Genomic DNA, 72,089 nt, shown 5'->3' with positions numbered 1-72,089 from the left:
GGTACTCCTCATCCGGTTCATACCGGGCCTGCACCATCCGGAGGGACCTGTCTCCCAACACGAGCCGACGCAGTATCATCAACTAATTGGTAGATTAATTTATCTAACCATCATGCGACCCGACCTCAACTATTCGGTCGGCTTGCTTAGTCAATTTATGCAAAATCCGCGAAATCTTCATCTGGATTGCGCTAAGCGGATACTTCGGTATGTCAGCACGACGATGGACTACGACATCATGTATAAGTCAAATACGATCATTCGACTCGAAGGGTACACAGACACAGATAGACGATCCACATCCAGATTCGTCTTCTCTCTTGGTAGCGAAGCGATCTCCTTGAGAAGTAAGAAGCAGCCGACAGTCGCATTGTCGAGCACGGAAGCCAAATACAGGGGCGCGGCAATCGCTGCATGCGAAGACGTATGGCTCAAGCGTATACTGAAGGAGTTGGCCATACTCATCAAAGATCAAATTCGTCTATACTACGAATGACAACATGAGTAGTATCTACCTGGCGCGGAACCCCGTATTCCACGCACGGACTAAGCACATTGAAGTGCACTATCATTTCATCCGCGAGCGCGTACAAGCCGGAGATATCGATTTACAACATCTCAGTATGCACCTACAAGTAGCCGAAATTTTCACGAAAGCCCTTGGTATCGACAAGTTGCGACAGTTTGCGTTGAACCTTGGCGTATCTCTTCCCGACCAGCCGAGCTTGAGGGGGAGTACAAAACAGTGAACCAATCCATTGATCGAAGCCAAACAAGGAGTATGCAACCAGAAAGCCAAACAATCAAAGTTCGAAGCGTTTCGAACTACGAACCGAACAACGTAGGCACGATATGCAAGTAAGTAATATGCAGTTGATCGATGCCGATGAGACGAGTCGAAGTACGAACCGAACAACCTTTCGATAGATAAAAGTAGTATTCGAAGGGGAGTGTTGAGAGTTGAACTCCACTTCCTTTAGTAATAGGTTTCACACTAGCTCATGGACATACCAGGCCAGTTTTGTAAATAGTAGAAAGGGCAATTGCCCTAGCTTAGTTGGTATTTAAACCAACCCTTTGTAACTTTGTTACTGTTGGATGTAATATATAGTTATCTCTGTCTTAAGCTCTCTCTTACTCTCTATGTGTGTTGCCTTACGTACACACACACACACACACTCAATTATCTTCCACTGCATTACACCACTTGCTTCATTTTCTTTACACGGGTTCATTCAACATTCGAAATCTCCAGCCGTTGCACCCATTTTCCTCATCAAGAAAAAAGATGGCTCACTTCGTCTAGTCGTGGATTACCGTGGCTTGAATAAGGTCACCATCATAAATAGGTATGCATTTCCCTTGATCTCGAGTCTTTTAGAAAGGATTAATGACGCCAAGTTTTTAACAAAAATCGAGTTACGAGGAGCATAAAACCTCGTACGGATTCGACCGATAGACGAATGGAAGACAACTTTCCTCACCTGATATGGGCACTTCGAGTATACAATTATGCCATTCGGCCTCACCAATGCGCCGGCAGTCTTCCAACACATGGCCAATTATATACTCTGAGATCTTTTGGACGTCTCTTTAATCATCTACTCGGATGATCTGCTAGTTTATTCAAAGACACAAGAGGAGCATGCTTCTCATATACTATTAGTACTAAGAAAACTACGAGAACATGGTCTTTATGCAAAGCTGGAGAAGTGTGGTTTTGATTGTAGCTAGGTGGAATTTCTCCACTATGTCATTTCTCGGAAGGCATCTCTATGGATCCGGCTAAAGTTCAAACTATGCTAGAGTGGCAGAATCCACATTCGTTGTGAGATGTGCAATGCTTTCTAGGATTCACAAACTTCTATCGCAACTTTATACAAGACTACTCAAAGCTTATTTTGTTGCTCACACATCTTACAAAGAAGGGTCGATCGTTTGTTTGGTCTAAGGAAGCAGACTCGACTTTTGAGGGTCTCAAGAAAGCATTTACATCGGCTCCTGTTTTAGCTCATGTTGATCCGAAAAACCATTTATCATGGAGGCAGACGTGTCATATTTCGCCCTATGTAGTATTTTATCACAACAAGGCGACGATAAGAAGCTACATCCCTTGGTGTTTCACTCACGCAACTTTGATGCCGCTGAAATCAACTATGAGATACATGACAAGGAGCTATTAGAAATAGTGGACTCTTTTGCACAATGGAGGCCTTTTTATGAAGGATCTCCTCATTAAGTTTCCATCCCTTTTAATATTAGAGATCGAGTATGGCTATTACGACGCCACATCAAGAGTACTCGACCGTGTGACAAATTGGATTATCGACGGCTAGGCCCTTTCGGTATTAACAGAAAAAATAATGATGTTACTTTTCGCCTTGATCTTCCTCCGCAGTTACAGATACATCCAATATTTCATAGTTCTCTCCTAGGACCCTATCAGGACAACGCTATCCCAGATCGAATTATACCACCTCCACTGCTGATCGAACTTGAAGATGGACAAGAGTTCGAGGTTGTTGCCGTCCTCGACTCCAAGATTATTCACAACAAGCTCTATTATTTGGTCGATTGGTTCGGATATAGTCCAAGCGAGCATACTTGGAACTAGTGATGAATTTCGCGAATGCTCGACCTCTTCTTGAAGACTTCCATCGTCAATATCCGAACAAACCAGATCCTCAATCAAAGATGACTCGTAACAATCGTCATTTAAAGGGGGGGATAGTGTCATGGTATGGCATTAAAAGGATTTGAACCAATGACCTAGGGTCACATGAGTTGAAGCCCTACCATTAAACTATACATTTTAATATAAAGAATATTATTTTCATTTATTATTTCACTATAGAAAATTGATGTATATTCTAGATTTCTCTGGAACATTCTAGAAACTTCAGCAGTACTCTTGACAACACTATAAAAAGAGGCACAAGGCATTATTTCGAACCAATTTGGTTCAACGCTAGTCTTAAGCCTCCTAGCTATTCTTGTATTTACTCTTCATATAATATATCACCTATTATCATCACTCTCTCTCTCTCTCTCTCTCTCTCTCTCTCTCTCTCTCTTTCGTTAGTCTTACACACTCCCTTCCTCTTAGTACTAATCCTAATAGTACTTTCCTTCTCTAGTACTAATTCTCTCTCTATTTTTACTACTATTCCTGACAATGATGATGAGACTTTGCTCCGCTACCTTATTGTTATCCTCATGCAACAGATCATCATGACATACTAGCGGGATTAATTGCAAATCCCTATCAATAACATCTTCGAAAAAATTAGCAAAAGATTGACCATCCCCCTCACCTTCTAGATGATTTTGTTCCTTCTCCATATTCAGAATAGAAAGCGATATAAACTTTGTTGAGAATCAAGCTCAACATAGCACAACGTGTGAACACACCACTACTCTCTACACATTAACTATGTGTCATAGAATCATATTCTATGACACATAACTAATGAGTTACATATTCCCCATGACTATGAGCCTTCACATTCCCCAAGAGAGAGAGTGGTTGTTGTAAAGTTAATGAAGAGAGAGGGTGACTCTATATAAAGCACCCTCCTCATACTTCATACTAAGTCGGTTGTGACTCCTTGTAATGCTATTTTGTATCTCATATTCTACTTGTTAATATACATCTCCTTCTTCTTCTTGAGTACTTCATATTGTCTCTTATCTATCTTGTGTTTCTCTCCTCTCCTCTCTTCTCTCACACATACACACATAACTCACATCTCTTCCGCTTCACAAGAATCACCATTGATTCTTTACATGGTGTCAGAGCGGGCTCGCACCAAGATTCGGCGCGATGCGGATCACTGTACTAGCATGGGAGAATCCGCCCTCGTTCTTCGATCTTCAATCCATGTTGTTGGTCAAAGAAAACCATGTTCGAACAAGGAGTAGCGCCTCGGATGGCCAAATTCTCTACACGCATTCGGACGGAGGAAGAGGACGCGGTTGTGCAAGAAGAGGCCGATTCGGCCAAAAAAGAGGCGGACGAGGCGGACCGATTTACGAAAACAACTCTCAATTACGGCAACAAGATGGAGGCCATCGGGGAACCTTCGGAAGAAGGGGGAGCCACCATTCTAGTCTAAGCCGACAAACCTCAATCGAATGCGGATATTGCGGGAAAGTTGGCCACCACGAAGAAGAATGCCGTAAGAAGATACGCGAGTTGGCTTCCACTAGCCGACAACTCACCAACTACACCATCAACTCCGACTATGACGATCGCGGTGGAATGTTCGTGATGAGACATATAGCGAATTCTATGTCGGCCTCTACTTCTACTAATGCCTCTGGTCCGGGAGACGTATGGTCTGTCGATTCCAGTGCCTCGAACCATATGACGTCGCATCAAGAATGGTTTCGAGAACTTCGAGAGCCGGACTGACTTGGCTATGTCGAAACCGGAGACGATACTACGCACCCAATTCGGCACATCGGCAATGTTTCGTTCGGAGAAGAAGGTAAGAAAACTTATATTAAAAATGTCTTGCATGTACCAACTATCACGAAGAATTTGGTCTCTGTCAGCCAAATTGTAGAGCAAGGAATGCAAGTACGATTAATCAAGGCGGTTGCTTCATTGAAAAAGAGGGCCGACTCATCGCACACGGACGAAGAGAGGGCCAAATGTTCATTCTTGACTCACACAAGATGAAATCGGCCATGTTCGCAAAGGGCATGAAAGCCGATTCCGACAAAGAGTTATGGCACAAGCGGATTGGCCATATCAACCTCCAAAAGCTCAAGGCAATGCAATCAAAAGGAGTCGTCATCGGGCTCCCGACATTCATGGAGAAAGAGATTGAAGGCGTGTGTGCCGCTTGCCAATTCGGCAAGCAACATCAGCAACCATTTCCAAAGGAGCGGAATGTGAGCGAAGGCGTACTCGACGTAATTCATTATGATGTATGGGGTCAGGCTCAAACGGCGACATTCAACGGATGCCGATACTACATGACCTTCATTGACGACTTCTCTAGGCACACTTGGATCTACTCGATGCGACAAAAGAGTGAAGTGTTCGAACACTTCCAAAAATTTAAGAATGAAGTCGAGAAAGCCACGGGCCGACATGTACGATGTCTTTGGTTGGATGGAGGCAAGGAGTACTTCTCCGACGAATTTTCAGCGTTTCTACGGAAAGAAGGAATACGGCGAGAGTTTTCGTGTCGACATACGCCACAACAAAAGACAGTGCCCGAACGCAAGAATCGGCACATCCTCGAAGTGGCACAAGTTATGCTTAACGAAAAGCACATGCCGAAATCGTATTGGGCGGAAGCAGCTTACACGACCGTCTATCTCTTGAATCGGTGTACGACATCGGGTGTGCACGAACTTACTCCGCACGAGAAGTTCTTCGGAAAGAAGCCGAACCTATCACATGTTTGGATATTCGACTCTATTGCGTACGTGCACATCCCCGACGAGAAGCATCAAAAGCTTGACCTGAAGTCGGAGAAATGTATCCTTGTAGGATACTCACTGGAGCCAAAACCCCACAACTCGAAAATCTCGAGTAAGTCGAGACGTCGTTTTTTACGAGTCCACATCCTAGTATGCACCAGAGACAACTTCGACTCCGATTCCGCTCGACCCGGAATCTACCGAACAAGAGATAGAGGATGAAGATCACCTTACGTGCATGTTCGAAGAAAGTCCGATCATGACCCGACTGAGTGGACCACAAGAGCCTTTGAGCGATCAAAGCACATCTCGACCAAGTCCGAAGTTGGACAAAGGGAAGGCCAAAATGTCAAAGTATGACGACGCTCATTTCGATGGCAACGAATCGACTCACTCCCTTGATAGTGAGTTTGAAGTCCTTGAGATCCGGACAAATGGAGCAGAGAACGTCGTAGTATCCACAAACAAGAAGCTCCGCCGATCCACCTGTGAAAAGAACCCCGTAAGCCGATTCGGCTACAACGATTGTATGGCGTACCATTATGCTTTTATGATGAAGGTGGGAACTGTACGAGAGCTAGAAACCTTTTCCAAGGCCGCGAAGGACCCGCGATGGATTGAAGCAATGAACAAGGAGATGCATGCATTACGCAAGAACAAGACATGGGATCTTGTTCCCCACTCACCGCACAAGAAGGCAATTGGCTGCAGATGGATCTACATGGTGAAGTATAATGCCAACGGCTCCGTAAACCGTTACAAAGCTCGACTCGTAGCGAAAGGATATGCACAAACACATGGCGTCGACTACGAAGAAACATTTTCCCCAGTGGCAAAGATGATGACGGTGCAAACCGTGATCGCACTTGCAGCGGCAAAAGGGTGGCACCTCCACCAAATGGACGTCAAGAACCCCTTTCTTCAAGGCGAATTAGACGAGGAGGTGTACATCGTACAATCACCCGGCTTCGAATCGCGCATTCATCCAAAAGCCGTATGCCAACTCAAGAAGCCACTCTATGGCCTCAAGCAAGCACTGTGTGCTTGGCATTCGAAGATTACGCAATATCTTCATCAAATCGGATTTCGAATGTCGAAATCCAACAACTCCCTCTACGTATGCCATGACTCTAGGAGCCTAATTTTCATCATCCTCTATGTGGATGATCTGGTTATTGGAGGTGCGCATTTAGTCGACATCAACAAGGTGAAGTCCCTCCTCTCCAACAAATTCGAGATGACGGACATGAAGGAGCACCATTACTTCCTTGGCATTGAAGTAATTCGGATTCCGGCTGGCATTATGATCTCTCAACGACACTACATTCTCAACTTGTTATACAAGTTCCGGATGACTAAGTGCAAATCGATCGCTACGCCTCTCGATCGAAACCTCAAACTAGATGCTGACTCCAGCACAGACGGGTGCGAGCCGACCCAATATCGTCAACTGATTGGGAGCCTCATCTATCTCACGATCACTCGACCTGACCATAGCTATCCAGTCAGAATCCTTAGCCAATTCATGCAAACTCCGCGAGATATCCATTTCGATTGTGCTAAGCGAGTATTACGATACGTGAGCGGCACAATGGATTACAACGTTCTCTACGCATCGGCCACACCAATACGACTCAAAGGGTGCACACACGCGGAATGGGTAGGCTACAAAGTTGATCGACAATCTACCTCTAGATTTGTCTTCTCACTCGGTAGCGGAGCAATATCTTGGAGTAGTAAGAAGCAGCCTATCGTTGCACTTTCGAGTACGGAGGCCGAATATAGGGGCGCAGCCGTAGCTGCATGTGAAGCCGTATGGCTCAAGAGGATTTTGAAGGACCTGGGCGTCCCCATCAAGGATCCGACTCCCATTTACTGTGACAATATGAGCAGTATATATCTGGCTTGGAACTCGATGTTCCACGCACACACAAAGCACATCGAAGTGCACTATCAATTCATTCGAGAGCGCGTACAGGCCGGAGATGTCGACCTTCAACATGTCAACACGAATCTTTAGACGGCCGACATCTTCACCAAAGCCTTAGGAGCCGACAAGCTTCGGCAATTCATGTCAGAACTTGGATTGATGATCCCTGACTTGCCAAGCTTGAGGGCGAGTACAAGCGAGAACCGGATACTGTCAGAACCGGGTATGAGCCGAAGCGGACACCGGAGATCGTCCAAACTGGATACCAACCGAAGCGGATATCAATAGAAAGGAACCAACCCGAGTTGAGCTTGAGGGGGTGTGTTGAGAATCAAGCTCAACATAGCACAATGTGTGAACACACCTTTTGAGAATCTATGATTACTCAAAGGTCAAGAGTCACACCACTACTCTCTACACATTAACTATGTGTCATAGAATCATATTCTATGACACATAAATAATGAGTTACATATTCCCCATGACTATGAGCCTTCACATTCCCTAAGAGAGAGAGTGGTTGTTGTAAAGTTAATGAAGAGAGAGGGTGACTCTATATAAAGCACCCTCCTCATACTTCATACTAAGTCGGTTGTGACTCCTTGTAACACTATTTTGTATCTCATATTCTACTTGTTAATATACATCTCCTTCTTCTTCTTGAGTACTTCATATTGTCTCTTATCTATCTTGTGTTTCTCTCCTCTCCTCTCTTCTCTCACACATACACACATAACTCACATCTCTTCCACTTCCGTTTCATCCTAGTAGTTGAATATTGAGAATTCTTTCTAAATCAGCATGGAGCCGCGCTTGAAGAAGACATCGTAGGAAGGAGTGAAATCGATCGTGAGATCTGCAACAAGACAGATGTCGGAGGATGATTCACGGGATCTCCTCTTGTTCATAGTCACTGGCATCACGATCACTCTAACTCTTTGTTCTTTTAATTCGATAATGTTAATATATTGTTATCAAGACCTTGAATAATATAGTTTGTGTTTGTGCCTCTCAGTTTCCCTCTCTCACTCTCTCCTTTGTTGTAATTTGTCTCTTTTACATCTTTGTTCTTTGCCCTCTTTCATTAACTTGTAGTCTATTACCATATAGTGTTGTGTTGTAATCATCTGCTCAAGAAGACCAAGTTCCAACATTGGGACACAATCCCAAAACTGAATAGGACTCACCAAGGAACCCAGTCCTAGTTCCAAACTGGGCATCATCATGGTATGTCCCAACCATGTCCCAACGAGTAGTGCCAAGGGACTACCCAATAGTTGGTTCCAACATCCATATTGAGCTTCCCGAATCAAATAAAAATTGTACGGGAGATCCATTGATATACCTGTTTGCACGTAATAAATCATTGTGTCCCAATACATAGTGAGGGAAAGAACATTAACAATTACTTAAATGATGTGTATAAACCTCAAGGACATTAGGAATCTATATCAATTTTTTCATGGCGACTCCCCGAGGCTCAACCATGTATGTTTGCGTCATGAATAGTTTATACACAAAAAAATTGTTAACAATAAACTATGTTTTTGTGCCCACATATGTGGTTTCGGCTCTTTAAGTCCTATTACGAGGACCCCAAAGTGCACTTAGACCTAAAGTCTAAAAATGTATTATAGTCATATGTATCAACAATGTTGTTTGGTCTTGGTCATATTTGAACTCGAGACCTCGAGAACAAATGCATTAAACACTTGAGCAAACCAAATATGTTGCTCATGTTGAATGTTTAACGTTTTATGCATATAAGAGATATGCGAGGCATTTGCCCATATATGTTTTTTTCGAAGAAACATATATGTCAAGAGTCCTTATTTCCCTCTCATTTACCACAAACTATGTTGGTACGTTACCTAAACTCAAGTCTCATAATTGTGATGGCATACATCAAATGAGCCCTCTTTTCGTAGTAGGCCCACGTGGCCCATCACATGGTTACGTCATTACGAATGCCTTTCGTAAGAATGATCTCATGGTGGCATTGTATCCATGCAAAGGTGCACATGTGTGAGTAGAATATAGGTACAAAGGTGTAAGTTCTATATTAAATGATCATGGGCATGGAGGATCTACAATGTATCCCACTCAAGTTCAAAATCCTATTTAAGACTTTAAGGTCAACACACTAACTAGATTCTATCTAGGTAACTACTAAGTTACGTGTGTTGACTAACTAACTAAATATAGTTAAGCTTGACATCTCAACAGAGACGCCAAAGTTTTGGAAACTTTCGTATGGGCATGTGAGAAAATTTTCCAATGTGCTCATATCCTTAATGAAGTGGACCTTGTCTTCCGATGCTCCACCTTCTTGGACAGAGATACTAAGCTATGGTGGGGCAACTTTGTCAATGATATTGTTCAACAAAAGGAACCCATGCCCGTGAACACATGGGAAGAAATGAAGGGAGTTAGTTCTCAAGAAGCAATTTCTTCCTTCTAACTCCGATTGGAAAGCTCGACAACAACTCAACCTACTTCGTTACATGGGTCTTGTTAAGGATTACAATAAATCATTTCTCGCTCTTATGTTGTAGATTCTCTCCATGGGAGAACAAGATCGTTTCGTTGCATTTACAAACCGATTGAAGGAGTGTACTCAAAATGAGCTTCGGTGCCAAAAATTAACGACTCTTGTAGCTGCTAATGAAGCAGCGGATCGTCTCACCAGTTGGCACTCTCAAGGTGGCTCCTCTTATGTCAAATGCAAAGAAAAGAGTGGCCCTCCAAATTTGAAGGCGAAGGATGCTCGTCCTTTCAAGACTCTTGTAAAACGTGACGTGCGGAAGCTATATGACGCACATAATACCAATAGGAAAAAAACCAGGTTTTCTAGAGAGCTTAAGGCACGATGTACGCGGGAGAGACAGAGAGGGAATTAACACACAAAAAAAACTGAATTCAAAATAATGTGTAAAACTCTGTACATAGGATGTGCTCAGAGAGCACTTTTATACAAGTCCATACAGACTAACAGAAGTATTGACACGTACTTCAATGCTCATAACTGAGCTCCTACACTAACTCCCAAATATATTCCGTCGTGGAATATCTGTTCAACAGCCTCCCAGTTTCCACACCAATCCGGCCTCTTGTTGCGCACCGGTTTATGCACCGATCCAGTTCTCGGCTTGCACAGCCGATCCGGCCAATGTTGAGCTTGTATCTCAACACTCCCTCTCAAGCTCAACTTGAGGCTCTTCCGGTCCTTCGCTCCGGTTTCTCTTGACTTCACGCCTCGCTCGCGCTCCACGACCCGTTTGATTCCGCGCACCTCGACCCTTACGGTCGGCTTGTCTGCTCGTGCGGCCTTTTCTTGCTCCCTTGCTATCACGGTGTTGGCGCCTCTTCCGTTGCCCTTTATTCCGCTTGGCCTTTAGTTGATTCGGTGTCTCTGAATTAAACATCCAAGCCGAATTGGCTGCCTCCAATTCGTCTCTGCTTCTGTCTGAATTGGCTGTCTCTAATTCATCCTCAATCTTGGCCTTCGCGCCCTTGTTGGCTTCATCTCCCCCATGTTTGGCTAGCTCCGGCTCTTTCTTTCGGTTGCTACCCACTCGTCCACTTCCGGACTCTTCCGTGGATTTGCCTTTGGCTTCTTCAACCGACACTAAATCGAATTTGTCATCCGATTTGATGTCGCGGTCACTTCCACTCCTTTCTTGCTCCTTTCCTTGGTCTTGCGGGACTTTTCTCCCCATCAACTTCAGCACGTCGAGGTGCTGCAACCCAAGCGCACCCGAGAATTGTCGCAACTTGTCCAAACCAAGGGGCTTGGTGAAAATGTCAGCATTCCGCCGATCCATCAAAACATACTGAAGTTCAAGTTCACCAGAGAGGACACGCTCACAGACGAAATGGTAGTGCACCTCAATGTGCTTAGTCCTAGTATGGAAGAAGGGGTTCTTTGTAAGTTGGATGCTGTTGAGGTTGTCGCAGTAGATTGTCGTTGGACCGGACACCTCCACCTGCAGATCCTTAAGTAGCCGCTTCAGCCATATGGCTTCACACGTTGCGACAGCCACTCCTAGATACTCAACCTTTGTGCTCAACAGTGCAACTGTCGGCTGCTTCTTGCTACTCCATGCGATCGCGGCGCTCGCAAGGGTGAGCGCGAATCCAGATGTGGATCGAGGTCGCCAACGTTTCCGGCCTAGTCGACATTTGTATAGCCGACTAGCTGCGCGGTAGTACCGGTCCGATATAGTGGCCCCTGGTCCATAGTGCCACTGACGGACCTGAGTACACGTTGCGTGCACTGAAGATGTTCCTTGGTTGGCCGTGCCATGAACTGACTAATCAAGCCGACCGGGTAACTGAGCTCCGGTCGGGTGATAGTCAAGTATATGAGGCTTCCGACAATTTGTTGGGACCTTTTCGGGTCGCAAACCTTTTCGAAGTCGAGGTGAAGCTTCACGGTTCTGTCGAGAGGAGTTGAGACGGACTTACAGTCTGCCATCCCGAACTTGAAGAGCATACTCAACACGTAATGTTGTTGGCTGATCAGTATGCCTTCAAGAGTTCGGATCACTTCGATCCCAAGAAAGTAATGAAGGTCCCCCAAGTCCTTCATATAAAATGATGCCGCAAGCTAGAGCTTTACGCGGTCAATATCACCTAGGTTGATGTCAGCGAAGACCAAGTCATCAACATAAAGTAAAATACTAATTGGCCCAAGTCGACCTTGCCGAACAAACAATGAAGAGTCTGATTTGGACGTCGCAAATCCCATCCGACGCAATTGCTGCGTGATCTTCTCGTTCCAAGCACGCAGGGCTTGCTTTAGTCCATAAAGGGACTTCTTGAACTGGCATACCGCCGAAGTGTTTGTTCCGGAGTGAGATCCGGGGGTTGTACCATGTACACTTGTTCCTCAAGCTCGCCTTACAGGAACACATTCTTTATAGATCCATCTGATGTAAGTGCCACCCCTTTGCCGCAGCTACCGCAAGCAAAACACGAACGGTCGTCATCTTCATGACCGACGCAAATGTCTCATCGTAATCGATGTCATGTTGTTGCGCATAGCTTTCTGCTACTAACTGGGCCTTGTATCGGTTGACCAAGTCATCGGTGTTGTACTTGACCTTGTACACCCACCTACATCCAATCGGCTTTACACCCTTGGGGGCGTCAACCAGGTCCTAGGTTTCATTTTTCGCAAGTGCGTTCATCTCTTCCATCATGGTGGCACGCCAATTTGCGTCCTTTGCCGCTTCTACGTAGCTCTTCGGCTCACGCACTTCCGCTACAGGTGTCATGTATGCATAGTGATGCGCCATGTACTCGTTGTATCTGAACCGCACAACAGGGTTCTTCTGGCGGGTAGATCGATGTAATTGCTCATTAGCCGATGTTCAGGCCGTTCAGGCCGATGCGGGCTTCGCTCTTGAAGGCCCGTCATCACTCTTCTCAGAGTCGGATTCGCGTCGATCCGACTCGTCGCTATCCGTGCCATACTCCAACATCTTCTTCTTTCCCTTTTCTTTGTGCGTAAGCTGTCTCTTCGTCTGACTGGTCAAACCAACTCAATTGCTAATTCAGTCCACTTAGCTGAAATGAGATCGGACTCTCTTCAAGAGTTCTGACTTCGCATTCATCAGGAGGCATCTCAACCTCGCTGACCTCATCTTCAGAACTCAAATTGGAGTTGAGGTTCGAAGTCGGAGGCAAATACCAAGACGCGGACTCATCGAACACGACATCGTGACTTACACGAGCTTGTTTGGTTTGGGGGTTATAACACTTATAACTCTTCTGTTCATCTGAGTAGCCGACCAAGATACACTTCTTGGCTTTCGCGTCCAACTTCCTCTGCTTCTCCTTCGGCACATGCACATACGCAATGCTACCGAAAACCCTCAAGTGTCGTAGATTCAGCTTCCTTCCAAAATATAGCTTATGTGCCGACACTTTTTCTCCGATCCAATTCTGGATGTAGACCGAGGTTCGGACCGCTTCGGCCCAATAGAACTTGGCCATGCTCTTTTCTTCCAGCATTGCCCGCGCCGCTTCCACAACCGACCGATTCTTCCTTTCGGCTACGCCATTTCGCTCCAGCATATACTTGCAACTGAATTCGCACCGAATTCCCATTTGTTGAAGATAACTGTTGAATTGGCCGGAAAAGTACTCTTTTTCGCCATCCGACCGCAAGCACTTGATCTTCCTCCCTGTTTCCCTTTCGACAAGATTTTTGAGGTTCCGGAAACAGTCAAAGACATCACTCTTCTTTTCGATGGGGTAGATCCATGTGTGTCGGGTGTAGTCATCGATGAAGGAGACGAAATATCGACTCCCGCCAAGACTCACGTTCTATGTCAGTCCCCATAGATCTGAATGTATCAAGTCAAGCTTATTTCGGCTCTGATTACGCTCGTTGGGGAAAGGAAGTCGGTGTTGCTTCCCTAGCTGGCAGGCTTCACAAATTTGGGCCTTTCGACCACTGAATTTCGGCACCCCAAACACAACTTGTTTCGATTGCAGGTCCTAAAGCCTTTGGTAGTTGACGTGGCCTATCCGCTTATGCCATAAGTCGATATCTGACTCGACATTTTGCCCTTTCGCGAACATGGCGGTGCCTACGTCATTGGTGTCGAGGATGAACATCCTCCCATCTCTGCGCCCTTGCGCAATAACTTGGCCTTCTTCCTCGATGAAGCACCCGAGATGCGTGAACCGGACTTGCATCCCCTGGTCGACGATCTGTCCAACCGACACCAGATTCTTCGTAATTGACAGGATGTGTAACACGTTCATTAGCTTCCCTTTTTGCCCGACATGGTTGAGGGGAACTTCACCGACATGTACGATTGGATGCAGAGTGTCGTCTCGTGTTGCGACTACTCTCGGTTGTTCCGGTTTTTCCATATATGAGAACCACTCTTTATGGTTCGTCATATGGTTTGACGCTCCAGAGTCAATGTACCACACTTCGTCCAATTTCAGGGTGGTCTTCTTCATCGAGTTTGCTTCGTGTCTTGTCATGAATGTTGCCCCCTCTCCGACTTTTTCGGATCCTTCAGCGTAGTGTGTCCGCTGCCGATTTCGTTGTTCCGTCCATCCGGATCCAGATCCAGTTTCCTCCGAATCGGCGTGCTTCTTCCAACACTCGCTCTCCTTGTGGCCTTCAATACCAGCATTCTGCGGCGTGTTCCCCTTGCCGGTTCTCGTCGCCTCCTTGACTCCCCCTACTTCCGAAGGGTCCGGAATTGTTGTCGACATCACCACGATGCCTTCTTCCTTGCTCCTGTCAACCGCCTCCATTGTGCGCAAATTCGCCTGGTCCACCATGACCACGAGGCCTATCTCCCTCTGTGTACAACATCTTTCTGTCGGCGTGCGTACTCGTCGACGCACCTACATGATTCTCCTCCACAAGGAGCATCGACTGCAAGTCGAAAACCGACAACGTATTCTCCCTTGTACAAATAACAGTTCGGAATGCTCCAAACTTCGACGCCAATCCTCTGAGGCAAATCTGCACCATTTCGCCCTCCTCAACGTTCACATCGATGGAGGCTAGGGAGTCGCAGATGTCCTTTATCTTGGAGGTGTAGTCAGCCACTGTCATGTCGCGTTGACGCACATTGCTCAACTCCTATCGGAGTTGAAGCTTCCTAGTTGTGATGCTTGCGGCAAAAATCTTTTTCAGATTTCCCAAGCATCCTTTGGTGTTCCTGCATCCCGAATGTAGCTCAAGAGTTGTTCACTCACACAGGACGCGAAGCAGTAGAGAACTCTGCTCGCCGATTGTTCCTAGGCCGAGAAGTCTCAATGTGTCGATTCGGGTGCTGCATCATTCGCTCCATCGACAAAGCTCCAATATCCATGTCCAAGCAAGTACTGGTGCATCTTGTACGACCAATATGCGTAGTTACTTATGTCGAGCTTCTCAGTTGGAAGCGAACTAGCCATACCTCTATCCATTTTTTCCTTTCTGTTCTTCACCGAGATTAGGTTTTTTTTGTGTGTGTGTTTCGAGCTAAAGTCGACTGCAAAGGTTCTCAACCCTCGCGCTCTGATATCATGTAAAACGTGACGTGCGGAAGCTATATGACACACATAATACCAACAGGAGAAAAAACAGGTTTAATGGAGAGCTTAAGACACAATGTATGAGGGAGAGACAGAGAGGGAATTAACACACAGAAAAAACTGAATTCAAAATAATGTGTAAAACTCTGTACATAGGATGTGCTCAGAGAGCACTTTTATACAAGTCCATACAGACTGATAGAAGTATTGACACGTACTTCAATGCTCATCACTAACTCCCAAATATATTCCCTCGCGGAATATCTGTTTAACGGCCTCCCGGTTTTCGCACTGGTTTGCACACCGATCCAGCCTAACCGATCCGGTTCTTGGCTTGCACAACCGATCTAGCCAATGTTGAGGTTGTATCTCAACAACTCTCAAGGTGGCTCCTATTATGTCAAAGGCGAAGAAAAGAGGGGTCCTCCAAATTTGAAGGCCAAGGACTCAAACCCTTGACCTCCTACTCATAATGCAAACTCTTACCAATTGTGCTAAATCTAACTTCATCTTATTTATACCCTTGACCTATCCTTCAATCGTACACAAATATCTAAGTTAACTTGTTTCCTCATGTGCACTCCCCACATCATCATGAAAGTGCCACAATTGGCAAGTTTAGTCACATGGTTATTTGATGGCGTGAGAATAGGTGTTTGTACAATTCACAATGCTCGACTTCAGATAAGAGATAACAATCTTTTTCATCTTTGTGAGATATTGGGGAAATAGTTATAATTGGCTTCTGTATTTGATGGTAAATAAATCATGGATGGAGTTAAAGCAACACATTTGCAAAAGTTATTGAAGGGTGTACTGATGTGAAGATTTTTTTATTGATACAAGTCGAAGTTCTTTTTTTTTCCTCGGTGGAGGATTTTGTTGTCATGTACACACGCTACTTTACCAACAAGTGTACGTAGGTAAATAACATAGCGGTGATAGGACGGGTAGCAATAATAAGTGAAGTTGTGGGACCATAGGGCTGGTCTGGATGCATTTATTAAGAATTATTATAATTGTGTGGTTTCACCAAAGAGGAGGGAGACAGGAGGAGGAAATCCGAAAGAGGGGCATTGGCCATGGCCATGGCCATGGCCAAGCCAAAAAAAGGCAGATATATATAATATATATATATATATATATATGTGGATGGGAATGGGTCCATGGGATATGTATTATGCAACACCCTCCTCCCCCCACCCAACGCACTCTCTCTACTCCACTAAAGGTATTATGTATGTATATAAATTATAATAAAAGAGAGAGAGAGAGAGAGAGAGAGTGTGTGTGTGTGTGAGAGAGAGAGACGCGTAGACTTGTAGTAGTAATGAATTAAGAAGAAGGGGGTGGAGTGTGAGTTATAATGTGTGAATCTCCCTCCCTCCCTTTTCTTTCTAACAAACACCACTCCCTCCCACCCACCACCTTTGTATTCTCCTCTCTCTTTCTCTCTCTCTCTCTCTCTCTCTCTACACCATCATATAAACATACACACACGCCAACAGACAGGCAGACAAGGAGTGTGTGTGTGTGTTCTCATTCTGTAAGAGAGAGAGAGAGAGAGACAGAGAGAGAGGGAGGTAGATAGCCATCGCCATTCCTTCTTCCTCTTCTCTTCTCAACACATACACAGACACAGACACATACATACATACATACATACATAGAATACGTACGTAGTATCTATCCTTCCCTTCCCTTCCCTTCCCCTTCTTCTCTTTCATAAATATCATCATCATCATCATCATCATCATGTAACATGTTGCCGTTGTTGTTTCAGAAGCAGCAGCATTATCATTAGTCCTACTCTCTTATTATATACATACATATATATATATATATCTCCTCTTCTTGCGGCTCTGTACTCGTGCGAGCGCACGCGCACACACACACACACACACACACACACACACACACTCTCTCTCTCTCTCTCTCTCTCTCTCTCTCGTGTGTGTTTTGTGTGTGCCTCTTCTACACACTGAGTACGTACGTACATAACAACCTCCTATACGTACATATATTCTCTTCCCTCTTCACAACTGACGGGCTAATGGCGCCTCCTGAAGCTCCTCTTAACGTTTCATCAGCTGACATTTCATCACTGCCTTCTTCTCTAGTGCAAGATTTCTCTGCCTTCCGTGGCCATGGCGGGAAAGAGGTTCACAAGTTTGATTTTCCGCAGGGATTTGTGTTCGGTGCGGCCACTGCATCCTATCAAGTAAGGGAATTAATTAGTAAGTAAGTAAGTAAGGAAGGAAGGAAGTGTGCGTGTGCGTGTGATTGCAAATCAATTGGATTCTTAGATCACTACGAAGTGAAGGAAGAGAATCAATGAACTGCCTGTTCTCTCATCAAATTCAATGGAAAGGAAGAGAGAGAGAGAGAGAGAGAGAGAGAGCGAGATTCTTGTTTCTGTTGTCGCAATGTTGCATGATGATGGATGCGATCAGGTGGAAGGAGCAACAGTAGACGGAGGTCGAGGACCTAGCATCTGGGATACGTTCACTCGCCGCCCAGGTTCTTCTTCTTCCTTTCTGTTTCCTCGTTCTTTCTTCTCTTCTTCTTCGCTTCTCTTCTCTTGTTTGCTCATATCCCCTCAACAACAAACCCCATTATATTCAACAGGAAAGATCGTTGATAAGAGCAACGGAGACATTACCTGTGATCAGTATCATCTGTACGAGGTAATCCTGAGGCAAAGTCCATTCTTCTCTTTTTAATTTCTAGCCATTCATCAGAAAAGTTTTATTGCAGCAATGCTAGATGGCTATTGGATACTATAAATATGATGTCAACTTTTCTTTTAATTCATGGAGTGATGATGCTTCACATCATCAGAAGTGTCCATGAAACTCATGAATTTCATAGCCCTTTCATCCTAATCCTTTTGTTGAAGCAGTATAGATGATTCTCGGGTATACAATGCAACTATTGCGGATCATGATTCATAATGACCGCATAGAAAGTGATAGTTAGATTATTCGTAGATGTAAATGTGGAAATTTAAGAATATATATATATATATATTTATTTATTTATCTAGTTATGCATGTGACAATTTACACAGCAAGATGTGGATTTGTTGTCGGAGATGGGTTTTGATGCTTATCGTTTTTCTATCTCGTGGTCTCGCATTTTCCCAGGTACTAAAAAATATGATGCCCATTTCATCCAGATTATCAATTAGATGCACCCCTTTGCTCTTAATACTGTTCATTAACGCTCCCCTGATTCATTCAGATGGACTCGGTGGACCTATAAATGAGCAAGGCATAGCATACTACGATGCTCTGATTGACGCTTTACTAGAGAAAGGTATAATGCTTTTTCATGATTTTTTTGATCTACTAAATGTAGATGGATCAGATTGGTTGCTGTCGAATTCTTATGTCGTCCCCTTTCCTTTCTCTTTATAAATGTTAAGAAAAACAATGTATCTCTATTGAGGAGTTTTGTTGATTTGCATCTGACTTTGCTAAAGTCAAGCACGTTCGTTCTTCTAATCATCGGTGGTGAGCGAGCTTATTATGCTTCCGATAGTAGTAGAATGAGAGCATTCACAAACGTATGCTATCTGAACTCTTTCTCAGGCATCAAACCTTTTGCTACTCTGTACCATTGGGATCTTCCCCAGGGTCTTCACGATGCTATTGGTGGTTGGCTTAGTGCAGGCATTGTGTAAGTATGGATTTCTTCTCATTGGACCCAAACATTTTTGGGTTAAAAAAACGTCTAAAATCTATGCCAGGCCAGCCGGCCCTAAACTCGAAACAGAACCGTTTTGTTTTAATGCAGGGACTACTTTGCACTATATGCAGAAGCATGCTTTGCTGCCTTTGGAGATAGAGTGAAGCATTGGATAACGCTCAATGAGCCTCTCCGATATTCCTTATTTGGCTATGGTTTAGGCATTCATGCACCTGGGAGGAGCTCAGACAGGGCTAGATCTGAAGAAGGAGATTCAACAAGAGAGCCATACATCACCGCCCATAACTCTCTTTTAGCTCATGCTGCAGCTGTGGATGTATACGACAAAAAGTTTAGGGTATGTACTGTCATCGTTATTTCATAATGATATGTCTCTGGAGATTAAAAAGAAAATGTTTCGAGTGAGTGTTTGCCAGCACTACTATAATTCGATATTTAGTAAGGCAGATCTCTGTACGTCAAATCCATCTATGAAAGTATGTGGCCAGCCAGAGCCCAGCCCATTGGAATGAGAATGCGAAAGAGAAAGATGCAAATTCCCTGAAGATCATCTAAAGAAATGGCGTTCCATAATTATCACTTCAACATAAATGATTGCTCTTTATAATAAAAAACACAATAGTGTTTGTTGGACCTCTAATATGAGTGAGAAAAACAAAAGAAAGAAAGAAATGTAAATCTGGAAGTTCCTAAACAGAACCCAAAATACTAGTAGTACTGTCAGAAGAAAGTGGAGGCATTAAAAACGAAGTTCTGTCATGAATGATGGCGCATTTAGGAGGATTCCCTCCCTCCTTCATTCATTAAGTATGGTGGGAAAGAAGTCTTTCAGTCTCAATGGGTGGCAGCCATGTGAAAGTGTATATACTGCTTTTGTCTTTTGTTTGAAGTAATAATAATAATGCGCCGAAATGCTGTTAGGTTAGAGAGAGCACATTGGTATCTTCACCTACTGTTATACTAGTTTTAAAAGCCTTAGATTTAGAATGATTTCGGTCAGGTTTTCTAGATCCACTAACCACAGACACGACACTTACTTACTGGATGGAAGGTTTTTGAAACATATGTATGTACATACACATATATATATATATATATATCTTAGGAGTGACGCCGTTCAGTTCAGTTCAGTTGGGTTCTCACCACGTGTAACCATCATCCATCATATCTTAAAAGAGTTTCAACTTTCTCTCCTTTTCGTACCCACGCTTCTGCTGCTTTTTAGATTCACCAAGTTATCACATCACATCACATCCTTTCTGTGTGTGTGTGTGTGTGTGACTTTATTTTTTGCCCACACATTTATTTATGTGGGTGGGAGTACACAAGAAGGATATGACATAGAAGTAAGAAGATTGAAGGCCTTGCTGCTTGCTGCTCATCTGCTCTAGTGGGCTCACCACTTACACATAGTTTATGTGGAAATTGCCTTTTCACTTTACGCGGGGAACACAAAGAAAAAGATATTGCGAGTTGAGATGGGAATTGGACTTTTCACTTTATCTGGGGAACACACAAGAACGGTATCCAGGTTCATATAGCCTGCATGGGTATACAGAGAATTAAAGCTACTGTCCTAAAGACCTTTGAAATCTGTCTTAGCCCATAGCTTTTTTAACTCACAATGAATTGTAGAGTTACATGAATCTTTCTAATTACAGGAAATAACGCGTGTAATAATCCTTACCTTTGATTATGGTTTACAACTTGTGTACTAATCCATTACATCATGGGATTAACTAGTGTTGGGACCTTCTCGTTCAATAAACGTGAATATTTTTGAAGAGAGCCTCCTTGGTAGACTTAAACCAAATTCTGTCCCTTGAGGAGCCCCACCACTGTACATTGATAACTCCAGCAAGGATATTAGGTTGAAGATTGCAAGTGTTAGGTTTGGATCCATATCTTGAACTCAGTAAATAGATTTATTAAAGGCTGTGCATTACTTTCACATTACCACAATTTATCCATTTAACCGCTAAATTTTGTAAAATTTGAACATAAATTTGTACCTGTTAGGTGCGAACACTACATGGTTGATGTTATATACATATGTATAACTGCAATCCATTGGGTTTTCATTAAAGGGAGTATTCTGTCGATATATTTGTACACATGCTTGATTATCTCGTTCTCTCTCATCTATATATACCTCCAACCCTTAACTTACTCTGTACGAATATGTAGAGATATTGGTTGTCAACATTAGATATCAACTGCTAGCTAAGACACTCAATATTGTAAAGAAATTGGTTGCTTATTTTTCATGTAGGCTAAACAAGGTGGCCAAATAGGAATTGCACTGGACTCTGAATGGGCTGAACCCTTAACAACATCAGTTGAAGATGTGGAAGCTGCTCGCAGGCATCTAGAATTTCAGCTTGGCTGGTCAGTCTACTGTGTATATATACCAAGATTTGCTTTATTATGTTGATCTGAGGTTTTTAATGCAACTTTGTTTCATGTTGAGTCCCTTGCATTCGACTTATGATCTCTTTTGTACATTTTCCTTTAAAGAGTCTCTTGTTTGGGTTAAGGGTTCTAATGCAGTTTGGTTCTATACAGTTTCTTATGTTTGAGTTAAGGTCTTACATACAAGTTATGTTCTATAGAGCTTTTTATGTTTGATTATCTCCGCTAATGCAAGTTCTTGTTAGGTTAATTTCTTATGCCTGATAATCATGGAATCTAAACAAATTTGGTCAATAGAGTTTCTTATGTTTGGTTTTAAGTTCTTCAGGGTTTTGTATGTTTGAGTTAACGCCTATAGTGCAAGTTTTTGTCTAGGTTCTTGGATCCTATTTATTTTGGTGATTACCCTAAGTCCATGCGAGATGCAATTGGCGATCGTCTTCCTCTCTTTTCTCATGAGGAAATTAAGATGTTACAGGGTTCCCTTGATTTTATTGGACTCAATCATTACACTACAAGATACGTCACTCCAGTAGTGCCATCATCTCAAAGCACTCCCCTTCATTTGAAGGGCTGGCCGGAGGACAGTAATACAACAAGGCTAAGTGAGACACTATGTTCCAATCTCTATTGCTATAGATAACTAGATTAGTCTTTTAATGGACTCTTCTATAATTGTTTACCTACATTGCAGCTGAAGTCAATGGAAAACCCATTGGTGATAAGGTTAGTTTAAACTTCCTTTATCTCTTTCCTTCAAAACTTTCCTGATGTGTAAGAGAAGGGTCATCCATAGTTCCTCATTGTTCATTGCTATATCTGCTTGGCAGGGTGCTTCATATTGGCTATATATTGTTCCATGGGGTATTCTAAAATTGCTGAATTGGATGAAAGATCGGTATGATAGGCCAGCCATCTACATCACTGAGAATGGTGAGAATCTCTTCTTGGTAGTTACCGAATAGTTAAAAGTCTCTACAAATTCTACCCATGTCAATGAGATGGTTAAAAAGCCTCTACGTTAGTTGTTAAAAAGTCTCAACAAAATTTACCCATGTACTTACGAAGTTATATATGCAATGCAGGCATGGATGATGAAGACGATCATTCAAAATCTTTGGAAGAGTTTCTACAAGACTCAAAGAGAGTAAAATACTATCAAGATTATCTCTCTTTTGCTGCAGAAGCAATAAGGTAGCGCTTGAATATGCATACATTATACATACATTAACATCTTTGATGTAAGAAAAAAAAGGTACTATGAGCATTGTATGGCGTATATATACACTGGTATATGTAACAAATGCACACACATTACCTACCATACATATTTCATATAAGAATAAAGTAGAAATATGAGTCTCTTTGTGTTTCCTTTTATTGTAGGGAAGGGACAGATCTCAGAGGTTATTTTGCGTGGTCCCTTCTAGATAACTTTGAGTGGCAAATGGGATACACTAGAAGGTTTGGATTAGTGTATGTGGATTATAAGGACAAATTGAGAAGGCACCCCAAGGATTCTGCAGTATGGTTCAGTAAATTCCTGAAGAATGAATGAATGACTGACCTCTTAAGAAAGAAGAAGAAAGGATTATTCCATGGATCTTTCAATGAAAAACAATGCCTTTCTTCGTACATCAACACTAAAACATTTAAGATTCAAAATACAGGAGCGTATACCATACATATATGTAAACCCCCCCCCCCCCCCCATCTATGTTCATGATCATTGATATTTATTTTGTAATCAAACTATGTCCGTTTACCCACCCACCCCACTACATATATACATAGTTTACATCATCCATGTTTCATTTTATGGGAAGAATAATGAAAGTTTTGGTGCCTTGTTAGAATTGCTCCCTGCTGTTAGTTTCTGTGAATGCGTGCTATCTTATCATGGCTTTCAGGTACCATAGACAGATTCTAGCTATCGGAACTCCATACACATTCTGCACCTGTTACTTCATGAGATGGACTCTAAAGAGTTTATAAAAATCACTGCCCCTCCACTTGGCCATTTCTCCAGCAATCTTAACAACCAGAAACCTTAACAATTTGGTTAAATCGAATTGGTCCAAAGTGGCTAGAAAAGCAACCATCCCCTTTGTTTTATGAAGAAACCTATTCATTGATAGAGAATCTACATTTAATGTTTTTCTCTATAATGTGCCATGCATGAGATGTTTTTGTTGGTTTTATGCGCCAGCAAAGAGTGCGGTACAGCTTATGTTTATGTTTGTCATTGATTTCTTGAGAAAAGGATGTGTTGGTGACATCGATGATATACACACATGACAAGGTCTTGTTGGTGTATGATGCTAAGTATGGTTATTATGATAGCCATGATTAAGTTAATTGTGATGATCATCATAATGGAGAAATGTGTGCTGAGAATGTGTTGTTAAGAATGATGACCACATCAACTAGTCGGCGAGGGGTTGGGACCTTATTGAGATCGAACATGAGACCTAGGTTGGGTGGTCATAATGGTGGAACTAGGGTGCTTTGGGAGGGGGTTGCTTAAAGGAGGATCAAGAGAAGCTACAAAATGCAGATGGTTGTTTGGATGTCGGGATCTAAGGATATCAAGATATTTGTCAACGAAGTTTGTCATAACCATTGTTGAAATAGTTGGATGAGCCTTGGATTTTTGAAGAATGGGAGGCACCGTGGTCGTTGGACATTTGGTGGTCGGAGAGGGTGTCCAGGACATCACTAGACCATCTCTAAGAAGCAATGGGTGTGCTGACAGACCACGAAATTGAAAGCCAAGATGTGGAGCTTATTGAGAACAATGAGGATGTTGAGTTCTCCTTAACTAGACGGCATGGTAGGTTCCCTGAGTAGGCAAGGAATACAAGATGTGAGAGATCCATGGTGGGGGTGACAATTGTATGTAGCAATATCATGCTAGTGAGGAATAACGAGGGGAGGGTTTCAACGACGAGACTATTGGCAATGGGGAATTTGTCAATAGATATTCGAGGGAAGATCATGAATAATGTGAATTGGTGGTTTGCCTCTAGGATGTCATTTTCATAGATTATGACACAATGAGTTCTTTGTGCTATAAATAGCTTTGTCAAGTATGAGGTGGTGTCCATGTACACCATGACATCTTGGCCAATGGTTAACAATGTGGTGGAAGGTGGATGGGTGCCTTGCTTAGTCAACAATTAGCCAACGTTCTTCACCAGGTTTTTCATGTGTGGGCCGTAACCCGTGCAACCTATGAAAATGAAACATGTTAGACATTTGCAATATTAATTCTCTATTCTTAGAAATATAATTCTTGAGTTTCCCAAAGTCTCAAGAGTCAAATTCCTCCATTCATCCATGAATCTCATCAACTCGTTCCTTGAGATGAAGTACTCTTGTGCTCTTAGCTTTAAATCTTTACAACCTCTTAAGGGACTAGTCCGCTCCACTAAAAGGTAATGTTGTCCCCTTTCGTCCTATTCCCTAGTGTCGATTACACACAAGGTAGAACGACTACTCAGAGTCGTTCTATCAACAGACTGTGGTAGGAGATGGAGTCGGTCGACTCTAATTATCAATTACTTAAGCACTCTACACATATACTTAATTAGTAACCTGATTAACTCACTCTGTTACAATTACTAACTCTGATCGACTGTATAAATCACGAGTAAGAGGAAATTCGGATTAGCAGTTAGCACAAAATACTGAATAATAGTTAAGAGTACAGAAATTATAACAGCTTCACACAATATATAATATAACTCAAAATTATATTGAACTACACACTACAAATTGATCATTATACGGTGCTCTTGGCCCCTTCTTATAGGTGGCCTGAGAGTCTTTTCAAGAATTGTACAACTACCTTATTATGAAAGAACTCTTCGGTTACAACTTAACAAAATGTCCTAATATTTTTTATACTTGGCCTAATAATGTATTTCGACCATTACTTTTACCTTGTCTGATTCCACACGTGTCTGTTACAAACATATTACATTTGACTATGACTTCCACTACAACTATACTTCGACTATGGCTATACTTTTACTATGAGTAAACTATGACTAACTTGTCGACCCATGTACTTTGCTAGTCGACCAACCAACACATGGCATGCCCGTTGTCGTGAAGTTCTGCGCCTGTGTGTTACTTGGGCGGGAACGTGGGGGGATCTCGGACTAAGGAGTACGAAGGGATGGACAAGACTTGAGGTTTGCTTGTCGACGAAGACTACTTCTTGAGCAAGGGCTCATTCCTCCTTTGTGGAGCCGGTGGCTTTCGTTGACCATGACTCGTCGAGCTTCCAAGCTCCTCGCACGAGTGAACGGACGGGGACACAAGTAAAGATGAGCACACATTCACGAATGCTCCTACCCCTTTATGAGGAGGAGAGGTGCATGGGCATGCCCGAAACACAAGACAACCGAGCGCACAACAAGAAGGGGACGTGAACGCACAAGGGAAGAGACACCATGTCATGATATGGCAAGACTCGAACCCATGGCCTTATGTTACAATTGATATTATTTTCATTTAAGTTTTACTATAGAAAATTGATATTCTAGATTTCTTTGGAACATTCTAGAAACTTCAGGAGTACTCCTGAGAACACTATAAAAGGAGGCACAATGCATTATGTCGAACCAAATCGGTTCAACGGCAGTCTTAAGACTCCTAGCTACTATTGTATATTCTCTTAACATAATATATATCTTTTGTTATCATCATTCTCTCTCTCTCTCTCTCTCTCACTCTTTCCTTCTCTCGATAGTTCTACACCTCCCTTAGTACTAATCCTCATCTTTTAGTACTAATTCCTTCTCTGTCTTAGTACTGTTCCTCATAGTTTGAACCGATTTTCCGGTCTCCTTCCTTCTCTTCCTTCTCTTCTTACTTCTCGCTCCCTTCATACTAATCTCTTATTCCTCTTTTCTCTTATACTATGGCCACTGTTAGCGCTCAAGAATATTAATCCGTTTTCTCGGAGTTGCAATGCTTGAAAGAGAAGTTTCTCGCATTGGAACAAGAAAATCAACGACGGTTGGGGGAGATGCAACAAATCTCCTTAGAGAAGCAGCAGGCGCAACAACAACATGGGGAACTAGCGTTATGCATGCAATAGCTCGAAGCAATCATAGTAGAGATGCAACAATAAGGACCCAGTACGCAAGGGATTCATAAAGAACCCAAGATCGGCCTTCCCATGAAATTCGATGGAACGTGATCGCGATTTGGAGGATTCCTTAATCAAGTACGATTAGTCATTCAAATGCATCCGTCCCGATATCCTACCGATGCATCATGAGTGGGTTTAGTAGGCACGTTGTTAAGTGGCTCAGCTTTGGCATGGTTCACTCCGTTGTTAGAAAAGGAATCTCCTTTATTAAACAATTTTGAGGAGTTTTTAAGTCTGTTTAAAGCATGTTTTAGAGATACTGACAGCATAAGGATAACAATCAACAAAATCCGACGATTACGTCAAGGTGATCGTCCAGCCTTTGCATACGCTGTAGATTTCCGCCTACTCGCCTCCGATATCCCTTGGGATGACCAAGCACTAATGGAGCAATTTCGTTATGGTCTATGTAACGATGTCAAGGATTTACTCTTGAACTTCCTCGAAGAATCACAGTCATTGACAGAAGCAATCAGTCGCGCGGTAAGATGCGACAATCGTCTTTTCGAACGATGTTCGGAACATTAGTTCCAGATGCCAAGGGCAAGATCAGAGCCCACTTACGCCTCAGTGGTAGCAAAACCTTTTCCAAGTGAGTCCTATAATGCGTCTCCAGTGAATACTCCAACTCCGATGGAAATTGACACTACACGTTGTCGCGAACCATTACTGGAAGAAGAAAAGCAGCGACGCCGAGCAAATCGACTATGTCTTTATTGCGGTGGACCAGGGCATATTGCAGTGAACTGTCCCCATAGGCCAAGAAGACAGGTAAACCAAATAGTTGTTAGTTCTAATTGTACAGGAATATCTAATAGTCCTAATAGTACTAATAGCCCAAATCTATCGAACAAATTTGATGTCCTTAGTCAGTTAGAAGAAGAGTTAAACGACTAAGTCCAGCCAAAATAGGAATTGTTTGGTTGGACAACCCTAAATCTGTGCAGCCCATTAGTGGTTCCATTCCCTCTAAGCAAGTTAGCAATGTGTTCTTACCCCAAGTAATAGTTAGTACTAAAAGTACCTCTCTAGTACATGTCTCAACACTCCTAGATTCCGGAGCTAATTCTTGCTTCATGGATAGGAATTTTACCCAAGCTCATCAGATATCCCTAAGAAAACTCCCGTGTCCAGCCTCTATAGTAGTCATTGATGGTCGTCCCATTGCTTCCGGAAATATCATAGAAGAGTTAGAGCCCGTTAATATTGTCCTAGATAATTTAGTGTGTATAGTATCATTTAATGTAATTAGTATCCCAAAACATCCCATTGTTTTGGGATTACCATGGTTTGAATTACATAACCCAGACATAGATTGGAGAACAAGAGAAATCCGGTATCGACAAACCCGAGGATCTATTGATAAGATTGCAACCATTTCGCTACATTAGTTGCGTGAGGAAGGACGCAAGGAAGAAATGTTTCTCTTCGCAGTATCAGTAAAACCATCCAACACCACTAAAGAGGAGTCCACCCTTCCACTTCCAGAGAAGTATCGTCATTATGCCGATGTGTTTGATAAAGTACAAGCCAATACGATTCCTCACCATCGACTGTATGATTGCCCCATCGATTTACAACCGGGAGAAGAGCCAGCATGGGGACTGATCTACAATTTGTCACCAACCGAGCTAGAAGTCCTTCGAGCCTATATAGAGGAGAATTTGGCAAATGGTTTCATTCGATATTCGAAATGTCCAACCGACGCACCCATTTCTTCGTCAAGAAAAAAGATGCATCACTTTGTCTCATCGTAGATTACCGTGGCTTGAATAAGGTCACCATTAGGAATAGATATGCACTTCCCCTTATCTCAAGTCTTTTAGAACGGATCAATGGTGCAAGGTTCTTCACAGAGATCAACTTAAGCAGAGCATATAACCTCGTACAGATTCGACCAGGAGATGAATTGAAGACCGCGTTTTGCACCAGCTATGGGCACTTTAAGTATACGGTCATGCCATTCGGCCTCACGAATTCGCCAACAGTCTTTCAACACATGGCAAATGATATATTCCGAGATCCCTTGGATGTTTGTTTGATCATCTATTTGGATGATCTACTGGTTTATTCAAAGACCCAAGAAGAGCATGATTCTCATGTACTGTTAGTACTAAAACGACTTCGAGAACATGATCTTTATGCAAAGCTAGAAAAATGTAGTTTCGAGTGCAACCAGGTAGAATTTCTAGGCTATGTCATTTCCTCGGAAGGCATTTCCATGGATCCAACTAAGGTCAAAACGGTGGTAGAGTGGCAGTCTCCACCGCGTTCGTTGCGAGATGTGCAATGCTTTTTAGGCTTTGCCAATTTCTACTGCAAGTTTATACATGATTACTCAAAGCTTGTTCTCCCTCTCACACAGCTTACCAGGAAGGGACAATTGTTCGTTTGGTGTGAAGAAGCAGACATAGCTTTTGAGACTTTTAAGAAGGCATTTACATCAACTCCTATTCTAGCTCATGTTGATTTGGAAAAACCGTTCATCAAGGCGATGATGAAAAGCTACATCCTGTGGCTTTCCACTCATGCAAGTTTGACGCCGCTGAAATAAACTATGAAATTCATGATAAGGAGCTATTAGCAATAGTGGACTCTTTTACGCAATGGAGGCATTTTCTAGAGGGATCTTCTCATCAAGTCACCGTATTCAGTGATCACAAAAACCTTGCCTACTTTTAGAATGCTCGTGTGTTAAATCAACGTCAAGCTCGGTGGGCCCAATTCCTCACTCGTTTCGACTTCAAAATTACATATTGTTCGGGGAAGCAACTAGGGAAGGTAGATGCATTATCACGGCACTCGTATCTAGCACCGCGTCCTGGCAAGCTAGCTTTCGATAACCGCGTCCTGGTCTCTAAGGGATTCGATATGGATGATGCCTTGGCATTTTCTCTCTACAACATGTATCACAAGTCCAAAAAAAATCTTCAACAAATTGTCGCATATGGGGCCACCAGAATGATCGTTGTACTAAATCTAATGTTTTAGTACTACCAAAATGCCCAGCTGTATATGTGTCATGACAGTTTTGGACTACATGAAGGAGAGAAGAACCATTAGGAACATACAAGAGTTTCTTAAAGAATAGTAATCCATCATGACATTCCAATTGTTGATAGTCCATACTTGGTTGTTGCGACTGTGAACAAGATGCTCAAGAGGGATCAATTTGTGCTAGAATGGCTTGGGTGAAAGCATCTGTCTTCAAGTCCTTACGTATTGTTGAGAGACAAGCTCAACATTGGCCGGATCGGCTGAAGAAGCCGAGGACCGGATCGGTTGGGACCGATCGGTTAGGCCTAGTGCGTAAACCGGGAGGTCGTTAGGAAAGATATTCCGTGAGGAATATATTTGGGAGTTAGTGTAGGGGCTCTTGATGAGCATTGAAGTACTGTCAGTACTTCGGTCAGTCCTTCTAGGGATTGTATAAAAGTGTTCACTGAGCACGTCTTATGTACAGAGATTGAGTATTTTTGTGAAATATAGTTTTTTGTGTTTCTCTCTCTGTCTCTCCTGCGTATACCGTGTAAGCTCAAGCTCTCAATTAAAACTGTGTTTCCTTCCTCTGTTCTGTCTTCATACCTGCTTCCGCACGCTACTTTCTACATGGTATCAGAGCGCGAGGGTTGAGAACCTCTCTGTAGCCGACACAACTTGACGAAGAAGAACAAGAAGAACGATGGATAGAGGCATGGCGAGCTCGCTTCCAACAGAGAAGCTCGACAGAACCAACTACGCGTCTTGGTCCTACAAGATGCACCAGTACCTGCTCGGGCATGGCTACTGAAGTTATGTCGAAGGAGCTAATGACGTGGCACCCGAATCAACACACAGAGACTTCTCGTCGTGGGAGAAATCAGCGAGCATCGTACTATACTGCTTCACGTCGTGTGTGGGCGAACAACTATTGAGCTATGTTCGGGATGCAAAGACGCCGAAGGGTGCGTGGGAAAATCTGAAGAAGATTTTCGCCGCAAGCACCACAGCCAGGAAGCTTCAGCTCTGACAGGAGTTGAGCAACCTACGACAACGCGACTTGTCGGTGGCGGACTATACCTCGAAGATCAAGGATATCTGCGACTCCCTCGCCTCCATAGAGGTGAACATCGAGGAGAGCGAGATGGTCCAGATCTGTCTCAGAGGTTTGGCGTCGAAGTTCGGAGCGTTCCGAACGGCTGTGTGTACCCGGGAGAATACGCCGTCCTTTTTCGACTTACAGTCGATGCTCCTGGTAGAGGAGAACCACGCGGGTGCGTCGACAAGCACGCACACCGACAACAAGATGTTGTACACGGAGGGAGAAAGGCCCTGTGGTCGTGGCGGACAAGGCGAGTCGGTACGCAATGGAAGCGGCCGACGAGATCAAGGAAGAAGGCACCGATGTGATGCTGACAGCAACTCCGGACCCTCCGGAAACAGGGGGAGTCGAAGCGATGAGAACCGGCAAGGGAAGGCCATCGCGGAGTGCTGGTATTGTGGCAAGAAAGGCCACAGGGAAAGTGAGTGCTGGAAGAAGCGCGCCGATTTGGAGAGAACCGGTTCCGGAAACGGCTCCAAACATACCCACAAGGGAAATCGGCAGCGATCGCACTACGCCGAAGACTCCGGGAGAGCCGGAGAAGGGACTGCCTTCGTGACGAGACACGAAGCAAACTCAATGAAGCAGACCACGCCGAGATCGGACCAGGTGTGGTACGTAGACTCCGGCGCGTTAAACCACATGACGAGCCATAAGGAGTGGTTCTCGTTGTTATTCGCTTAGCCGGACAAGGCCTAACACAAGGTGTCACGGAGACACTTCACCAAAGGGTGATTACGGCATAGGATTAAGATTCAACGATTACACCGACTTACGTAGGTTTCACGATTAGATTGCTTTGGTTAATTACACGCGTAAGATATAACAGTAATTACAGAACGGAAATCAAGACAGAAGTATAAACATCAGAATCTCTATTAATTATCCGCTGTCATTACAATAGGGTCCGGGCCTTTAAATAGGTTTCCGGCCCGTAGTACAAAACGGTGCCTCTCGCACCTATTCGGGATCCGTCCGGATCTGGAACGGCATACCGTTTCCAGTCCGTCCGTCCACACTATGCTCATTTACAACCATATCTAATTAATTCCTTCACTCCGTATTTTGGACTCCTTGCCGGCCGGTAACACATGGCACGCCCGTGGGACAGTACCTTGTACGTCGAACCCTTCTCGGCCCCTTCATTGTTCACCCAAATTGTCCAAATTACTTTGTTCAAGAATTTCCGCTTGTTCTTCCGGTTGTGGTTGTTGCGGCTGTGCTTGCTGCTGCTGCTGTGGTTGCGGTTGGGACTGAGGTTGCTCCGGCTGCTCTGCTTGCTGCTGCTGCTCCGTTTGTTTCGCTGACTCCGGCTGCTCCGTTTGTCTCTCTGGCTCCGGCATCTCCGTTTGACTGCTTCCGGTCCGGTCTCCTTCCAGTAACGGTTCCTCATCACTGAGGTTGACCGTAACTGGTTCTCGTTCTTTCTCTCCCCGGATCCGGGACCTCTCGTAGCTTTCAAACTGGATCTGCGCCTCCAGCCTGTCGTCGTCCAGCTGAGCTACAAGTTGCCGGACTTGCTCTAGTTGGTCCTCTGCCAAGGCTTGAAAGTCTTCGGCAAGCTCATCCCTTATGCCGGTGAAGTCTTCGGAAGTCAGCATATAGCAATCATCTCCCTCCTTCCGCCGGTTCTCTACGTCGGCCCGGAGCAATTGGAGTTCCGCCGCGTTCGTGGCCCACTTGGTCCACCATTTGACGGAACCGTTGTCAATCAAGCTCTTGGTCTGGTTCAACCAGGCCCGCATTATATCTTGGATGCGACTTGCTCCCATTTGAGCTCTGCTTTCCACCACTTGTCGCTCCTCCTTCAACTGCTTGATGAGGTTTGCCGTATCCTCCGCCTGCTCTCTGTAGCGCGTCAGCTGCCCTTGATATGTCGTTTGCAGCCTCTGCAGTACCTCCGCCGCTCTTTCTTTTTCCGCCTGCTGTTGCCTGAGGAGCTCTGTTCGAACCTTCTCCGCCTCTTCCAACCGTCTTTTGTTTTCCGCTTGTTCCTTGGCGAATGCGGTTGCGGTCCGATCAACTGCTTGCCGGAGCTCATCCGTCCGTTCCTTGTGCTCCGTTTGCAACCGTTTATACTCCCGGTGCAATTGCTCAAATTCCTCCATTTTTTGTTTGAGCTTGCCGTTGAGCTGGCGATGGTTCCGGTCCTCCCGGTCCTTTACCTGCCGGAGTTCCTCTTTCAGGCGCTCTACTTCTGTTTCGGCGTTCCTCCGGAGCTTGTCCTTCTCTTGCAGCATTTTCTCCTTTTCCTCCTTGAGCCGGTCGTACGCTTGGTGGCCTTTCCGTAAGCTCTCCTCGGCCCGGCGTAGATTCTCAGCAGTCTTTTTGAGTTCTGCCTCCGCTGCCGTCTTCAATTCTCTTTCGCGGCTCCTCAGCGCTTCTTGGGCAGCAAGCTCATCCTTTAAATCCGCAAGCTCTTGGGCTTGTGCCGCATTTCTCTCCGGAACGGTTTCCGTTGCCGGGGTCTGATTGCTATGTACAGGTTGATCTGTCGCTTTATTCTGTACATTGCCCGGAGTCACCGGTGCTTGGACTTGTGTTGTCAAAGCCACTTGCGCCATTTTCCTTGTGACCCTGTCCAAGTCTTGTTCAAGGCTCCGGATTCTGGACCGGGCCGTCTCTAGATCTACGGTTGTGACGAGCAACCGTTCCTGGTGCGCTCTCTCTTCCGCCTCTATATACTCGACCACTCCGGCGATTTGCTCGCCTACCCACCGTAGCCACATGCTACTGGTGCCTTGTTGCTGTACTGGTCGGGTCGGCTCATTCCCTGTGGAATTGTCTGGCCTGAGTGCCTGCATATGCCGTTCTGGTTCTACTCCTTGGCCGCCGTGTGCTCTGGCTGGGCTCGCCGGCTGTTGAGTTCCGGTTCTCGCCGTCTCCGGAGCCGTTGGACTGACTTCTTCTATAGAAGTCGACAAGACCGGTTCCCTACGCACCGGTTCCGGTTCTTCCCTTGTGGTTTGCTCAGGTTGAGTTGGGGGCGTTTCTGCCTCTCGCGGGTACGACCGCTCCCCTCCTGTCTCGGCGGTCCTACTTCTTGACCGTCGTTGGAGGTGCTCTTCTGGCTCCTCCGTTTCCTCTTCCTGTGTCACGGCATGTTTCTGTGCCGTCAAGGGTTCCGGTTCCTTCTGTCCCGGTCTCCGTAAGGTTATCTTGACGGGTCGGACCGGTGACACCTCCTCCGGTTCTGGGGCCCGTTTCTTCCCTTTCGTCGCCTTCGACGCCAGCAGCTGCTGTCGTTTGGACGCCGGCTTCGAGGTGCTTCCTTCCGATACTCTTGGCCGCTTCTTTGGCTGGACGGTCTCGACCGGCGGCACGAGCAATGTTATCCATTGAGCTACGGCGTGTCACAGCTTCCGGCCCTCCTTGCCGTCCTTCCCTCGTACCATGTCGATTGCCATGCACAACCCGTCTGCAATCAACACCGGCCAGTCCACCTTGACCCCTTCATAGGTGGCTATGATCATCCCTGCCCGATTTTTTGGCATGACAGGGGGTCGGGGGTACACGTGACCGTACTCATGGAGCACTCGAGCTATCTCCCTGAATAGCGGATCTTCGCCGCCCTGCGTCCGATAGCCTTTGCCGGCAACAGAGTACTCACCGAAATATCGGGTGAGTTGCTCCGAGGTTGGGTTATCGATCTGAAAGATTCCTCCCTCCGGAAGGCCTGTTAGCGCGCGGATCGCTTCCTCGGTGATGACCTCTGTGGCGAGCTCCTTGATGACCCGGTCGGCTTCTCTGTGCGGCGGTGCCTCCATGATGGCCAAGAACCCCTCCAGTCCGTTTTGCCTGAACCATTTCCTGGCCGCTTCCGACAGCGTTTGTGGTTCCATGTCTGCTTCAAGGTCGAGGGAAGATGGCGAGGTAGAGTGGTGATGAGAGTGAGAGCGAGAGAGAGAGCGTTCTGAGCGCGGGGGTTCTCTGCGTGCAGGTTCGCGTTTGCTCAGCTTCCACTGTCTTGGTGCTTCTGTGCTTCTTGGCTCGCGAAATGAAAAGGTCTCCATGCGTTCTGCTTCTTCTTTGTGCGTTTTGGCGCCTTTTTCGAGCATGCACACGTCGTGTACCAATTTAGTATTAAGTAGCGTGGCGTCTCTTAAATGCCCACTACGTACCTTTTCGCGCCTCGCTTTCACACCCGTTCATACCTCGATTTTTAATGATTTTCTTTTTTTTTTTTTTTTTTTTTTTTTAAAAATTTTTAATGACGGTGTCGTGCCTTTCGGCTCCGGATCGTTTGCGTGAGTCGGGTGGGAACCACCGAGGTTTTGGACTAGGAGAAAGAAAAATACAAATAAGGCTAGTAAAGAATACGTATAAAGAGTTATAAGATAAGAATCTCGTGAATCCCACGAGTTTAGTATATTTAGTCAATATTTAGGTAAGAATATGTATTTAGATTGAAAGAAAGATATAAGAAACTTGTGAATCCCACAAGTATAGATTATATTATTTTCGTGAATCCCACGATTATATTAATCGGTTGGTGTTTTCGGAAATATATCCAATTTCCAAATATTTCACACACAATTACATTGTGCTTCCCATCCTTATGTAGTGATGAGGAAGTCTTAGTAATCCATGCTTTTTCTCTAACTATAGACCCCATGCTTTTCCTATAGATAGACTATATGCTTTATCTAAAGTGATCATGCTTTTTCTAACTTGTGCGTTTTTTATCATGCACGCTAGATGTGTATGTGTAGCTTTTTCTTTTGTTATGCGTTTTTCTAATGTTTATCCTAGCGTGAATTTACCTTTCTATGTGGGACATCTATGCTTTAACACTAATGAAATGCTAGTGTAATGGTAAGACATTACGTTATTAACATGGAGGTGCAAGGTTCGAATCTTGCCCTATGCATGTTCCATTTATTTTGCTATTTTCTTCTATTTCTTCATTTTTTATTGAATCTAATACTATATACATTTTTCACGTAGTGTACAAAATACACTACGACACTCGCCCCCTCCAAACCCGCACATCCTCCGGTATGTGCCGAAGTTGTTGGTGTTTGTTAGTCTCCTCCGTCCGGTCTCTACCCGATTGGTTTCGTTGCCGGCTCGTAGTACCCTCGACTTCTCTTGTTATGTTGACTTTGTCTCTCCATTTGGAGCACATCCATTCTTTCCACCCGAACCATTGTCGACATCCGATCCACCATAGTCTTCGTTCGCTTTTTGCATGGCCCGCTTGGTCCTTGTCATCCGCGGTAGTATCTTTTCTTGCCCTCTTTCTTTTCTTCATCAATCTCGACTTCTTTTCGGATTTTCGGTTTAGTCGGATTAGCTTACTTCCGATTCGGTCTCGTCGGATCGTCTTTCGTTTAGTTCGGCTTCCTTTCCGATTTGTATTCGGTCGATCCGGACTCGGTTGATCGGTTTTTACCGATTCAGTGCTCTTTCGGGTCGGTTTCTTTTCTTTTCTTTTCGTCCGGATTTGCTTTCTTTTCTTCGTTTTCACCTGCCTTGTCCGGTTCGACTTTCGGCACTTCTTTCCGTTGTTCGCTACGTAGGTCCTCCGATATGTGCTCGTTGTTCGGTCCTCGTGTGGTTGTAATGCATGCTTCTTTTTTCGCTGTAGCGCGTGCTTCTTTATTCGCAATAACACGCGTTTCTTTATTCGCCGTAGAGCGTGCTCTGTATTACGCGCTTCTCCCGTCGTAGACCCGACCTCCGCATTGTCGCACTTTCTTTTAGATTGGAATTTCGGATGGATCATTTTCCATCCGAACCGACTTCCGACTTTACCTTCCTCGCCGCCATCTCCCGTCTCTCCGGTCTCACGTTGGTTCTCGGACACAACCGCCGAAGTCTCTAGATATTGTTGGCATGAATCCTCGGTATTACCTTCTTTCGTAGTTTCACCCTTAGCATTCTTCTCGGCTATCTCTTCATCGTATTCGTCGGCTTCAACATTCGTTTTCTCTCCGCCACCTTCCGTCTCTTCGGTCTCACGTTGCCTTTCGATCGCAACCGCCGGAGTCTCTGGAATCAGTGGTGGGGAAGTCTCGATATGGCAATCCGCCATTGATTCGTCCATAGCCACCTCCGATTCGATTTCGTCTTTTGTGGCTACCTCCTTAATCACATCCGCTTCACACTCTTTATCTGCATCAATTATGCAAACATCTATTATGCTTACCCCTTTTTGACCCGATGTCTCGGGCACTTGTATCCCGAAATTTCCTTCTACACTTGAATTATCGGCCTTATCCTTCGCCATCGTTCTTTCACAAGACGAGTGGGTGTCTTGTTCCACTCTTTCTCCCATGGTACCATCATGTTGTATTTCGGCCTTCATATTGGCTTCATCGTTTTTCCTCAATCGACCATCCTTCATGGGCCATGTCGTTGTTGACGAGATTCTCAGCTTCCTTTCATCATGTCTTCGGCATACCCTTTCGACTTTGGCCCAATCCTCGGTAAGACCGTTCGCACCGTCATCATCTTCGAGTTCTTCGAGTTCGATCCCGATGTCCATCCTTTCTTTCCGATCGATCGATCTTACGAACATTAAGACTTTATCTTCTCCCACCAATCTTCGTTCCCGCTCCGAGAGTCGAGCAAAACGATGCTCGAACTCTAGGAATGCTTGTGTTGCACTTCGGTGGGTCTTCTCCGATGCCACCCATTTGTCAAACTTGCGTCGATCTCGTCCCTTCGATCTCTCATAGTCATATGCCTCTCGTAAAGCTTCTTCAAAGGACCCCCATGTTGGATTTTGTTGCCGTATCTTGTAGATTCTTTCTTGTAACTCATCCGTGGCTACCCGACTGAAGGATATCACTTGCAATCCTTCCGGTATCCCACATCGCATCATCTCCCCTTTGTAGTCACGTAGATAGCGTGACACATCGTTTCCATTGAATTGTCCGTTTCGTTGTACGAGCCGTTGTACTACTGTCGTGATCTCCGACATCTCGCGTTGTTCTTGTAGCATTCTCTCGAACATCATCATCATCATGTTCATCGCCTCTTGTTGATTCTCCATCTCCTTGCCACCCGCCTTCGCGTCGGGCTCACCAACTGTGTCGTGCCTTTCGGCGCCAGATCGTTGCGTGAGTCGGGTGGGAACCGCGGGGGTTTTGGACTAGGAAGAGGAGAGTTTTAAGGCTAATAAGAATATAAATATGTTGTAAGAAAGAGTTATAGCAAACTCGTGAATTCCACGAGTGTATTGTATTAGATTAATCAATATGAATATAAGAATATAAACTTCGGTTGAAAGAGAATGATATAGAATTCTCGTGAATCCCACGAGTATAGTTTATATTATTTTCGTGAATCCCACGATTATATTAATCGGTTGGTGTTTTCGGAAATATATCCAATTTCCAAATATTTCACACACAATTACATTGTGCTTCCCATCCTTATGTAGTGATGAGGAAGTCTTAGTAATCCATGCTTTTTCTCTAACTATAGACCCCATGCTTTTCCTATAGATAGACTATATGCTTTATCTAAAGTGATCATGCTTTTTCTAACTTGTGCGTTTTTTATCATGCACGCTAGATGTGTATGTGTAGCTTTTTCTTTTGTTATGCGTTTTTCTAATGTTTATCCTAGCGTGAATTTACCTTTCTATGTGGGACATCTATGCTTTAACACTAATGAAATGCTAGTGTAATGGTAAGACATTACGTTATTAACATGGAGGTGCAAGGTTCGAATCTTGCCCTATGCATGTTCCATTTATTTTGCTATTTTCTTCTATTTCTTCATTTTTTATTGAATCTAATACTATATACATTTTTCACGTAGTGTACAAAATACACTACGACAACGGTGTGTGACCTTACACATCCGTAGGTCCCTTCGGACCCTGACCGTTTTCCTTACGGGTTGCCGTGTCTTCCTTCGTCTCTACTACGGGTTCCCCGTCGTCTTTTTCTTCCGGATCGATCCGTACCGATCCCGGACAGGTTCCTGGTGTAGTGCCGGTGAGCTGCATAAACGGGTTCTTTGGCATCGGTCCTTTATAGCGCTTTAGTCGAAATCCATTCACCCACTTGCCTAGTACTTCCCCGGCAAGTGTCCCTATCTGATAGGACCCGTTGTATTCCCGTGTCAGCCAATACGGGCCTGTCCATCTGAACCGGAGTTTACCCGGCATCTTGCCCATCCTCGTTTGGAATACTAGCACCGGCTTTCCGATTTCGAACATCCTCTCATTACCTTTCCGGTGACGGTCAACGAACGCTTTCCGTCGTCGTTGCTCCAGTTCCATGTGTAGGATGCTGGCCAGCCGTTGCTCCTCCAGTTCGCATAGTGCTGCTAGCCGTATTTCCTCCAACTTCTTTTCATTCAGCCGTTCCCGTAGTTGGATCCGTAAGCTTGGTACCTGAAACTCGACCGGCATGACCGCTTCTAAGCCGAATGCTAACCGGAACGGCGTTGTCCGGATACTCGTTTTGTATGCCGTTCTGTACGCCCATAGCGCACTATGGAGCTTTGTGTCCCAGTCCGTCCGGTTTTCATTGACAATTTTGCGGAGAATGTTCTGCAGCGTTTTGTTGGTGGACTCTGCTAACCCGTTCGCCTGTGGGTAATACGGTGTGCTTCTTTTATGGACCACGGCATAGAACGTTGTTAAGCTTTCCACTACCTGGCCGAGGAAGTGGCCTCCTTGGTCGCTGATTAATTCAATCGGACATCCATATCGGCACCAAATGTTTTCGTACAGGAATTTTGCTGTGGATGACGCGGTGTTGTCTCTCAGGGCCTTAGCTTCCACCCATTTAGTGCAATAATCCGTTGCCACGATGACATAACGATTACCCGTTCTCATTGCCGGTGGCTTGAACGGTCCGACAAAATCCAACCCCCACTTCTGGAATGGCTCTAGTGGAAGTACCGGTTGGTGTGGCATCCGTGCTTGCTCCGTAGGCTGGCCCATTCGTTGGCATAGGTCACATTCCTTAGCATACTTGACGGCATCTTTTAGCGTCGTGGGCCACCATAAGCCGCTCTGCCATACCTTTCTTGTCGTCGCTTCCCCGGCATAGTGTCCTCCGGCAACCCCACAGTGTGCTTCCCGTAAGATTACTTCTTTCTCGTCACTACGGACTGCCCGTCTCCATATTCCATCTGCTCCTTTGTGGTAGAGAGTGTCCCGTAACAGACAGAAATTGCGGCTCTGCACCGCCAGTCGTTTCCTCTCGTCCCGGTTCATTTCCTCCGGTGGCAGGCCCGTGCTTAGGAACTGGTGCATGTTTGTCAGCCATTTATCTTCTGATGCCACCGTGTCGTCCGCTGCCGTGTCCGGGGTGATACGGAATAACTCCGCGTCCGGGAATTCATCCGCTACTCCGTCGCCTGGTTCTCCGGACTCTAATCGGCTCAGGTAGTCTGCTACGGCATGCTGGATACCGGGCTGGTGGAAAATCTCGAATTCGAACTCCTGCAACAGTAAGGTCCAACGGGCCAACTTACCGGTCAGGGACGCCTTGGAAACTAAGTAGAGGAGCGCCGAGTGATCCACATGGAAGGAGAACTTCCTTCCCAATAGGTAGTGACGAAACTTTGTTACACTGTAGATCATGCCCAGGGCCTCCCGTTCCGTCGTTGAATAGTTCTTCTCCGCTTGGGATAGTTTCCGGCTGGCGTAATATACCGGCCGGTACCATTTAGGCTCCGTAAGTTGCATTAAGGCGCTGCCAATAGCGATGTCGGACGCGTCCACGAACACGTGAAATTCCTTGCTCCAATCCGGAGGCTGCACGACGGGTGCTTGCGATAAAAGTACCTTCAGGGCATTGTATGCCTTATCCTCCGTATCCGTCCATTGGAACGGTGTCCGATGTACCGCGGTGTGTAATGGTGTCGCCAAGTCCGCCAAGTGACGGAGCATCCGGCTGTGCCACCGGATTTGTCCTACGAATCGGCTTAGTGCTTTGGCCGTTTTCGGCGCCGGTGCCCCTAGTATGGCGTTTACTTTGTCCGGGTCGACCGCAATGCCCTCCTTACTTACAATGTGTCCCAGCAATATTCCACTTGAAACCCCAAAGATGCATTTTGCTGGGTTTAAGCTTAGCCGGTATAACCTACACTTTTCAAGGCATAACCGTAGGTGCTGCAAATGGTCTTTTCCCCGGCTATAAACTGCAAAATCATCCAGGAAAACTTGCATGAAGGCAGGAATGTATTCGCCGAAGATCTCCATGATGATTCGCTGGAACGTTGCTGGTGCCGTTTTTAGGCCGAACATCATGACTTCGGCCACAAACACCCCCCATTCGGTGACGAACGCTGTCTTTTCCTGGTCGTCCGGGTGCATCCGGATTTGATTGTACCCGCTGAACCCGTCTAAAAAGCTATAAACTTCATGACCGGCGACGGCATCCAGTACTCCGTCCGTGAACGGAAGAGGGAATGCATCCGTAATTGTGGCGGCATTTAGTTTCCTGTAATCAACACACACACGGATTTTACCGTTCTTCTTGGGGACGACGACGATGGGGCTCAGCCACGTCGCTTTCTTTACCGGCCGGATGAAGCCCACTCTTAGGAGTTTGTCGATTTCCTCCTTCACTTTGGCGGCGTAGTTGGGGTTCATTCGGTAACGTCGTTGCGCCACTGGTTTCGCGTCCTTGCCTAGGTGGATCTGATGCTGATATAATTGAGGGTCCAGCCCTCGCATGTCTTCGTATGACCAGGCGAATACGTCGCGAAACTCCGTGAGAAGTTTGATCATCGTCGCTTTATCTTCCGGCTTCATTTCTTTGGCGATGTGTACCGGCTTTGATTCGTCCTTGCTTCCTAGGTTCACTTCGTCGAGCTGGGATGCTTTTACCCGTTGGGAAACGGCCATTTCCCGTTCCAACGCTTCCTGTGCTTGCCGTAATTCCCGAATCACATCTTTCTCTGGTTCAGCTTCGGTGTCGTCCCGCTGCGGCAAGTATGGGGCTACGGCTTCAGCTACGTCAATCTCGAAGAGTGGTACGATCTTCGGGTGTTCCTCCAAGTACTGGGCTTCTTCGTCGTCTGCCAACCCTTCAAGCATGTTCACACATTCCGCATACAGCGGTGTGCATTCCTTACCGTTGCTTGTCCGTGGTTGTGTCGGTACCCGGACCTTGGCTTTTCCGCGCCGGAAGGTAATCATATTTTTTCGCCAATTTTGCTTGATGTGTGCTGTTTTCAACCATGGTCTGCCCAGCAACAGAGGGTACGCGCCTTGCGCCTGTAGCTGCAGCACTACAGCCGAGATGTGAAATGTGTGACCTCCTATGGTGACTTCCAATTTCCGTATTAAGCCCGTCGGTCGTACCGAACTCGTATCCGCCATCCGTAGCCAGAACGGGCATGGCTCCCATTCATGTATTCCCAAGGCATCACACGTACGGAGGCTTATTACGTTCACCCCGGAACCTCCATCGATTACCGTGCCGGGAAGTTCGTGCCCTTTGACAATAGCTGTAATCGCCGGACTACTAGTGTCCACCACCGTCGGTCCCTCCTCCGGGTTCGAGAAGAGGACTGGTGCCGGTGGGGCTATGCCGTCTGTCATGCCCGTTTTTAGCCCTTCCGTAAATCGCGGCACGAGCTGCAAGAGTCTTCCTAACGGCAACGTGATCTGACATTCTTGCAGTGCTTGCCATGTCTCGTTTTCTGGGTGGCTACCGCCGGCACTCCCTATGCTATTTGCCTTTTGCCGTTCCGCGTCCGCGACGTTCTTTTCATTGGCTTCCTTCACCCATTCCGTCGCCTGTTTTCGTATGGCCTCTTGTGTTTCCCACTCTTTGGCCATGCCTTTCGACCGTGTGGTTACTTGCTGTAAATCCGCCACTTCCGGAACCACCATATTAACTGCTGGTCGTTTCTCGTAGCTCTTTACCGGGCACTGGTTACTGTAGTGGCCTTCCTGCCTGCAGTAGTAGCAGTACTCTTTGCGGGTATTGCTGGATTCAGCATTGCTGGTAGCCGGAGTTGGTCCCGTAGCAAGTGGTGCGTTCTGTGCCGGTTGGCTCCTTGGGACTCCATGTTCCGGGTCCCTAGGGTGACCACCTTTCTTGAAATTACGTTTCTTATTATTCTTATGTTTATTTCGGTAGTCCGGTCGTGGTGGATCGTAACATCGGCCGTAGTCCTCCTGGTGCCTTCGGTAACCAGGGGAATGGTCTCTGTCGTATTGCTCGTGTCGTCTGTTGGGCTCCCGATAACGGTCCGATCGCTCATACCGGTCGTAGTTATCACGCCGATTCCCGTACCGGCCATCATTCTCTTGCCTGTCTCCGTACCGGACATCCTGTGCCGGTCGGTACCGGTTCATTTTTTGCCAACGATCTTCATCTTCGTCTTGGCTGTTTCTTGGCTCGATCCGTCGGACGGGTGGTGCTTGTCGGTTTAACAGGTTATACTCGCACCGGTCCGTTGTATGACTCTTGGATTGACAAATCACACACTGAGTGCGCATGGTGCACTCTACTGCCGAGTGTCCGGCATTCAAGCAGATTGTGCATTGAATTGCCTGCCGGAACCGGAGATCTTCCTCGGTGGGTAACGCCCGTTGCAGTGTTCCCAGCGTAAGCCATGAGCTTGTCTTTTCCATTTCTCTGACCCGGTCAATGACCTGATCGATGGTGCATCCTCGAAAGTCGATCACCGTACACACCGTGCGTAACGGTTCCCGGAGTGCGTTTAAAAATATCGTCCGTAATTCCTCCTCCGGGGGTGCACGGGCAAGCTGGCTATGCATCCGTTGGAAACGGATGACGAATTGGGGAATGCTTTCCCCTGCCTCCTGCCGGATCGTATAAAACAGGCCCACCATTGTCGTCTGGTCGACCTCCTTGTGGAAAAAATGCAAGAATTTTGCTTTTAATTCTGCAAATGTTGTGATGGTCGCCGGGTCCTGCGACCGCCGCCATCGTGTCGCTGGTCCCTCCAACGTGACTCCGAATTCCGCTATCTTCGAGCGTTCTTCTTCCTCCGGTGTCATTCGCTGGGACGTGTGATTTGCTTCCCATGTCTGCTCGAAGTCATCCACATGCGCTTCCGCATCCGGATCATCGCGGTACTTTGAGTATTGGAACGGCATGTCGTCGTCCAGTATTAAGCCGCGGTTTAGTGGCGTTTGTTGATATTTTTCCGGTTCTTTCTCCGGTTCCACTTCCGGTTCTTTTGCCGGTCCTTTTTCCGGTTCTTTTTCCGGCTCTTCTTCCGGTACCTTTGCCGGCCCTTTCGTTGGTGTTGGTGGCTTTGCTTCTTCCACTTCCGGTGTTGGTGGGTTGACGGCTTCCGTTTGCGGTTCCGGATAGCCCTGGTTGAGCGGTTCCGGTTCTGGAGTCGGCACGGTATCCGACCCGTCGTCTTCCGGGCCGCCGGGGGTATCGTTGCTGCTCCGGTAGTTCGTGTGCACGCTTTATCCCCCTTCGGAATCCGATTCGTAGGCTGAAAAGGCTTCTGCCTCGTTTTCTCCGCTTGCCAGCGCCTCCAGGAGTCGTTCGGTTTCCCGGAGACTGCTTAGACTGCCTCCGTCGTCCTGGTCGCGAGTTTGCCGTAACCGGAGAGATTCCTCCGCGACTCTCCGGATCTCGTTGGAGAACGAACGATCCGAGCGAATTTCCTGCGCTGCTTGCTGGAAAGTCTCACGCCGTCTTTGCCGTTCGGCGAGGCGTCGAGCTCGGTCTGTAACCAAGTCGTGCGTTGGTCTAGTCATCCATTACCGTCGTTCGCTGCGAGAAAGCAGGAATCGTGGTCGCCAAAATTGTGTTATTCGCTTAGCCAGACAAGGCCTAACACAAGGTGTCACGGAGACACTTCACCAAAGGGTGATTACGGCATAGGATTAAGATTCAACGATTACACCGACTTACGTAGGTTTCACGATTAGATTGCTTTGGTTAATTACATGCATAAGATATAACAGTAATTACAGAACGGAAATCAAGACAGAAGTATAAACATCAGAATCTCTATTAATTATCCGTTGTCATTACAATAGGGTCCGGGCCTTTAAATAGGTTTCCGGCCCGTAGTACAAAACGGTGCCTCTCGCACCTATTCGGGATCCGTCCGGATCTGGAACGGCATACCGTTTCCAGTCCGTCCGTCCACACTATGCTCATTTACAACCATATCTAATTAATTCCTTCACTCCGTATTTTGGACTCCTTGCCGGCCGGTAACACGCGTACCTTGAAAAACTGATACAACCTGGAGTAGTCGCAACAGGAGACGACACTCCGCATCCGATCGCGAATGTCGGAGAATTTCCCCTTAGCCATGTCGGGCAGAAAGGGAAACTCATGGACGTGCTGCACGTTCCGACAATCACGAAGAACTTGGTCTCGGTCGGACAGATCCTCGACCAAGGGATGGAGGTTCGGTTTACACACCTCGGGTGCTTCATTGAGGAAGACGGTGTCGTGCCTTTCGGCTCCGGATCGTTGCGTGAGTCGGGTGGGAACCGCCGAGGTTTTGGACTAGGAGGAGGAAGAATTTGAGGCTAATCTAGTTATGAATATGAATAGATTATAAGAAAGAGATATAGAAACTTGTGAATCCCACAAGTATAATTGTTTTAGTTTATCTAAATCGTAGTAATAAATTGAAATAATTTAGAATAGATTAGAGTAGATTGAGAAAAGAGATCAAACCTTGTGAATCCCACAAGTATTACATTAATCAATATTTATGTAAGAATATGAATTTAGATTGAAAGAGATAGATTATCTTAAACTTCGTGAATCCCACGAGTATATTTTATTGATTGTTGGTGTTTTAGGAAATATATCCAATTTCCCAAATATTTTTCACACACCTATTACATTGTGCTCCCCATCCTTATGTAGTGATGGGAGAGACTAAGCATAGCTACATGCTTTTTTTTCTAATATGTTCATGCACACTAAATGTGCATGTGATGCTTTTCTAATCCTTGCTTTTATTTGCTAAATATAGTGCTCATGCACGCTAGATGTGCATGAGTCACTTTTTAGTCGCTTGCGTTTTTCTATAAAATATTCACGCACTCTAAAAATACATGATTTACCTTTTAATAAAGGTAGGCGCAAATAAAGCACTTATAGTTATTAAATCTATTTATAGAACACTAAAGATAAGGTAGCATAATGGTAAAGTTGAGGTTTGGCTACGTGGAGGTACAGGGTTCGAATCTTGCCCTATGCACGTGATAAATATTTTGATATTCTTATTTTATTTATTTATATGTAATTAAATCATTTATATTATTTTTACTTTTTCACGTAGTGTACGAAATACACTACGACACTCGCCCCCTCCGAACCCGCACATCCTCCGGTATGTGCCGAAGTTGCCGATGCTCGTTGTCTCCCCTTCATCCTCCGTTTGTCTCGCTATGTCAACTTTGTCTCTCCATTTTGAGTAGACCCATTCTTTCCACCCGAACCATTGTCGCCACCCGATCCACCATATTCTTTGTTCTCTCTCGTCATATTCTTGGCCCTTCTCATTCGTGGTAGTGTCTTTTACTGGCCTCTTTCTTGTCTTCATCAACTTTGACTTTTTTCCGGATCGCTCTCGTCCGATCAACTTTCGGTTTGATCGGCTTCCGATCGGATTCGTATTCGGCCGAATCGGAATCGGTTGTTCGGTTTTGATTGAGTCGGTCTCCTTCCGCCCCGGTTTCGATCTATCGGTTTCGGTTTCGGTTGGCTTTCTTTTCCTCGTTTTCACCAGCCTCGACCGGTCCAACCTCCGGTTGAGTCGAATTAGCTTCTTTCCAGATCGATCTCGTCCGATTGGCTTTCGGCTAGGTTGGCTTCCATCCATATTCGCGTTCGGCCAAGTCAGACTCGGTCGATCGGTTTTGACCGATTCGACCCCTTTTCGGGTCGGCTTTCTTTCGGGTCGTCTTTCGGCCGAATCCTCATTCGCCCGGTTCGGCTTTCGTTTGTGTCGTCTTTCGGCCGAATTCTCTTCCTTTCGGTTCGGCTTTCTTTCGGGTCGACTTTCGGTCGAATCCTCTTTTACCCGGTTAGGCTTTCTTTCGGATCGGAATCCCGTCCGGATCACCTTCCATCCGAACCGGCTTCCGACTTTACCTTTCTTGCCGCCATCTCCCGTCTCTCCGGTCTCACGTTGGTTCTCGGACACAACCGCCGAAGTCTCTAGATATTGTTGGCATGAATCCTCGGTATTACCTTCTTTCGTAGTTTCACCCTTAGCATTCTTCTCGGCTATCTCTTCATCGTATTCGTCGGCTTCGACATTCGTTTTCTCTCCGCCACCTTCCGTCTCTTCGGTCTCACGTTGCCTTTCGATCGCAACCGCCGGAGTGTCTGGAATCAGTGGTGGGGAAGTCTCGATATGGCAATCCGCCATTGATTCGTCCATAGCCACCTCCAAACCCGCACATCCTCCGGTATGTGCCGAAGTTGTTGGTGTTTGTTAGTCTCCTCCGTCCGGTCTCTACCCGATTGGTTTCGTTGCCGGCTCGTAGTACCCTCGACTTCTCTTGTTATGTTGACTTTGTCTCTCCATTTGGAGCACATCCATTCTTTCCACCCGAACCATTGTCGACATCCGATCCACCATAGTCTTCGTTCGCTTTTTGCATGGCCCGCTTGGTCCTTGTCATCCGCGGTAGTATCTTTTCTTGCCCTCTTTCTTTTCTTCATCAATCTCGACTTCTTTTCGGATTTTCGGCTTAGTCGGATTAGCTTACTTCCGATTCGGTCTCGTCGGATCGACATTCGTTTTCTCTCCGCCACCTTCCGTCTCTTCGGTCTCACGTTGCCTTTCGATCGCAACCGCCGGAGTCTCTGGAATTAGTGGTGGGGAAGTCTCGATATGGCCATCCGTCGTTGATTCGTCCATAGCCACCTTCAATTCGATGTCATCTTTCATGGTGACCTCCTCAATCAAGTCCTCCTTGCTCTCTTTCGGTGGTAGTCGGTGGCCGCTTTTCACCCACTGTTGACCGCCGTTCGTGGACCATGTCCTCGTCCGCTTCGGTCTTAGATAGTCATATGTGTCTCGTATAGCTTCTTCAAAGGACTCCCACATCGGGCTTTGTTGTCGTATCTCGTGGATTCTCTCTTGAAGGTCATCCGTAGCCACCCGGTTGAAAGATAACACTTGCAATCTTTCTGAGATACCATATCGCAACATCTCCATTTTGTAGTCACGTAGATAGCGTGACACGTCCTTTCCATCGAATTGCCCGTTCTGTTGCACGAGCCGTTGTACTACTGTCGTGATCTCCGACATCTCGCGTTGTTCTTGTAGCATTCTCTCGAACATCATCATCATCATGTTCATCGCCTCTTGTTGATTCTCCATCTCCTTGCCACCCGCCTTCATGTCGGGTTCACCAACTGTGTCGTGCCTTTCGGCTCCGGATCGTTTGCGTGAGTCGGGTGGGAACCACTGGGGTTTTGGACTAGGAGGAGGAAGAATTTGAGGCTAATCTAGTTATGAATATGAATAGATTATAAGAAAGAGATATAGAAACTTGTGAATCCCACAAGTATAATTGTTTTAGTTTATCTAAATCGTAGTAATAAATTGAAATAATTTAGAATAGATTAGAGTAGATTGAGAAAAGAGATCAAACCTTGTGAATCCCACAAGTATTACATTAATCAATATTTATGTAAGAATATGAATTTAGATTGAAAGAGATAGATTATCTTAAACTTCGTGAATCCCACGAGTATATTTTATTGATTGTTGGTGTTTTAGGAAATATATCCAATTTCCCAAATATTTTTCACACACAATTACATTGTGCTTCCCATCCTTATGTAGTGATGAGGAAGTCTTAGTAATCCATGCTTTTTCTCTAACTATAGACCCCATGCTTTTCCTATAGATAGACTATATGCTTTATCTAAAGTGATCATGCTTTTTCTAACTTGTGCGTTTTTTATCATGCACGCTAGATGTGTATGTGTAGCTTTTTCTTTTGTTATGCGTTTTTCTAATGTTTATCCTAGCGTGAATTTACCTTTCTATGTGGGACATTTATGCTTTAACACTAATGAAATGCTAGTGTAATGGTAAGACATTACATTATTAACATGGAGGTGCAAGGTTCGAATCTTGCCCTATGCATGTTCCATTTATTTTGCTATTTTCTTCTATTTCTTCATTTTTTATTGAATCTAATACTATATACGTTTTTCACGTAGTGTACAAAATACACTACGACAACGGCCGTGTGATTGCACAAGGGCGCAGAGACGGGAGGATGTTCATCCTCGATTCCACTTGTTAATCGGCTAATTACTAACTATGTACCTGACGGTTATTTTTGTCGGCACGCAATATCTGTAATTCCGCCGCTTGTGCTGTCCATAACTTCCATCCTTGCGCAAGGGATTCATCGATCAGTTTCTTTGCTAGGTTTCGATGTTTACCTATGATGTGCTGCACTTTGTCCCTAGTGATGCTTGCGACGTATTGGGCGGTTTGCAACTCTTTCTGTAAATCCGTAATAGTGGTTCGGTTCTCACTTTCAGCTCGCATTAATTTGGATTCGACTACATATATATCCAGCCGTCTTTGTTCCGCTATCTTCCGAATTTCGTCCAGTTGTTGTTCGAATGCCGATTTCTCTCTACTCCATTCCTCCTGCTGTTCCGTCATTCTTCTGTTGACTTCCTCAAGACTCTGCTGTTTTTCTGTCAATTGACTTTCCTGTGACACTATATACCTTTCGAATTCTTCAATTTGTTCGGTATATGTATGATTGGCCGTCTTAGCTTCTTCTAGATTTTTCTGTAATTCGTTTATTACTTGATTTTTTTCTTCGAGAGCTTTGTATTGACCATTCTGAATGGTTTCTATTTGTTTTTCTAATTCTGTAGTTCTAAATACTGCATTGTTGGCCCTTGTTGTTTCTGCTTGTCGTGCTTTCTCAGCATCCTCTAATTTCTGTTGCCATTCTGACTCCGACACCATAAGCCGTGCCTGTGTTTCCCATTTGTTTAGACTTTCCTTTAGTTCTTTATTTTCTGCTTGTATGTTACAAAACTGATGCTTCAGCACCTCCGCCGATGCTGATACACTTTTGTATCTTTCAGCCATATCACTGGCTGCTTTGCGTGCCGTTTCATATTCTTTATGAATTTCGACCAGTGCTTCATGTAATGGTGGCATTTCAATAGCCTCCCCTCTATGCTGTGCACTTCTTTTCCGGCCTATTTTCTCTATCTCTGCTTTTTCTTGAGGTTCCAACACTCCTCGTAAGGCTTTCTGTATCATTATTCGGTCATTATGTTCTTGAGCCAGCCGTTCTGATACTTCTGTCAGTCTTTTAGCCAACCATTCAACCAGTTCGTATGAAGTTCTGAACTGCAAAATGGCAGCTAATTCATGTGCTGTTGGTGGGATATCCAAGTATCCATGTGCTTCCCGAATGGCTACTTTTGAAGATTGTCCTTGGTGAGGTTGTGTCGAAATGCTCTCATCCCCTGGTTTTAGTACTTCTGTTACCACAGGCGTATTCGACTTTTCATTTGTGCGTTGCCTTTTCGGTGCTGATCCCTCACTGTTTTCTGGTTGGAATTGCCGATTAGCCTTTTGTTTAATCCTTGTTCTTTGTGTCATCTTCTCTGCTTGTTGTCGATTTTCTGTCGGCTGTTGCTTGTTTCTCAAATTGTCAACTGTTTCTGGTTGTCTGTTTTCGGAATTCTCTGGTCTAGGTGGTTCCGACTGAGACATATTTGTTTGTATATTATCGGCATGTGCCGATTCTTCTTCTATCCATTCTTCATGTACTAGCTGTCGGTGTCTTCGTGGTGCTTGTATTATCGGTGGTCTTCTTGACTGAACAGGAGTTTCCGATTCTTGAATCGGAAACAATACTGATAACCAACGACCAAAAATTTGCTTCATCGGTTTTCCTGTTTTTACCCCTTGTAGCTGCTCTCTCAGAGCTTCCCCCGACAATAGTGGCCAGTTGAAATCCTCTTTTTCATATGCGGCTATAATAAACCCAGCCCTTTTTTTCGGCATACAATAAAAACGAGGACTGACAAATCCCACCTCTAGTAAAAACCTCGCCACTTCATGAAAAAACTCATCCCGACCTCCATAAGTCTGATATGCTTTTGCCGAGGGTGAGTATTCCCCGAAATACGATTGGAGTGCTTCTGATGAAGGTTTTTTAACTGCCTCAAAACCTCCTCTTGGCATCTGTAATGCATTTCGTATTTTCTTTGTGGTGATTTTGGTGATGTCTATTTGTTGTACCAATTCTTCCGCCTGCGGATGAGGTTCCGCTTCTGCTACTTTGATGAAACCTTGTAAGTTTCTCTCATGAAGCCACAATCGCAGTTCTTCAGATACAGGAATCGGCATGACTTCTGTGTTTCCTTGTTCTGAATCACTTGTCGATGATAGTTGCAGATCTGCACAGTTTCTGTAGCGATGAAAATCAGAAAAACAGAGTTTGGGCGAACTAGGGCACGAAGGAGGCTCAGACTGTTTCGATATCTGCACTCGTTTCTGTTGTTTTGGCGATACAGACGATACAGAAATATGCTTTAAAGATATTAATTTATGCATGATGACTTAAAGAATAGTAATTGCTATTAATGTAGGAATTAATTAGTATTCACTCTACGTGTAGTGGTTGTACTTGTTACTAATAATCATGCAATTCCTCTTTCTATTTATAGTCGATTCATACTGTTATGGCAAGATTGTATTTCTGCATTTGACAAGAACTATTGAGCGATTCATACTCTTCCGTTTGAATAAACGGATTTACCGGCATATCTCCCAAATACGGTTTAAGCCGAAATCCATTTACCCATTTTGGTAAAACCTCTCCGGTTAATGATCCCAGTTGGTACGTACCATTTTTACTATTAATTATCCATACTGGACCTGTCCATCTATACCGGAGTTTCCCAGGCATAAGTCCCATTCTCGTCTGGAATACCAATACCGGTTTCCCAATTTCGAATTGCTCTTCCGATTTCCTTCGATGTCGATTTACGAATGCCTTGATTTGTCTCTGCTTGTGTTCTAGTGCTGACATTGATTGAATCCGTTCTTCTTCTAATACTAATAAAGCCTCTTTGCGTATCTGCTCCGATTCTATTTCATTTAACTTATTCGTTGCTTGAATACGAAGTGTCGGAATTTGAAATTCGATTGGCATAACGGCTTCGAGTCCGAATGCCATTCGGAAAGGTGTTGATTTAATGGATGTTTTGTACGAAGTACGATATGCCCATAATGCACTATTTAACTTTTGATCCCAATCAGTACGATTTTCATTCACTATCTTCTTTAAAATTGTTTGAATTGTTTTATTTGTCGATTCTGCCAATCCATTAGCTTGGGGATAGTAAGGCGTACTTTTCTTATGAACTACGGCATAGTAATTGGTTAATTCGTTAATTAACTTGTTAATAAAATGAGTGCCTTGATCGCTTACCAATTCTATTGGGCAACCGAATCGACACCATATATACTCATACAGGAATTTTGCTGTGGATGCTGCCGTATTGTCCCTGAGAGCTTTTGCTTCAACCCATTTTGTGCAATAGTCAGTCGCAATTATGATATATCGATTACCGGTTCTTGCAGCTGCTGGTTTGAATGGGCCAACAAAATCTAAGCCCCATTTCTGAAATGGCTCAAGAGGTAAAACCGGTTGAAAAGGCATTCGATCCTTTTCGGTTGGTTGCCCCATTCTTTGACACAAATCGCATTTCTTACAGTATTCGTTAGCATCTTTCATCACCGTTGGCCACCATAACCCGCTATTCCATATTTTTCTGGCTGTTGCTTCTCCTGCGTAATGACCGCCAGCAATTCCACAATGTGACTCTGTTAATATGGCTGATTTTTCAAATTTTCGTACTGTCCTTCGCCATATTCCATCCGCTCCTTTATGATACAACATGTCATTAAATAAACAAAAATTCCGACTTCGTACTGCAATTCTTTTTCTTTCATCTGTCGACATGTGTTCGGCCGGAATTCCTGTTGATAGAAATATCGTCATTTCGGAAATCCATTCGTCCTCTTTTTCCTCATTCACTTCATGTGCTTTTACTGCCTCCACCCGAAATAATTGAGTATCTGGAAAATCATCTTTAACCCCAACCGCTTCTTCTCCAGACTCAAGCCGACTGAGATAGTCAGCAATTGCGTGCTGTGCTCCTGGTCGATGTATAATGTCAAATTCAAACTCTTGAAGCAATAACGTCCATCGGGCTAACTTGCCTGTCAATTCTTGTTTGGAAACTAGATACAGTAAAGCCGAATGATCCACATGAAATGTAAATTTCTTACCCAAAAGGTAATGTCGAAATTTGTTCACACTATATATCATTCCCAAAGCTTCTCTTTCGGTTGTTGAATAGTTTCTTTCGGCCGACGAAAGTTTCCTACTGGCATAGTATACCGGCCTATACCAGTTTGGTTCGGATAATTGCATTAAAGCACTGCCTATGGCAATGTCCGACGCATCGACGAAAACATGAAATGGTTTGTTCCAGTCCGGTGGTTGAACTACCGGAACCTTCGTCAGCATCTTCTTGAGACATTCGTACGCATCTTGTTCTATACTTGTCCATATAAAAGGAACTTTGTGTACTGCTGTGTGTAACGGAATAGCAATGTCTGCTAGATATCTCATCATTCTACTGTGCCACCGAATTTGACCCAAAAATCTACTTAGAGCTTTAGCATTTGTTGGTGGTGTTGCCTCAATAATTGCTTTAACTTTATCTGGGTCCACTGCAATCCCTTCTTGACTGACAATATGCCCAAGTAATGTACCACTCATTACTCCGAATGCGCATTTGGCTGGATTTAAACTAAGACGCCCTTTTCGACATTTTTCTAAACATAGCCGTAAATGCTCAAAATGATCAGCTTTCCGACTATATACTGCAAAATCATCTAAAAACACCTGCATGAAAGCTGGAATATATTCCCCGAATATTTCCTGTATTACCCGCTGAAATGTAGCTGGAGCTGTTTTTAAACCGAACATCATGACTACTGCCACAAAGACACCCCATTCTGTGACGAAAGCTGTCTTTTCCTGATCTTCCGGATTCATCCGTACTTGATTGTACCCACTGAACCCATCCAAGAAACTATAAATTTCATGTCCCGCTACTGCATCTAATATCCCATCTGTGAATGGCAACGGAAACGCATCCGTAATTGTCGCTGCATTCAATTTTCTATAATCCACACATACACGAATTTTCCCATTCTTTTTCAGGACTACTACTATCGGACTCAGCCATGTTGATTTTTTGACGGGTCGAATAAATCCTACTTTTAAGAGTTTATCGATTTCTTCTTTTACTTTGATAGCATAATTCGGATTCAACCTGTACCTGCGTTGTTGTACTGGCTTTGCATCTTTATGAAAATTGATTTGATGTTGACAAAAAGCGGGATCCAGACCTTTCATATCGTCAAAGGACCATGCAAAAACATCTTTATATTGTAATAGTAATGTTGTTAATGTCCGTTTGTCATTTACCGTCAAATCTCTAGCAATCAAGATTGTTTTTCTTTCAGCATCCTCTACTCCTGCCAAATCAATCTCCTCCAACGCTGAGGCTTGCACTCTCTGAGATACCTGCAATTCCTTATCTTTAGCTTCTTGTTGCATTCGTATTTCTTTTATTGTTTGCTCATCGATTGGCACTTCTTCGTGTGAGTCTACATATGGTGTTAATGCTTGCAAAATATCTACCTCAAATAGAGGGATGATTTTTTGATTATCATCAAAATACTGACTTTCTTCTTCCTCGTCCAATCCTTCCATCATATTAACTGCTTCTGCATATACAGGTAAACTCTGTTTGCTTGTTGTCACTTTGTTGTGCGTCGGAATCCTGACCTTGTTTTTTCCTTTTCTAAATGTTAGCACATTTTGTTTCCAATTTTGTTTAATATTAGCTGTCTTTAACCATGGTCTCCCCAATAACAAGGGGTATGCTCCCTGTGTTTCTAACTGCAAAATTACTGCTGAAATCTGAAAACTGTGTCCCCCGATTATTACATCCAGTTGTCGAAGCAAACCAATCGGTCGTACCGTACTTGTATCTGCCATTCGTAACCAAAACGAACATTCTTCCCATTCCGTGATTCCCAGTTTTTCACATGTAGTTTTGTTAATCACATTAACACCCGAGCCTCCATCTATAATCACATTTCCGATTTCTTGCCCGTAAAGTATTACCTTAATAGACGGATTCTGTTCATCCATGATCGAAGGGTTATTACTTGGCTGATTGTAGTGTACTGCTATTTGTTCGGAACCTTTATATGCAATTAATGCTGCCACTTTTTCTGTAAACCTTGGTACTAACTTAAGTAAGCCCTTAAGTGGTAATGACACTTGGCAATCAGCCAACAGTTTCCAAGTTTCTTCCTGTTCCTTATTCTCCAATGATTGTTGTACAGCGATGTCCTGGTCAATGTTATTGTCTTGTAACATTCGATTCACATTACTTTGATTTGCTTCATCCACCCATTCCTTTGCCGCCTTCCGAACTTCTTCCTGAATTTCCCACTCTGATTGTTTGCTTTTGCTGCGTGTCGTTACTTGCTGAACTTCCGGTATCACCATATTAACTGCTGGACCCTTTCCTTTAACCGGACATTGATTAGCATAATGGCCTAGTTGTCGACAAATGTAACAAGTGGGCACAAATGTTGCACTGGTCTCTCCATGTGCAAATTGCCCGTTATTAAATTGCTGCTCTTCATTACCATTCGGGTTTTGTTGGTATTGACGTGTAGCTTTTGGTTTGTAAAATCTCTTGTTTTTATACCTATTCGGCCTAAATTGTTCAGTATTATCATTTGGTTGTGCTATATTGTGTGGTATCCCGAACTCCTGATTTGGCGGAAAATTACTCTGTTGAAACATTTGATTATTTTGTGGAACAGTTTGAGTATTATGTTGAAAAGTCATATTACCCGGTTGAAATGCCGGATTTGGTTGAAATGTAGAATTCGGTTGCACATTCGGACAGTTCTGTTGAAACCCTTGAAATGGTGGATTACCTTGTTGGAAACTTTGATTATTTTGTTGAAAATATTGATTCGGATTCTGTACGAATGGTGGGTTGGATTGAGCAAAACCTGGTTGAAATGCTTGAGTCACTTGAGTGGGTTGCATATTTTGTTGTGAAAAGATCTGATTTGGCTGTAGAACCGGGTTCTGTTGTACATTTTGCTGATTTTGTGAGAAATTATTATTTTGATAACCATTGAACAGATTAGTGTTATTTTGGTAACCATTGTCAGCAAAAATTTGTCGTACTGACGCCGTAGTCTTATTAAGCAGATTATATTCACATTGTTCTACGGAATGTAATTTTGAATGACATATTGTACAATGTGTTCTTAACGTACAGTCAATTGCCGAATGCCCCGTATTTAAACAAGTGGTGCATTGAACTGCTTGTCGAAATTGTAACTCCTCCATTGTTGGTAATGTACGGTGTAATGCCGACATGTCCATACTCTGAACATTGACCGGTGGTCGACCCATTTCTATTGCTTTATCAATGACTTGTTCGATAGTCTGATTTCTAAAATCGAACACTTTCAATGTCGTCCTTAATGGTTCTTTTACAGCTTCTAGAAAGACTTCTTTTAATTCCTTATCCGGAATCGGTCTTGAAATCTGAAGCTGTAAGTTCTGAAATCGTATCACAAACTGAGATACTGTTTCATTTTTTTCTTGATATAACGCATAAAATTGCGCAATCAAATCCTTCTGCGGAATTTGTTGATGAAATAATTGTAAAAATTTACTAGTTAATACTTCGAAGGATGGAAATCCTTGAAGACCGTTCTGCGCAAACCAATTAGCGGAATATCCGTCTAATGATAAGACAAACTCAGCGATTTTTGACTTTTCTTCGGCATCTGCTGACAATCGCTGAGCTCCATGGTTAATCTCCCATGTCGTTAAGAAATCCCTAACATGTGCTTCTGCATCTGTTCCTTCCCGGAACTTAGAATAAGTATAAGGCATATCGTCCCAAATGTCGTAAAACGATACCTCTTCCGTCTGTTTTTCGTCTGAAGGTAATTGATCGGATAAGTCAGGAAGTTTCGACCACTTTGTGCTTGATTCCGGCTGTTCTTGCGTAATGAACGCTTGCTGCACTACCTTCGTAACTGACCTTGTACGAGGGCGCTTACAACTGACCGGTGCCTCCTCTTCATACGACATCCATTCGAATTGTTCTCTGCTTAATTGCAGATGTAACCGGGCGTGCCAAAATTCTTCTGTGTTAATCGGCTAATTACTAACTATTACCGATACAGAAGAGTGAACGTCGCTACTCAACGTTCTAACAAGGAATTGTGTTTTACGAACGGAATTATGCTATATTAATCGGTAATTACCGTGATCGTTACTTAGTTATAAATTAGGAAGCTTGCACTTAAGATCATAGACAACAGAGAAACACAGAATCCGTACAAGGTATTCCTAACTTAAACTTATATTACTAAATAAAACGACCTTTCTTACAATGCCTTTGGTTCCCTTTTATAGGTATACCGAAGGTCTTTTCTCATCAAGAACTATTCCTACTCCCTAACAAGATTTACAAAATTATCTAACTAACTTAGTTCTCTTCGTTTTACTGCTGAGTCATTGATCCGAACAGTTGATCCGAACCGACTCTGTTTTCGACGCTTTCCCACCTGTTCGGTAAAACTGACTGTCCGGGTCCGGGTAACACCACTGACGGTGGCACCGCAATGTTCGCGAAGGGACAAAAGACCGAGTCGGACATCGACTTGTGGCACAAGCGGATAACGTCAACTACCAGCGGCTTCAAGATCTGCAAACGAAACAGGTAGTGTTCAATTTGCCCAAATTTAGTGGCCGAAAGGCACAAATTTGTGAAGCCTGCCAGCTCGGGAAGCAACACCGACTTCCCTTCCCCAACGAGTGAAACCGGAGCCGGAACAAGCTCGACCTTATACACTCCGATGTATGGGGGCCGACACAAAACGTTAGTCTTGGCGGGAGCCGATATTTCGTCTCCTTCATTGACGACCATACGCGGCACACGTGGATCTACCTCATTGAGAGGAAGAGCGAAGTCTTCGACTGTTTCCGGGACCTCAAAGGGTTCGTGGAAGCCGAAACGGGACGAAAGAACAAGTGTCTGCGGTCGGATGGCGGGAAAGAGTACTTTTCCGGTCAATTCAACGGTTACCTACAACAAATGGGAATTCGCCGCGAATTCAGTTGTAGATACACGCCAGAGCAGAATGGCGTGGCCGAGAGAAAGAATCGGTCAGTTGTGGAAGCAGCACGGGCAATGCTGGAGGAGAAGAGCTTGCCCAAGTTCTAATCGGCCGAGGCGGTAAGGACCGTGGTATACATCCAGAACCGGATTGGAGACAAAGTGTCGGCGCATGAGCTATATTTCGGAACGAAGCTAAACTTGCGACACTTGAGGGTGTTTGGTAGCATTGCGTATGTGCCTGTACCGAAGGAGAAAAGGAGGAAGTTGGACGCAAAGGCCGAGAAGTTCATCTTGGTTGGTTACTCGGACGAGCAGAAGGGTTATAAATGCTATAACCCTCGCACCAAACAAGCGCGTGTCCGCCGCGACGTTGTGTTTGAAGAGTCCGCGTCCTGGTACTTGCGCTCGCCTCGGAACCCCGACTCCAATATGAGTTCTGACGATGAGGACAGCGAGGCCGAGATGCCTCCAGATGAGCCCGAAATCGAGACCCGCAAAGAGAGTCCGATTTCACTCCGGTTAAGTGGACCGATTGGACGACTGAGTCGGTACGACCAGTCCGATGAGGAGCCGGCGAGTAGTGGAGACTCGGCCGTGCATTCCCAGTGCAGGAAGCCGAGGAGGCGGCTTACGCGCAAAGAGAAAGGGAAGAAGAAGGTGTCGGATTCTGGCACGGATAGGAACGAGTCAGACCGACGCAAGTTCGACTCCAAGGGAACCGGTGACGGGTCTTTAAAGGTGAAGACCGCGTCGACTGAGAAGGTCTCGACATCGGCTAATGTGAGATTACGCCGATCTACCCGCCAGAAGAACCCAGTTGTGCGGTTTGGATACAACGAGTACATGGTGCATCATTATGCGTACATGACCCGTGTAGCGGAAGTGCGTGAGCCGGAGAGCTACGCAGACGCGGCGAAAGACGCAAATTGGTGTGCCGCGATGGAGGAAGAGATGCACGCATTGGCGGAGAACCAGACCTGGGACGTGGTTGACGCACCGAAGGGTGTGAAGCCGATCGGGTGTAGATGGGTGTACAAAGTCAAATACAACACCGATGGCTCGGTCAACTGGTACAAGGCTCGGCTGGTGGCAAAGGGCTACGCGCAGAAACATGGCATCGACTACGATGAGACGTTTGCGCCAGTCGCGAAAATGACGACCGTCCGTGTTTTGCTCGCAGTAGCCGCGGCCAAGGGGTGGCACTTACATCAGATGGATGTAAAGAATGCGTTCCTGCAAGGTTACCTTGAGGAACAGGTGTACATGGTACAACCCCCCGGATTTCACTCCGGAACGAACTCCTCGGCAGTATGCCGACTGAAGAAGTCCCTTTACGGACTGAAGCAAGCCCCGCGTGGCTGGAACTCGAAGATCACGCAACAACTGCGTCGGATGGGCTTCGTCACGTCAAAATCGGACTCTTCCCTGTTCATCCGGAAAGGTCGACTCGGACCGGTTAGTATTTTACTGTATGTTGATGACTTGGTCATCACCAGCGCCGACCTAGGTGAAATCGACCTCGTGAAGCTCCAGCTTGCGGCATCGTTCGACATGAAGGATCTGGGGGACCTTCATTACTTCCTCGGGATCGAAGTGATCCGTACACCCGAAGGCATATTGATCAGCCAACGTCACTACGTGCTGAGTATGCTCTTCAAATTCGGGATGGCCGACTGTAAGTCCGTCTCGACTCCTCTGGATAGAACTGTGAAGCTTCGTCCCGATACGGGAAAGGTATGCGACCCGACGAGGTTCCGACAAATTGTCGGAAGCCTCATATACTTGACCATCACCCGACCCGACCTCAGTTATCCGGTCAGGGTGATCAGTCAGTTCATGGCACGACCTACCGAGGAGCACCTTCAGTGTACCGAGAAGCTGAGTACCGAGGAGCGGCTGTCGCGACATGCGAAGCCATATGGTTGAAGCGGCTACTTAAGGACCTGCAAGAGGAGGTGTCAGATCCGACGACGATCTACTGCGACAACCTCAGCAGCATCCAGCTCGCGAAGAACCCCGTCTTCCATGCACGGACCAAGCACATTGAGGTGCACTACCATTTCTTCCGTGAGCGTGTCCTTTCTGGTGAAGTCGAACTTCAGTACGTTCCGACGGATCGGCAGACTGCTGACATCTTCACCAAGCCTCTTGGTCTGGACAAGTTGCGGCAATTCTCAGGTGCGCTCAGGTTGCGTCTCCTTGACGTGCCGAACTTGAGGGGGAGAACAGTCCCGAACGACCAAGCAAGGCAGCAGGAAAGGAGCGGTGACCATGACACCGAGTCGGTTGACTCGGTTGAAGACGGTGTTACCGGCCGACAAAGGAGTCCAGAGTGGGAAACGGAGAGCTAATTAAGTAGTAGGAATGTGGTTGTAATTAACTATGAGTGTGGACGGACGGACCGGAAACGGTATGCCGTTCCGGATCCGGACCGATCCCGAACAGGTGAGGATGGCACCGTTTTGTAATACAGACCGGAAACCTATTTAAAGGCCCGGATACAATGTAATAGTTATGAAAGCTTAAGCGTTGTTATCTCTCTGTGTTAATTGCTGGTCTGTCTTAATTGTTATATCTTACGCGTGTTATGAAGACGATCCTAATAAGTAACTTAATTAAGTCGGATTAAGCGTTGAAGTCTAATCCGGTTGCCGTAACACCCTTTGGTGAAGTGTCTCCCGTAGACACCCTGTGTTAGGCCATTGTCCGGCCCGAAGAGTTAACACAGTTTTTGGCGACCACAATTCCTGTTTTTACAGCGAACGACGGCACGGATGGATGTCTAGATCAACGCACAACCTGGTTACAGATCGAACTCGACGCCTTGCCGAAAGGCAAAGGAGACGCGAGGCTTTCCAGCAAGCGGCGCAGGAAATTAGAGCGGATCGCTCGTTTTCCAACGTAATCCGGAGAGTAGCGGAGGACTCCCTTTGGTTACAGCAAACATCGCACCCGGACGACGGCAGCAGCCTAAGCAGCCTCCGGGAAACCGAATCCCTTCTCCACGCGTTGGCAAACGGAGAAGGCGAAGCAGAGGCCTTTTCAGCATATGAATCAGACTCCGAAGGGGAATACAGCGTGCACACGAACTACCGTAGCAGCAACGAAACCCCGGGCGAACCGGAGGACGAAGGATCGGATACCTTACCGACACCGGAACCGGAACCGGAAGTGCTAACGCTGGAACCCCCGGAACCAACAGAGGAAGAACGACCTCTGACACCAGAAATCGAAGAGGAGAGGCCTCCATCACCAAAGGAAGAGAAACAACCGACACCGGAATCAAATCGGGAAAGACCACCGACACCGGAGAAAATTCCGGAACGAGCCCCAACACTACCAGCCCGTGCACCGATACCGGACGACGACATGCCGTTCCAGTACTCCAAGTATAGAGATGATCCGGACGCGGAAGCTCATGTGCACGCCTTTGAACAGATATGGGAAGCCAACCATGTGTCCCAGCGATTGACCCCAGAAGAAGAAGAACGCTCTAAGATAGCGGAATTTGGCGTCACATTGGAGGGACCAGCAGCAAGATGGCGCCGAACGCAGGACCCGTCTACCATCAACACCTTTGCAGATTTAAAAGCTAAATTCATGCATTTTTTTCAAAAGGAGGTGGACCAGACCGTAATGGTAGGCTTATTTTATACCATCCGACAAGAGGCAGGGGAGAGCATTCCCCAATTTGTCATCCGGTTTCAACGGATGCATAGTCAGCTTGCCTGTGCACCCCCGGAGGAGGAATTACGGACGATATTCCTAAACGCGCTCCGAGAACCCCTACGCACGGTTTGCACGGTAATCGATTTCCGCACAAGTACCATTGACCAGGTGAAAGAAATGGAAAAGACAAGCTCCTGGCTCACACTGGGCGCACTTCAACGGGCGTTACCGTCCGATGAAGACCTCCGGTTTCGGCAAGCAATACAGTGCACAACCTGCTTGAATTCCGGACACTCGGCTCTAGAATGCACTATGAGGACGCAATGTGTAATCTGTCAATCCAAGAGCCATACGATGGATAGGTGCGAGTATAATCTGTTGAATCAGCAAGCACCGCCCGTCCGACAAATTGAGCCACGCAGCAGCCGGGATGAAGAAGACGAACATTGGCGGCAAATGGACCGTGACCGACCGGCACAGGATGTCCGGTATGGCAAGCGACGGGAAAATGATGTCCGGTACGGTGATCGGCGAGATAACTACGACCGGCATGATCGGTACCAGGATTACAATAGACGATACGAACAGTACGACCGGGAGCACTCCCCCGGGTATCGTCAGCAACGGGAGGAATACGGCAGATATAACGGGCAACCTCGTCAAGAGTACCGTAATAAGAAGAGCTATAACAAAAAACGGCATTTTAAAAAAGGCGGCTACCCCCGAGATCCGGAACAAGGAGCTCCAAGTAGCCAACCGGTACAAAACCCCGCGCGTACCATAGGACCTGCCCTGGGTACAACAGACAATGCCGAATCTAGCAATGCCCGGAAAGCCTACTGCTACTACTGCCGATAGGAAGGCCATTATAGTAACCAATGCCCGGTGAAGAGCTATGAAAAATGACCGGCGGTAAATATGGTAGTCCCTGAGGTGGCAGACCTGCAACAGGTGACCACAAGGTCGAAGGGCATGGCCAAAGAATGGGAGACACAGGAGACCATCCGGAAACAAGCAACGGAATGGGTAAAGAAAGCAAACGAGCAGAATGTCACAGACTTACAGCAGCAAAAGGAGAACACCGCAGGGCTTGCCGGCGGTAGTCACTCCGAGAACGAGACATGGCAGGCGTTGCAAGAATGCCAGATTACGTTACCACTAGGAAGACTCCTACAACTCGTGCCAAGATTCACGGAAGGACTGAAGACGGCCATGACAGCAGGAGAACCATCACCGGCACCGGTACTCTTCTCGAATCCAGAGGAGGGACCAACGGTGGTAGACACCAGCAGTCCGGTAATCACTGCCATTGTAAAAGGGAAAGAACTCCCCGGCACAGTTATAGACGGAGGCTCTGGGGTAAATGTAATAAGCCTCCGGACGTGTGAGGACCTAGGAATCCACGAGTGGGAGCCGTGTCCGTTCTGGTTGCGGATGGCCGATACAAGCTCAGTGCGGCCGACAGGATTAATACGGAAATTAGAAGTCACCGTCGGCGGGCATACATTTCACATCTCGGCCGTAGTGCTACAATTACAGGCACAAGGTGCATACCCGCTATTGCTGGGGCGGCCATGGTTGAAAACGGCACATATCAAACAGAATTGGCGAAAAAATATAATTACCTTCCGGCGTGGAAAAGCCAAGGTACGGGTACCAACACAGCCAAGGACGAGCACTGGCAAGGAATGTACACCGTTGTATGCGGAATGCGTCAACATGCTAGAAGGGTTAGCGGACGAAGAAGAACCTCAATACCTGCAGGAAAACCCGAAGATCATACCCCTCTTCGAGATTGACATTGCCGAAGCCGTAGCACCGTACTTACCGCAACTGGAAGAGGCGGAAGCAGAACCGGATAAAGACGCAATCCGGGAGTTACGACAAGCGCAGGAAGCGTTGGAACGGGAAATGGCCGTTTCACAGCGCGTAAAAGCATCGCAACTGGAAGAGGTGAATTTAGGCACCACGGACGAAGCAAAACCGGTGCACATCGCCAAGGAGATGAAGTCCGAAGACAAAACGGCGATGATAACACTTCTCACGGAATTCCGGGATGTGTTCGCCTGGTCATACGAAGATATGCGAGGACTCGACCCTCAGTTATACCAGCATCAAGTGCACTTGAGCAAGGACGCAAAACCAGTGGCACAAAGACGGTACTGGATGAATCCCAATTATGCTGCCAAGGTCAAGGAAGAAATCGACAAACTGCTAAGAGTTGGCTTTATCCGTCCGGTAAAGAGAGCGACATGGCTGAGCCCGATCGTAGTCGTACCGAAGAAGAACGGAAAAATTCGAGTTTGCGTGGACTACCGGAAACTCAATGTGGCTACGGTAACGGATGCGTTTCCACTTCCGTTCACAGATGGAGTGTTGGATGTCGTCGCCGGCCACGAGGTCTATAGCTTCCTAGACGGATTCAGCGGGTATAATCAGATCCGGATGCACCCCGACGACCAAGAAAAAACGGCATTCGTCACCGAATGGGGGGTGTTTGTGGCCGTGGTGATGATGTTCGGACTCAAAACGGCACCGGCAACATTTCAACGAATCATCATGGAAATCTTTGGTGAATATATTCCGGCTTTTATGCAGGTTTTCCTTGACGATTTCGCCGTCTATAGCCGAGAGGAGGACCATTTTCAGCACCTCCGCCTTTGTCTTGAAAAGTGTAGAGCGTACCGGCTAAGCTTGAATCCGGCAAAATGTGTATTTGGAGTGTCCAGTGGAACGCTATTAGGACATATTGTGAGCCAGGAAGGTATTGCAGTCGATCCGGACAAAGTGAAAGCCATATTAGAAGCACCGGCGCCGGTAACGGCAAAGGCATTAAGCCGGTTCTTAGGCCAGATCCGATGGCACAGCCGGATGCTCCGATACTTGGCCGACCTGGCTACACCGTTGCATGCCGCCGTACATCGGACACCATTCCAGTGGACCGACACTGAGGATAGGGCGTATAAGGCCCTCAAGGTACTATTGTCGCAGGCACCGGTAGTGCAGGCTCCGGATTGGAGTAAAGAATTTCACGTGTTCGTGGACGCCTCCGACATCGCAATCGGAAGCGTACCGATGCAGCTTATGGAACCAAAGTGGTACTGACCAGTGTACTATGCCAGCCGGAAGCTATCCCAAGCAGAGCGGAACTACTCTACTACGGAACGGGAAGCTCTAGGGATGATCTACAGTGTGACAAAGTTTCGGCACTATTTATTGGGAAGGAAGTTTTCCTTCCATGTAGATCATTCGACACTCCTTTACCTAGTGTCCAAGGCGTCACTCACCGGCAAATTGGCCCGGTGGACCTTATTGTTACAGGAGTTCGAGTTTGAAATATTCCACCGACCCGGTATACAGCATGTCGTAGCGGATTACTTAAGCCGATTGGAGTCCGGAGAGACGGGTGACGGAGTACCGGATGAGTTTCCGGATGCGGAGCTGTTTCGAGTCACTACGGAGATGGCAACAGATGAGACAGTGGCCCAGGAAGACAAGTGGCTCACAAATATGCACCAGTTTCTGAGCACAGGACTGCCTCCGGAAGAGTTGAACCGGGACGAACGGAAACGCCTGGCGGTACAAAGCCGACATTTCTGCTTACTGCAAGACACACTGTACCACAAGGGCGCTGACGGCATATGGAGACGGGCGGTGCGCAGCGATGAAAAGGAACTGATACTGAGGGAAGCCCACTGCGGAGTTGCCGGAGGTTACTATGCTGGAGATGCGACGGCCAGAAAAATATGGCAAAGTGGCCTATGGTGGCCAACGACATTAAGAGATGCGGTACGGTACGCAAAAGAATGTGACCTATGCCAGAGAATGGGCCAGCCAACGGGGCAGGCTCGTATGCCACACCAGCCGGTACTACCACTCGAGCCATTCCAAAAGTGGGGGCTGGACTTTGTAGGACCGTTCAAGCCACCGACAATGAGAACGGGTAATCGGTACGTTATCATTGCTACGGATTACTGCACGAAATGGGTGGAGGCCAAAGCTTTACGGGATAACACCGCTGCGTCAACTGCAAAGTTTCTATATGAGTACATCTGGTGCCGTTACGGATGCCCCATTGAATTGATAAGTGACCAAGGGGGGCACTTTCTCGGACAAGTAGTGGAAAGCCTAACGACCTTCTATGCCGTGGTCCACAAACGAAGCACACCTTACTATCCACAAACGAACGGATTAGCGGAATCAACAAACAAGACGCTCTAGAATATCCTTCGGAAGATCGTCAACGAGAACCGGACGGATTGGGACACAAAGCTACATAGCGCGCTTTGGGCATACCGGACGGCATACAAAACGAGCATCCGAACAACACCGTTCCGGTTGGCATTCGGACTCGAGGCGGTCATGCCGGTAGAATTCCAAGTACCTAGCTTATGGATCCAGCTACGAGAACGGCTGAGCGAGAAGGAGTCGGAGACAATAAGGTTGACAACATTGTGTGAGCTGGAGGAACAACGGTTGGCCAACATCCTACATTTAGAATTGGAGCAACGCAGACGGAAAGCATTTGTCGACCGACACAGGAAAGGTAACGAAAAAATGTTCGTAATCGGCAAACCGGTATTAGTATTCCAAACCCAGATGGGCAAGATGCCGGGTAAACTAAGGTTTAGATGGACCGGACCATATTGCCTAACACGGGAATATAATGGGTCCTACCAGTTGGGGACACTTGCCGGCGAAGTGCTGGGCAAATGGGTCAATGGATTCCGGTTAAAGGCATATAGAGGACCGATGCCTAAGAACCCATTTGAGCAGAGGACCGACACCAGTGAGGGCAACGGCAACTACCAAGACGGTAGAGAAGGCGAGCCGGTAATTGGGGAGAACGACGCCGGTAAGGGTCCGAGAGGACCAACGGACAAGTGACGTCACAATAATAATAATAATAATTGAAAAAAAAAAAAAAAAAACAATCATGCAAAAGCGAGGAATGAATGGAGGAAAGAGCGAGAAGCGAAAAGGTACGTAGTGGGCATTTAAAGCGCCACCACAGGACATAATGCTATTTTAAGTACGCGACATGCACACACTCGAAAAAGGCGCCAGAATGCATAGACAAAAACCACTGCGCGTAGAGACCCTCTACTTTCGCGAACCCAGGAGCACAGAAGCACCAAGACGCTGCAAGATCATCAGACGAGAACCTACGCACAGAGAACCCCCGCCTTCTGAACTCTCTCTTTCTCAACCCCACTCTCATCACCATCCATCCTCGCCACCGCAATCCAACCCCGACACAGAAATGGACCCACAAACGCTGTCGGAAGCCGCCAAGACATGGCTGAAGCAACACGGGCTCGAGGGCTTCTTGATGATGATGGAAGTACCGCCACACAAAGAAGCCGACAAAGTGATCAAGGAAATCGATACAGAGGTCATAACGGCAGAGGCGATTCGAGCGTTAACAGGCCTTCCGGAGGGAGGCATACTCACGATCGACAATCCAACGCCGGAGCAACTCATCAGGTATTTTGGCGAGTACTCTCTAGCCAGCAAGGGCTACCGGACACAGGGCGGCCGAGATATGCTGTTCCGCGAAATTGCTCGTGTGCTCCATGAATACGGCCACGTGTACCCTAGACCCCCTGTCATGCCGCAGAACCGGGCAGGGATGATCATCGCCACCTATGAAGGGATCAAGGTGGATTGGCCGGTATTGATCGCAGACGGGTTGTGTGCGGCGATCGAGATCGTCAGAGGCAAAGACGGCAAAGAAGGCCGAGACGGACGAAGGATATGGCACGCCGTAACGCAGTGGCTCACCTTGCTGGTGCCACCCGTTCAGACCGCCCAGCCCAAGAAGCGAGGAAGAGTGGCAGACGGCACCCCAAGGACGGCTTCCAAACGGCAACAACTGTTGGCCTCTAAGGCCAGTAAGGGAAAGGCGGTGGAGGCAGAACAGGCGGCAGCAGGAAGCGGCAGCCGGAAGCGCCCAACGGAGGCGCAGGAGGAACCACCGGCACGGCCCGTAAAGGTCACACTACGCCGACCGATGAATCGAGAAGTGGACCCCTTGGCGGCAAAACTCAATGCAGGAGCTCAGGAGGAAATAGAGGAGGAGCCTACGGAGCACCTCCAGCGACGGTCGTCAGCAAGGACCGTTGAGACAGCCGGGAAACGTTCGGACCCTCAGACGGAGGGAACACCGGCTCCCCATACTGAGACTCCCACGCCAAGGAAGGAACCGGAACCGGTGCAGATGGCACCGGAAACAAAAGCCCCGACACCACCGGCAACACCGGCAAGCCCCATCCCACCAGAGCCGGAAAGGTCACTGCAGCCTCCCTCGGTCAGCCAAGAAGAAGCGCAAGGGGAACCAGGACAGCAGGATGGTCCACGGGCAGAAACGGAACTGCAACTCGGCCCAACCAGGCGGGACCACCCCTCTACAAGTGAGCCCATCTGTCAAACCTCCGTGCAAGCAAAACAAGGCACCAGTAGCCTGTGGCTTCGGTGGATAGGCGAATAGATAGCCGGAGCAGTGGGGTATATAGAGGTGGAAGAAAAAGCACAAAGCGAACGGTTGCTCGTCACAACCGAACAACTAGAGACGGCCCGGTCCAGAATCCGGTGCCTTGAAAAAGACTTGGATCAGGTCACGACAGAGATGGCCAAAATACGGATCCAATCACCGGTGACTCCGGTAAGTGTACAGAATAAAGAAACGGAACGACCTATACATAGCAATAGGACCCCGACAACGGAAACCATTCCGGCGAGAGATGCGGTGCAAGCTCAGGAGCTTGCGGAATTGAGAGAGGAACTTGCCGCACAAGAAGCGCTAAGGAGCCGTGAACGAGAAATGAAGACGGGGGCCGAAGCCGAATTAAAGAAGACTGCTGAGAACCTCCGCAGGGCAGAGGAGAGCCTCCGGAAAGGCCATCAAGCGTACGACCGGCTAAAGGAGGAGAAAGACAAAGTGCTGCAGGAAAAGGACAAGCTGCGGAAAACGGCGGAAACAGAGATTGAACGGCTAAAGGAAGAGCTCCGCCAGCAGAAGGACCGCGAGGACCGGGCCCGTCGTCAGATCAACGCATGGCTCAAGCAAAAGATGGATGATTTTGAGCACCTGCATCGGGACTACAAACGGCTGGAAACAGAGCATAAAGAACGGATGGCCGAGCTCCAGCAGGCAGTTGATCGGGCCGCGACGGCGATAGCCGACGAACGGGCGGAAAATACAAGACGCTTGGAAGAGGCGGAGAAGGTCCGGATGGAGCTCCAGAGGCAGCAGCAGGAAGACAAAGAGAGAGCGTCAACAGTATTGCAGAAATTACAAAGCACATATAAAAGGCAATTGACGCATTACAAGGCGCAGGCGGAGGACAACATCAAAATCATCAAACAACTGAAGGAGGAACGGCAAGCGGCGGAAACCAAATCGCAATTGGGAACGAGCCGGATTCAGTCCATCCTCCGGGCATGGCTGAATCAGACGAAACACTTGATTGATGAAAGCTCCGTAAAATGGTGGATAAAGTGGGCACAAAACGCGGTGGAACTCCAGTTGCTACGGGCGGATGTGGCAAACGGGCGGAAGGAAGGAGATGACTGTTATACGTTGACTTTCGAGGACTTCACCGCCATACGGGACGAGCTGGCCGACGACTGCCAAGTCCTGGCAGATGAATAGCTGGCGCAGGTCAGGCAGCTCGTAGCTCAGCTGGACGATGATAGGCTGGACGCTCAAATCCAGTTTGAAAGCTACGAGTGGTCCCGGGTGCGGGAAGAAAAAGCACGGGAAGCGACAACGGTTAACCTTAGTGATGAGGAACCATCGTCGGCTGAGGGCCATCCGGGAACCAGTCAACCAGAGACCACTACGACGCAGGGAGCAATGACGGAGACGCCGGTGTCAGAGCCACAAACGGAGGAGCAGCCGCAGCAACCACCAACGGACCCGCCGCAGCAGACAGCAACAGAGCAGCAACAACAGCAACAACAACAACCACTTCCAGATGAACCATTGGAGCCTCTCGAACAAAGCATTCTGGACATTTTGGACGAAGAATAGCAAGGGTCGGTTGTGGATTCAACGTACAAGGTACTCTCCCATGGGCGTGCCATGTGTTACCGGCCGGCAAAGGAGTCTAGAGTGGGAAACAGAGAGCTAATTAAGTAGTAGGAATGTGGTTGTAATTAAGCTATGAGTGTGGACGGACGGATCGGAAACGGTATGCCGTTCCGAATCCGGACCGATCCCGAACAGGTGCGGATGGCACCGTTTTGGAATACAGACCGGAAACCTATTTAAAGGCCTGGATACAATTTAATAGTTAGCGGTTAATTAATGAAAGCTTAAGATTTGTTATCTCTCTGTGTTAATTGCCATTCTGTCTTAATTGTTATATTATCTTACGCGTGTTATGAAGACGATCCTAATAAGTAACTTAATTAAGTCGGATTAAGCGTTGAAGTCTAATCCAGTTGTCGTAACACCCTTTGGTGAAGTGTCTCCCGTAGACACCCTGTGTTAGGCCATTGTCCGGCCCGAAGAGTTAACAGACGGATCGGCTGAAGAAGCCGAGGGCGGACCCGCAGAAAAGTTCGGAAGAGGACAGAAGGGGAGCAACCGAAGGAGAGAGCCGAAGCCAACCACGCATGGGGAAGACAACGCCATCGAGGGCGAGAAGACCGAAGACGAGTTGGAGACAGCCAACTCGGACGAGAGCGAAAACCGATCGGAGGTAGCCGAGTCGGTTCAGATGTTTGATTCAGACACGCTGAATCAATCGAGGCCCAAGCAGAAGAAAATGCAGCAGAAGAAGCGTCAACACCGCAACAACAGAAGAGCTGATGAGGGCCACATGAGCAGACAAGCCGACCGGAAGGGTCGAAGCGCGCGGAGTCGAACAGGTCGAGGAGCACGAGCAAGGCGAGAAGCCAGGAGGAACCGGTGCTGTGAAGATCCCGGAGAGCCTCAAATTGAGCTTGAGGGGGAGTGTTGAGAGACAAGCTCAACATCGGCCGGATCGGCTGAAGAAGCCGAGGACCGGATCGGTTGGGACTGATCGGTTAGGCCGAGTGCGTAAACCGGGAGGTCGTTAGGAAAGATATTCCGTGAGGAATATATTTGGGAGTTAGTGTAGGGGCTCTTGATGAGCATTGAAGTACTGTCAGTACTTCGGTCAGTCCTTCTAGGGCTTGTATAAAAGTGTTCACTGAGCACGTCTTATGTATAGAGATTGAGTATTTTTGTGAAATATAGTTTTTTGTGTTTCTCTCTCTGTCGCTCTTGCGTATACCGTGTAAGCTCAAGCTCTCCATTAAACCTGTGTTTCCTTCCTCTGTTCTGTCTTCATACCTGCTTCCGCACGCTACTTTCTACACGTATGGTATCGATAACGTATGAATCCAAGGGCATACCGAAGACCTACGTTGCTTACAGTCATGCCGGTCCCAGGATTACTTGCGTTTGGTTATCGAAAGCTGGCTCGCGAGGACGCGATGCTAGATACGAGCACCGTGATAATGCATCTGCCTTCCCTTGTTGCTTCCCCGGACGATATGTAATTTTGAAGTCTAAACAAGTGAGGAATTGGGTCCACCGAGTTTGACATCGATTTAACACACGAGCATCCATTGCTCTATACATACATGTACGCTCGCTGGGACTGTATCCTATCCATTGCTCTAGATTTCATCACAGATCTTCCGGTCTCTATGGGATTCGATGCGATCTTAACAGTAGTAGATCGATATACGAAGATGGCCCATTTCCTGCCATGTACTAAGGAAATCTCGAGTGAGGAAACCGCCGAAATTGTCATGTGTGAAGTATGTCAACATCATGGCCTTCCCGATAGTATCATCAGCGACCGTGAACCCTAGTTCGTCTTGAAATTCTGGAAGCACCTCTTTAAAATGCTGAAGGTCACTTGTAACCTCTCCTCTGACTACCACCCGCACTAGACGGCCAAGCAGAACGGACAAATCAAACGCTAGAGCAGTATCTTCGGTGCTTTCTAAGCTATCATCAAGATGACTAGGCGGATATTCTCCACTTCGCCGAATTTGAGTATAATAACTCTATCCACTCATCGACAAAGGTTACACCATTTTATGCTTATATGGGTTGTCAACCCCGGTGGTGTGTATTGGAAACCCCAGAGTTAGCCACAAATTCTTGTGCAAAGGATCATTTGGAGTAGTTACGCAAGATACAAGTGGATTTATCTACTCATCTACAACAAGCTCAACAAACACACAAGGTTGACGTGGATCGTCTTCGGTTTCCATCCAGTTTTAACATTGGAGATCGGGTATGGCTACTACAACGACACATCAAGACTAGTCACCAATGTGAGAAGTTGGATTATCGGCAATTAGGTCCTTTCCGTATTATCGAAATAATTAATGATGTCTCTTTTCGTCTTGATCTACCTCCACAACATTGAA

At 46.1% G+C, this 72,089-nt stretch overlaps 1 protein-coding gene across 1 annotated transcript; it reads left to right on the top strand.

The window, feature by feature from the left end:
- The first annotated feature begins 17,425 nt into the window (after positions 1-17,425).
- LOC147865112 (beta-glucosidase 4-like) lies at positions 17,426-23,421 on the top strand. The gene is made up of 13 exons (XM_087317854.1): positions 17,426-17,642; positions 17,875-17,941; positions 18,050-18,108; positions 18,492-18,567; positions 18,665-18,739; positions 19,015-19,102; positions 19,220-19,469; positions 21,405-21,520; positions 21,920-22,149; positions 22,239-22,270; positions 22,375-22,477; positions 22,630-22,738; positions 22,931-23,421. Exons 1-13 carry the CDS (start codon positions 17,475-17,477, stop codon positions 23,100-23,102), a joined length of 1,545 nt encoding a protein of 514 aa, XP_087173980.1. The 5' UTR covers positions 17,426-17,474; the 3' UTR covers positions 23,103-23,421.
- The last annotated feature ends 48,668 nt before the right edge of the window (positions 23,422-72,089 follow it).

This window comes from Azolla caroliniana, unplaced genomic scaffold (genome assembly GCF_043228905.1).
Source record: "Azolla caroliniana isolate FFs.n. ecotype wild unplaced genomic scaffold, voAzoCaro1.0.p SCAF_4, whole genome shotgun sequence".
In the NCBI taxonomy this organism is placed as follows: Eukaryota; Viridiplantae; Streptophyta; class Polypodiopsida; order Salviniales; family Salviniaceae; genus Azolla; species Azolla caroliniana.
This window is presented reverse-complemented; position numbering and strand designations above follow the sequence as displayed.

Coding starts and splice junctions, on each gene's coding strand:
- LOC147865112 (XM_087317854.1), top strand. CDS start 17,475: ATGGCGCCTCCTGAAGCTCCTCTTAACGTTTCATCAGCTGACATTTCA. Junction 17,643..17,874: donor CGGCCACTGCATCCTATCAA/GTAAGGGAATTA, acceptor GGATGCGATCAG/GTGGAAGGAGCAACAGTAGA. Junction 19,103..19,219: donor TGGCTTAGTGCAGGCATTGT/GTAAGTATGGAT, acceptor GTTTTAATGCAG/GGACTACTTTGCACTATATG.